The sequence below is a fragment of the Triticum aestivum genome, chromosome 5D, assembly GCF_018294505.1.
Source record: "Triticum aestivum cultivar Chinese Spring chromosome 5D, IWGSC CS RefSeq v2.1, whole genome shotgun sequence".
NCBI lineage: Eukaryota > Viridiplantae > Streptophyta > Magnoliopsida > Poales > Poaceae > Triticum > Triticum aestivum.
Window position 1 is genome coordinate 564439260 of NC_057808.1, and position 70631 is coordinate 564509890.

Consider the following 70631-nt stretch of genomic DNA (forward strand, 5'->3'; position numbering starts at 1 on the left):
TCCTCTGGCCGACCCCTTCATACTCTGAATGATGGAGAAGCTCATTGAAATCACCTATGACAACCCACGGATCACCCGTCGTCGCTGCCAAGTGCAGTGTATCCCATGTTTTATATCTTTCAGGAACTTGTGCTTTGCCATATATGCAAGAGAGCCTCCAAGGAACAGGTCCAAGGTCCGAAATCTTTGCATCAATGTGATATCTCGAATAACCAGAAACTTTAAGTTTTATTTCATCATTCCAATAAATTACAAGGCCCCCACTTCTACGGCTACTGCTAACTGAAAAGGATTTATTGTAACCAAAAGTAAGAGCTAAAACTTCAGCACGTGCACTTTGCAATTGAGTCTCCACTAAACACAACACGGCCGGGGGAAATTTGGTCGCTAACTCGCGAACCTCTCGAACTGTCGCGGGGTTGCCCAAACCGCGATAATTCCAACATATGATACTCATTGTTCCCGGCGGTCTTCCTCGAGGGGAGCCGCCGATGCATCATTCTCTACTGCGTTCATGTCCACGGTCCACGCTCACTGGTGTACCGTCCTCGGCACGAGATTTCTGTTCGTTGGCGTTTTTCTGTGGAGTTCCCTTCGGATCCATTGCACATATTTTATTATGAAAATTGTGAAAAGTTCATTGATAGGAAAAGGGCTTTCTTTCTAAAGAAAGATGCTTGCTAATTTGATTAATATTAATATCGGAAGATCGAATGAATTTATGCTTCACTAATTGAATGATAAATGACTACAAGCAAAGGAGATAGACGGTTTAAACAAAAAAAATACCCAAAATTTCAAACATGTATCTAGAATTACTGGAAAACTACAAACAAAAATAGTGAAAATAAGCTTGTTAGGAGCCCATCCAAAATCGTTTCTCGAACTGATCATCTATGGCTGCCACCTTTGCCCCTTTTTCTGCTACCACAAGCGCGCCAACTAAGGGCGTGGAATCGTCAGTATTTTTATCAGTAGAAACCGAATCGTCTGCTAGTCTTTTACCAAGCACACCACCATCACCCCCATGGGCGAGTTGGCTTGTTGTTACCACTGCTGTGGGCGCTCCTCCATCATTTTCCTGGTTGTGATCATCTTGATATACTGCATTGAAACGCCAAGAAGAAGGGTACACATTGTCACCCCTTCCTCTGCCTCTTCCAAAACCTCCATCTCCATTGCCTCGCCATCTGCCGAAAGAACTTTCATTAGCAGCAAAACATCCCCCCCCCCCCCCCCCCCGACGCACAGCCTCCTGACCTTCCACTTCCAAGACCTCCATCTGCAAGTATGAAATTTCCCCACTCCAGGTTATCCTCATTATGCTTGCCATTACCACATTCTTCATACCAATGGCCCATAAGGCCGCAAAAACCACAAAACATTGGCAGTTTTTCATATTTCACTTGGTACCACTCTTTCTTACCATCCTTTGTCATTGATACAAAGCGTGTAATCTTCTTGTCCACTTTCATGCTAACCTTTACCCTAACAAACTTGCCCACAAAGCCAGCACCTCGCACAGTCTACTCATGAAGGTAATTATCAGGTAGCTTATGGACTTGCGCCCATACTGTGATCTTGTCCAATACCACCGATCTTGGGTTAGCAAAACCATCATATTCCACGCGGAACGCATATCCGCAAAGAGTGCGCTAGGACTAAACCCTCTAATTGTGTGCACTTTCGCAATTGCCAGCCACTTGGCTTTCACCGGTGGTTCAGTTACCTCTTCCCAGGCAAAGCCCTCATCATCTTCCTCGTGGAGGTTCAGCCGCTCAAAAAGCTCATCGACCGGGTCGGCATATCCGCTACCCTCGCCGGTCTCCATCCGATCGCCTTGCGAACAAACTCAGAAACCCTAGCTCTCTGCAAGCGAGACACCCGATTGCTGAACAGGATCGCCGGAAGCGAAGAACGGCCCGATAAAAAACTCACGGTGATGAGATCGCCGGAGGACAGAGAAACCCTAGTCTTGCTATAGGGGAAAGAGATTAATCATGTTTGTTTGGTTTTTATTTGACACAAGATTAATTATGTTTATTTTGTTGGAGGAAACTGTAAACCTTTATTTAGTATCAATGGTCATCAGAATACACAGATTATATCCGGCATAACAGAGAGCCACACATGGCGCCCAAAAGGTAAAGTAGAAGTCGCCTTAGCGAGAGAGTGAGCTTCTCCATTGTGCTCCCGCTTCTCGTGAATGATCTTGTGCACTCCAAATAACGTTCGGTGATGACTAATTTCTCGGAGGATGGTGGCATAGCGACAGGGAGCCGCGGTGTTGATATTTGCTAGAACTTCAGCACAGTCAGAGGCAATGCAAAAAGAGTTAATGTGAAGGTCTGTAGCAAGAGCCAATGCTTCGTTGCAAGCTTGCGCCTCGAGCGTCGCCGGGTCGATGAAGCCATCGAAAACGATCGCGGAAGCTCCAAGGTAATTGCCATACTTGTCCTGGCAGACTACTGCTGCTGCTCTGCGAGAACCACTCCTGGAGATACCACCTTCGACGTTAAACTTCGCGTCATGCTCATCAGGTGGCAGCCAACCCATTTGTGGAACCAATTGTGAAGACGTATGCTGGATACCCAATGTTACATGCAGGCCCTGATATGCATGCATGCACTGTGTTGAACATACATGTCCTTAGGCAAAACTGAAGAACGAACATGAACAGCCTCCAAGTCCTCTAGAAATTTTTTGACGAAGCAGGAGGTGCTCATAGGGCTTTGAAATTGTTCATCATGTATAGCCCGTCTCCTAGCCCACCAGATTGCCCACATAGTCACCAGCATATGGGTGCTAATGTCCGAAGGGACCGTGTCCAAAAGCCAGAACATCCATAGCTTTGCGTCCTCTATACGGCTTGAAATGATCACTTCCATTAGCTCCTCGTCCGTTAAAGCCCACACACATCTGGCCATCCAACTATCAAAGAGGGAATGTCGCCATGAGTCAAAAGACGAGTTGCATATAGAGCATACCGCGTTATCTGCCATCTTCCTGTGATACCGGACGTCACCCGTGGGGAGAGACGTTTGAGCGAGCCGCCAAGCAAAGACTTTGATTTTTGATGGTACATTCATGCCCCACAACTTCTTCCATGAGTTCCGGTCAGCATCCACACGGGAATGGCCCGGTACATGCTCTAGCCAGTCGGTCCGCTGTTTATTTGTTGTTGCTGAAAGCAATCTGTATGCAGATCTCACAGTAAAGACCCCTCGGTTTTCATAATGCCATGACAAAAAGTCCTCCTGTACTCTTGAGCTGAGGGGGATATTCAGAATTATCTCCTTGTCCATGTCAAGAATGTATTCATCAAGCTTTGCTACATCCCATGAAGCGGTACTGTGATCAATAAGATCTGTAACTTTCTGTGGTGGGTTCAAAGACTTGTGACAAATAGGCCGCAACATGTGATACCTAGGAAGCCAATTATCAAGCCAAATATTGGTATATTCCCCGTTGCCAATACGATTTATAAGTCCCAACACTTGAGTGTGTCTCTTCCCTCCACTATGGACCGCCAAACCCGCGAGGGATTATTACCCAATTCCGCCTCAAATATAGTGTGTGTAGGGTAGTAGACGGCCTTGAGGATCCGGGCACTTAGCGAAGTAGGGTCCTGTAGAATACGCCACGCTTGACATGCAAACAAAGCAAGGTTAAAAGGCTCAATATCGTGAAAACCCATACCTCCCATAAATTTGGGTTGTGTCATGACTTCCCATGAAACCCAAGTTGTCTTCCTCTCACCCTTTTTAGATCCCCACCAAAATTTCCTTAAGAGTCCATTGATGTGTTGACACAGTCCTCGAGGGAGCTTGAAACAAGCCATAGAATATGTTGGAATTGCTTGAGCAACGGATTTAATCAATACTTCCTTACCATCTACGGGGAGTGCTTTCTCCATCCATCCTTGCACCTGTTTCCAGATCCTATCTTTCAAATATTTGAAGGAGCCCTCCTTGGCTCTTCCCACATCAGAGGGGAGATGAAGGAAATATGCCCTAGAGGCAATAATAAAGTTATTATTTATTTCCTTATATCATGATAAATGTTTATTATTCATGCTAGAATTGTATTAACCGGAAACATAATACATGTGTGAATACATAGACAAACAGAGTGTCACTAGTATGCCTCTACTTGACTAGCTCGTTAATCAAAGATGGTTATGTTTCCTAGCCATAGACATAAGTTGTCATTTGATTAACGAGATCACCTCATTAGGAGAATGACGTGATTGACTTGACCCATTCCGTTAGCTTAGCACCCGATCGTTTAGTATGTTGCTATTGCTTTCTTCATGACTTATACATGTTCCTCTGACTATGAGATTATGCAACTCCCGTTTACCGGAGGAACACTTTGTGTGCTACCAAACGTCACAACGTAAATGGGTGATTATAAAGGTGCTCTACAGGTGTCTCCAAAGGTACTTGTTGGGTTGGCGTATTTTGAGATTAGGATTTGTCACTCCGATTGTCGGAGAGGTATCTCTGGGCCCACTCGGTAATGCACATCACTATAAGCCTTGCAAGCATTGTGACTAATGAATTAGTTGCGGGATGATGTATTACGGAACGAGTAAAGAAACTTTCCAGTTACGAGATTGAACTAGGTATCGAGATACCGACGATCGAATCTCGGGCAAGTAACATACCAATGACAAAGGGAACAACGTATGTTGTTATGCGGTCTGACCGATAAAGATCTTCGTAGAATATGTGGGAGCCAATATGGGCATCCAGGTCCCGCTATTGGTTATTGACCGGAGAGGTGTCTCGGTCATGTCTACATAGTTCTCGAACCCGTAGGGTCCGCACGCTTAACGTTACGATGACAGTTTTATTGAGTTTTGATGTACCGAAGGAGTTCGGAGTCCCGGATGAGATCGGGGACATGACGAGGAGTCTCGAAATGGCCGAGACGTAAAGATCAATATATTGGACGACTATATTCGGACTTCGGAAAGGTTCCGAGTGATTCGGGTATTTTTCGGAGTACCGGAGAGTTACGGGAATACGTATTGGGCCTTATTGGGCCATACGGGAAAGAAGGAAAAGGGCCTCAAGGGTGGCCGCACCCCTCCCCTTGGTCTGGTCCGAATTGGACTAGGGAAAGGGGGCGCCCCCTTCCTTCCTTCTCTTTTTCCCTTCCTCTTTTCCTATTCCATATGGGAGGTGGAATCCTACTAGGACTAGGGAGTCCTAGTAGGACTCCACACTTGGTGCGCCCCCTCCTAGGGCCGGCCTCCTCCTCCCTTGCTCCTTTATATACGGGGGCAGGGGGCACCCCATAGACACAACAATTGATCCTTGAGATCTCTTAGCCGTGTGCGGTGCCCCCCTCCACCATATTACACCTCGATAATACCGTTGTGGTGCTTAGGCGAAGCCCTGCGTCGGTAGAACATCATCATCGTCACCACGCCGTCGTGCTGACGAAACTCTCCCTCAACACTCGGCTGGATCGGAGTTCGAGGGACGTCATCGAGCTGAACGTGTGTAGAACTCGGAGGTGCCGTACGTTCGGTAGTTGATCGGTCGGATCGTGAAGACGTACGGCTACATCAACCGCGTTGTGATAACGCTTCCGCTGTCGGTCTACGAGGGTACGTAGACAACACTCTTCCCTCTCGTTGCTATGCATCACCATGATCTTGCGTGTGCGTAGGAATTTTTTTGAAATTACTACGTTCCCCAACAGGAGACCCAAATACTTCTTCGACAACTTTTCATTCTGCACATCTAGAATTTGCTTCACATCTTGTCTCAACGAATCAGAACAACCCTTACTAAAAAAAGATAGAAAACTTATCTTTATTCACCCGCTGTCCGGAAGCATCACAATATTTTTTTCAGCAAAGAATCAACCCTTGTAGCCATGTCAGGGATAGCATTAAAGAAAAGTAGACTGTCGTCCGCAAAAAGGAGATGGTTCACTTTTGGAGCCTCATGAGCCACTTTGATGCCACACAATTTCTTCGCGGAAACAAAGTTCAACAATGCGAGCTTCGACCTCTTTTTCTTGTGCATTCGGCGCCGTCCTAATTGGTACTGCACGTAGTATCTCGAGCCGGCTGCGAAGCTGCCGTAGCTCCATACGGACCGAGCCAAAATTAAGTGGCTCGTCCCCAGCGCTGCAAACATCCTGCAACTGTAGATAGCTTTTCTGAAAATCATGTTTTTAGTGGTAATTAATCATGTTTGTTAGTTGTGCAAGTGTTGCCTCTTTATTCATCACAATTCCCGACAATATCCAAGTCCAGCTACAATCTGGCACAACCCGATTATATACGTACCGGGCCAGGCCCATCACAGACCAGGCACGCCAGGACGGGCCCATTTGGCCAGGTTTGGACTCGACCGGACCGAAGCGAACGAAGCGCGCGAGCCACACTCTGCGGCGGCCGCTGCCCTCTCGCTCATCTCACTCCCCGAGGTGGCGGCTGCCCCAGCGCCGCCTCCTCCCCGTCGACCACCTCCGGCCGGGCTGCCTCCCCGCTTCTCCACCGCCGAGCAAGGAGCAACCCCTGCTCCGCCCCGCTTCTCCAGCCCTGCTTGTTCGATTAGCAGCTGCACCGCCGCCTCCCCGTTCCCCAGAAAGGTAACGCTCCATCCCACCTTCACCCTCCCCAGCCCCTGCTGCACCATGTTCCGGCCAATTTTTCCCCAGAAATTTCTCGCAATATAACTGCAATTGGTCATTTGGTCTAGTGATCGTGATGGTTGCTTGCTTCGCTTGCTTGCGATTAGTCTAGTCTTAGTCTATGCAGCAGGTGCACGCTCGCAAGGTGTTTGCGATAATGCCTCTATGAAAGTTGGAATGTCAATTTGTTCAGCCAATGTAGAATTCTATGTTCCACAGCATATATAGGAGCCTATGGACCTTCAACTTTGTTCATTAAATTTAGAAGAAGAAAAAATGTATTATTCGTACACAAACAAAACATCTTTGGTTGAGGATGTTGGCATTGCGCGATTAAATTGAAAAGAAAATGCTCTCATCAGATTAGCGTATACGGTGTGCTTCAATTCATGCATCCAAGACGTCTTCTCTTCTGTACGGAGAAAGAGAAGCTGACTTGCATTCACGGCTGGTGACGATTCTTTCTGTTCCATAGTTTAAAAGGCAGCCTTTTTTTTTTTGCACTGGACAACCAAGTATTCTGTCAGGGTTAATTTTAATTTAGGATGCTGTTCTGCACTTTTGCTTATTATACGCTCCTCCTTTTGCCCATTTTATCTCCTTAGGCAATGTACTCTGTTTCTTCTCAGGTCCAGCTTGATTCGAGCTTCCTGGACAGCCACGAGGCATGCCTTGGCCGCCGTTGAGCAGAATGCCGCCGGTGGCTGCGGCGGCGACAGAGTGCCGTCTCAGCGGAGAAGGGAGTATCAAGCGAGACATCATCATCAACCCGAGCAAAGGTCGCAGGTGCCGCGTGCTACCTGCTGGCACGCCACACACTGCAAGCAGTGGGAGGGCCCAGGACACCCACCCTCCTGCACAATGATGCTCCAAGGAAATTCAACCAAGCCTTTGAGCTCTCCAATCCCGACGCCTTCTTCCAAAGCTACTCGGTCTGCCGTGACACCATCCATCAGATGCTCGCGCAGACGCCGCTCCTCCGCGACATCGACCTTGCTGCCGACAACTGGGACTGCTACCTTCCCCATGATCTGGCCAAGTTCATGGCGGACGGGTCCCGCCGTGACACCGACGAGCACGATGGCGTCACCCTCCGCTACAACATGGAAATGTCTTTGACCATCTGGGTGGAGGTCATCTACAGAGAGCCCAAGGCGCTGCTCCTGGCGTGCGACGAGCGTGCCACGGTGACTCGATGCCTATTCGCAGCAACGCCGACCGACTGCCCTATATGCATGGAGGATTTCGCCAGCGACGACAGTGACACCACCGTGAGGGTGAGGCTGCCGTGCTCCCACTGCTTCCACCGCGGCTGCATCTTGCCGTGGTTCTACAAGGTGGCCAAGTGCCCAAAGTGTCGCCATGACTTGGGCAAGTACCTTGTCGCCGCCACCGACACCCCAATGGGTAAGTTCCCTGGACGACTCTGATCGGTCGATCCGAAGCATGATGTTCCAAGGATCAAGGGTACTAACCGTGCTATCAGGCTATGCAATCCTATACATGCTTACGAATCCTGCAGCCGCGAGCAGATAGAGACTAGTTGATGATATAACATGTAGAGGATGACTTGTATATGCAGTGACTCTCTTCTTAGTATCATGTGGTCAAATGGATCATCTTTTGGTATCTACCGGTCAATTGGACCCTCGGCAAAATCCAACTGCTGGTGTTTCTTCTGGACAGCAAGTGTGTGCTGTAGTGGGTTTCATTCAGAGGGCAAATACGTAAACCTGGCATTGAATGGCTTAGCCAGGCTTCAGGTGCGCATTTTTTGCCTCGTGGTTTTGGTTTACAAGATCAGATAGTGCCTCTGCATGCTTTTGTGCTGTGAAATGATTATTTTGTTATCCTGTTAATCATCTTGCTGTAATTGCCAAATAGTATATGCAGTAGATTGTAAAATTTATCAAGCATATATCCTCTTCCATTTCATCATCTAATAAGTTCAGCACGGCAAGAGCCAGAAAGCAGTTAGAAGACAAACTAGCTAGTACATAAACTGCCTACTTCGGTACAAACCCCCTGCAATACGTATAAAGGGAATCGAACCCAAGACCACTTAAAACATTAAGTGCGTCCACAACCACTGCGACAGCATGCAGCTGGTGAATGATTTAAAGCTAGACACCTTAAGTAATGCACGGGCTGGGAATTTTATTAAAGATTTTAGCAACACTTTGTGAACTGGTCCTTTTTCCATAATATCTTTTTATTTGTTAATTTTCCTTTTCATGTTACATTTCTTCTTTCTTTTTCAAAAAATGGTCGCACTTTCAAAATGTTGTTCAAAAGTACAAAAGGTTCGTTATTTCCAAATTTTGTTCATAAATTAAAAAATAATTGCATTTCCGGAAAATTGTAAGGTAATTTCAAAAAATGTTTGTGTCTTTAAAAAATTGTTCAAAATGTCAAAATGTGAATAATTTTTCAAAAAGCACAAACAAACATTTTCTGAGGCACGGACAAAAAATTAAATTACATTTTTTCAGAAATGAGACTAAATAAATGATATCAAAAAAGTTTTCTAAATTTGTCCGAACTTTTTTTCAATTTGTGAACAATTATTTTGAAAATGAGAACATTTTTAAAATTCTGAACAAATTCCAATAGTCACCCGACAGGAGCGATGCCGTCGCTTAGTTGGGCAAGGCCTAAGATTTTTTTCTTTTCTTTTTTTTTTGGTTTTTCTCTTTTTTTCGTTAACTTATCTTTTCTCCTTTTTAAACTTTATTATTTGTTTGAAACCTGTCCAAAGAATTTAAATACCAAAATAACAGTTTTAAGTTACTATTTTAAATTATGATTTAAAATTCTTTTTTCATTTACATATTTATTAAATGCTTTAAAAAAGCATTTTTTGTTTTCAATTCTATCATTTTGTATTTATTAGTTATGTTAGAATCTTAAAATGACAGCTTTAAGTATCTATGTAAATTATGGTTTTAAATACATTTTCCCTTCAAAACTGGCATGGATGACTACTCGGACATGCTATGTTGAACATGGTGTTTTTTTGGACATTCTTGAAATGACCCCAACATTTGCTAGCAGCTGGAATGCCCATGGTAGGCATCCATGCCCCCAATACTTTTTCGATGGCCTTGTATGACCAATTCAAGGCACCAATCCAAGTTGCTTGGGTTTTCGACAAATTTTGTATTTTCTAAAGTTTTCTCGGTCAAAAAAGGTCGATAAATGGCTAGACGTGTCGCAACTTACATATGGTGTCAGAAATAGTTCAAACCTGCCATGGATGCCTACCATGGGCATGTCAACCTAGTGGCAAAAGTTGAGGTCATTTCAAGGATGTCCACGAAAACACCATGTTCAACGGAATGTGTTCAGGTTGGCCAGAAGGGTCCATTAGAGAGAACGTTGATTTTTGACATCCCTGAAATTTCAAACTCGCAAACCATGTACTTTTGAAAAATTATAAACTTTTTTAAACGCATACATTTTATAAATTTGTGAACAAGAAAATTCGAAAATTGGAACATTTTATGAAATTATAGAATTTTTTTTTTGAATTTTAAACAATATTTGAAAACAAGGACATTTTATGTTATGCCAAAAAAAATCAAAATTTTGAACAAGTTTCACAAAGGATAATAAAGTTCAAAAGTAGAACATGAGTTAACATAAAGAGAAGAAAAACGAAAAAATGCTTAGGCCCTAGAAAATAAGAAATGCTTTCAGAAAATGTTAGTATATTTGAAAAAATATTCCTAAATTTAAAAAATGTGTGTGTTTTCAAATAATGCTTGCCAATTTGAAAAAGTGTGTGCTTTTTAAATGTTCAGATTTTTTTCATGTTTTATAAAATGTTCACAAATTTGATAAATTATTTGTCTTTTTGAAAAAAAATCTGCAGTTTCAGAAAAATGTTTACAATTCTGAAAAAATGTTCTTAAAATTTGAAAAATATTCACGAAATCAAAGTATTTTTCGTTAAAAAGGTTCAGAAATTTGAAAAAAAAATTGCATTTCCAAAAGAAGTCCAAATTTTGAAAATGTTTCATATTTTGAAAATATTCCAATAGATGAAGAAACACGTTTTTTTAGCTATCAAAAACGCTTTAGCTAGAATGTCGGCCAGGTTGTACAATAACGATTTTTATATGCTACAATATGTATAATTAAAAAAAAACTATGACAGTACGTCCATTCTTGGTGATAAATAACTGCGCCACTTAAGTATCACCAGATTGTGATGGCTCTAGTGGCTATTAGCAATTTTACAACCCCTGGAGGTCCTGTGTTTGATGCCTAGTAAAGAACACTGTTTTTTTGGATTTTAAATCCGTGCTACTGTACATGGACAGATCTCGTCTGTTGATGTGTTCAGGGGGGGTTGTACCGAAGAAGAAGTGATATTGAAATGACAAACTAGCTAAATTATGTGTCGACTGTCTCAAACGAACTTGGTGTACAGAAATTTGATCTGGTTATGTTGAGAGACCGAAACCCCTTCTCCCGAGCATATTGCAGGTGTTTAGTCCATCCGAGATCAAAAGCCATGGAGAACACCTTTTTAGCTTCATCCGAAGCATTAGTTTCCAAATCAAAAGACATGGATCAGGCCACTTTTGTGTGGGCATGTTTCCTTCGTTCCAAAATATAATCGTGTATAACTTTTGTGTGGGTATGCTTCCTTCGTTTCAAAAGTTTTTTTTAGAAAAGTCGTTTCAAAAGTTTGACTTGCCCAAATTGCGCAACTTCATGTGAGGTTGACTAGATCATTCGATAATCACCTAGTTAGTAGTCAATATGTGAAAAATGCCAGGAATTGGCCTGCCAAACTTTTGCACCAAACCAGGCATTGCGCTGGAACATTCTCCCCTCAGAAATTCAAGGCTACAATGACTAATATCCCAAAGAAAAGCCACCCCTTCGTTTAGCTTGCTCAATAAGCGCAATCCGCGTCGCATTCGGACTCCAATTAAGCTGAAGACTTGCCTAACAAGACACACTAAAAAGGATGCTTCGATAATAACATGCTCAATTTTTTCTTTATGAACACGACAACACAAAGAACATACCCCAAAATGTTGCCCACACCGAAACACCTTCTCTTGAGCATGTCACGGGTATTTAGTCCATGCGAGCGCAAAAGCCATGGAGAACACCTTTAGCTTCATCCGAAGCTTCAGTTTCCAAATCAAAAGATAAGGACCAGGCCACTTTTGTGTGGGCATGCTTCCTTCCTTTCCAAAATATAATGTGTAAAGATTTTATTTTTCTGAATGTCAGGCCTCGTAAAGCTCGAGCAAGTTTGTCAAGAATCATTTAAGCATTAACACATCCAACTCTATATGCAAGAAAAGAAAAACTTCTAATCAAACGAGGCATTGATCTGAAACATTCTCCCCGGAACTTCAAGGCCACAATGGCTAATATCCCAAAGAAAAACTGTCCCAATAGAATGTTCATTCGGTTTGCTCAATAAGCGCAATCCGTGTCGCATTCAGACTGTAATAAAGATGAAGACTTGCCTAGCAAGACACACTAAAAAGGACGCTTGAATGATAACATGTTCATTTTTTTCTTTAGGAACACGACAACACAAATAACACACCCCAGACCTACGTCCACACCGAAATGCCTTATCCAAAGCATACGGCGGGTGTTTAATCCATCTGAGATCAAAAGCTATGGAAAACACCTTTAGCTTCATCTAAAGCTTCGGCTTCCAATTCAAAAGACATGGATTTGGACACTTTTCTATGGGCATGCTTCCTTCGTTTTCAAAATATAATGCGTATAGATTTTTTTTCGAACTTCAGACACCGTAAAGCTCAAGCAAGTTTGTCAAGAATCATATAAGCATTAACACATCCAACTATATGCATGCTTCCTCTACAAAGTGTTTCAGAAGGTACTCGAATGTTCTATAATATGATGGAAGCTTCCAAGAAGTCTGGAAGGTTCTGGAAATTTCTGAAGCATTTTGGTTGACTCCTACGGGGTAACCCCACGCTTTCTTGGGAAGCAAGGCAGCCTGGTGGGGCCAGGTCGGCCGAACCCCTCCTAGCTTGAAGGGCAAGACAAAGTGAGGTGGAGTCCTGGTAGGACTCCTCCCTGGTCGCCCCCTCCTCCATGGACACATATATACAGGGGACGAGGGAGCACACTAGAAAGCCCCCTGGCTGCCGTCCCCTCCCTAGTTGGCGACCGCTTCCCTCTACCCATCTACATTAGATCTAGTGTTCATCGTAAGGCTCCTGCAACTCCTTCTCGTAGTTCCCGCTGCTTCATTGTGTTGGTCGACAAGATATTGTGGTGTTGCTACTTCGATACATGTGAATACCTTGGAGGTGTCATAATCACCGACACTAGACCAGACGGATCATCACGGGATAAATTCTCCCGCCTGAGAGATACAACTTAGTTGTGGGAGTTGGAGGACTTCATCGACATCATCAATATCTCTGTTGCACTGACAATCATCAAGGGTATGATCTCGTTAACTGCACATCAATAATGATCTTGGCTGGTTCTTGCACGGTAAAGAAAATGCGTTTTGCAACACATTTCCCTACAAAATACACCAAAGTATCAAACCTCAATGGGTGTTTGCACTAGAAGTAATGTAGCCAGTAAGAGTTGGAGGTGCTCCGTACCTAAGAAGATGTAGGCAGCGGGCCACATTAAATCCTCTCCTTCGAGGCTGATCTAGATGGCCGAACGTTTTGAAAGTCGTACTTATTACGGGTGTGCTTTGGTTTGCTGCCAGAAATTGTTAAAGCAAAGACTTGCCAAACTGCCAGAAATTGTTAAAGCAAAGACTTGCCAAATTGCACAACTTTATGCAAGGCCGGCTAGATCATTTGATAGCCAATTAATTAGTAGTCAATATTTAAAAAATTGCCAAAAATTGGCTTGCAAAACTTTTGCACCAAACCAGACATTGCTCTAGAGCCTTCTCTAAGAAATTCGAGGCCACAATGATTAATATCCCAAAGAAAAGTCACATCTATGGAATGTGCTTTTACCTTGCTCAACAAGCACAATCCGCATCGCATTCGGACTCCAGTGAAGATGAAGACTTGCCTAGCAAGACACACTAAAAAGGGCGCTCGGAAAATAAAATGTTGAATTTCTTTAGAAACACAACAACACTGACACACCCCAAACCATTGCTCACACTGAATGCCTTCTCCCGAGCATGTTGCAGGTGTTTAGTCCATCTGATATCAAAAACCATGAAAAACACCTTTAACTTCATGGATCGGGCCACTTTTGTGTGGGCATGGTTCCTTCGTTCTCAAAATACATAGCGTCTACATTTTTTTTTCTTCCCAAACGTCATACCTGGTAAAGCTCGAGCAAATTTATCAAGAACCATATAAGCATTAATACATCCAACTTCAACATGAAAAAGAAAAATTAGTGGGAGCGAGGTAATACCTTTCAAAGAACAAGTGAGTTTTTTTTACGGATTCGGTAACAAACCAGTAAGTAGTCAATATTTGAAAAAATGCCAGACATTGACATGCCAAAGCTCTGCATCAAAGCAGGCATTGCTTCAAACATTCTCCCCAGGAATTTCCAAGCCACAATGACTAATATCCCAAAGAAAAACTGTCCCAATAGAAATTTTGTTCAGCTTGCTCAATAAGCAGAATCCGCGTCACATTCGGATTCCAATAAAGTTGAAGACTTGCCTAGTAGGACACACTAAAAAGGACGCTTAAATAATAGAATGCTCAATTTTTCTTTAGGAACACGACAACACAAAGAACACACCCGCATCGTATTCGGACTCCAATAAAGATGAAGACTTGCCTAGCAAGACACACTGAAAAGGACGATTGAATAATAGCATGCTCAATTTTTTCTTCATGAACACGACAACACAAAGAACATACCCCAAAATGTTGCCCACACCGAAACACCTTCTCTTGAGCATGTCACGGGTATTTAGTCCATGCGAGGCGCAAAAGCCATGGAGAACACATTTAGCTTAATCCGAAGCTTCAGTTTCCAAATCAAAAGATAAGGACCAGGCCACTTTTGTGTGGGCATGCTTCCTTCCTTTTCAAAATATAATGTGTATAGATTTATTTTTTCTGAATGTCAGGCCTCGTAAAGCTTGAGCAAGTTTGTCAATAATCATTTAAGCATTAACACATCCAACTCTATATGCAAGAAAAGAAAAACTTCTATATCAAACGAGGCATTGATCTGAAACATTCTCCCCGGAACTTCAAGGCCACAATGGCTAATATCACAAAGAAAAACTGTTCCAATAGAATGTTCATTCGGTTTTTGCTCAATAAGCGCAATCCATGTCGCATTCAGACTGTAATAAAGATGAAGACTTGCCTAGCAAGACACACTAAAAAGGACGCTCGAATGATAACATGTTCATTTTTTTCTTTAGGAACACGACAACACAAATAACACACCCCAAACCTACGTCCACACCGAAATGCCTTATCCAAAGCATACGACGTGTGTTTAATCCATCTGAGATCAAAAGCTATGGAAAACACCTTTAGCTTCATCCAAAGCTTCGGCTTCCAATTCAAAAGACATGGATCTGGACACTTTTCTGTGGGCATGCTTCCTTCGTTTCCAAAATATAATACGTATAGATTTTTTTTCGAACTTCAGACACCGTAAAGCTCGAGCAAGTTTGTCAAGAATCATATAAGAATTAACACATCCAACTCTATATGCATGCTTCCTCTACAAAGTGTTTCGGAAGGTACTCGAATGTTCTAAAATATGGTGGAAGCTTCCAAGAAGTCTGGAAGGTTCTGAAATTTTCTGAAGCATTTTGGTGGACTCCTACGGGGTAACCCCACGCTTTCTTGGGTGGCAAGGCAGCCTGGTGGGGCCAGGTCGGCCGAACCCCTCCTAGCTTGAAGGGCAAGACAAGTGAGGTGGAGTCCTGGTAGGACTCCTCCCTGGTCGCCCCCTCCTCCATGGACACATATATACAGGGGACGAGGGAGCACACCAGAAAGCCCCCTGACTGCCGCCCCCTCCCTAGTTGGCGATCGCTTCCCTCTACCCATCTACATTAAATCTAGTGTTCACCGTAAGGCTCCTGCAACTCCTTCTCGTAGTTCCCCGCTTCTTCATTGTGTTGGTCGACAAGATAGTGGTGTTTCTACTTCGATACATGTGAATACCTTGGAGGTGTCATTATAGCCGATGCTAGACCAGACGGATCATCACGAGGAGAAATTCTCCTGCCTGAGAGGTACAACCTAGTTGTGGGAGTTGGAGGACTTCATCAACATCATCAATATCTCCGTTGCACCGACAATCGTCAAGGGTATGATCTCGTTAACTGCACATCAATTATGATCTTGGCTGGTTCTTGCACGGTAAAGAAAATGCGTTTTGCGCAACACGTTTCCCTACAAAATACACCTAAGTATCAAATCTCAAAGGGTGTTTGCAATAGAAGTAATGTAGCCAGTAAGAGCTGGAGATGCTCCGTACCTAAGAAGATGTAGGCAGTAGGCCACATAAAATCCTCTCCTTCGAGGCTGATCTAGATGGCCTAATGTTTTGAAAGTCGTACTTATTACGGGTGTGCTTTGGTTTGCTGCCAGGAATTGTTAAAGCAAAGACTTGACAAACTGCCATAAATTGTTAAAGCAAAGACTTGCCAAATTGCACAACTTTATGCAAGGCCGGCTAAATCATTTGATAACCAATTAATTAGTAGCCAAATTTTAAAAATTGCCAGAAATTGGCTCGCAAAACTTTTCCACCAAACCAGACATTGCTCTAGAGCCTTCTCTAAGAAATTCGAGGCCACAATGATTAATATCCCAAAGAAAAGTCACATCTATGGAATGTGCTTTTACCTTGCTCAACAAGCACAATCCGCGTCGCATTCGGACTCGAGTGAAGATGAAGACTTGCCTAGCAAGACACACTAAAAGGGGTGCTCGGAAAATAAAATGCTCATTTTTTATTTAGAAACACTACAACACTGAGAACACACCCCAAACCATTGCTCACACCGAAATGCCTTCTCCCGAGCATGTTGCGGGTATTCAGTCCATCTGAGATCAAAAGCCATGAAAACCACCTTTAACTTCATGGATCGAGCCACTTTTGTGTGGGCATGGTTCCTTCGTACTCAAAATACATAGCGTCTACATTTTTTTCCTTCCCAAACGCCATACCTGGTAAAGCTCGAGCAAATTTACCAAGAACCATATAAGCATTAATACATCCAACTTCAACATGAAAAAGAAAAATTAGTGGGAACGAGGTAATACCTTTCAAAGAACAAGTGAGTGTTTTTTACGGATTCGGTAACAAACCAGAAAGTAGTCAATATTTGAAAAAAATGCCAGACATTGACATGCCAAACCTCTGCATCAAAGCAGGCATTGCTCTGAAAGATTCTCCCCGGAATTTCCAAGCCACAATGACTAATAGCCCAAAGAAAAACTGTCCCAATAGAATTTTTGTTCAGCTTGCTCAATAAGCAGAATCCGCGTCACATTCGGATTCCAATAAAGTTGAAGACTTGCCTAGCAAGACACACTAAAAAGGACGCTTGAATAATAGAATGCTCATTTTTTCTTTAGAAACACGACAACACAAAGAACACACTCCAAACCGGCACCCACACCAGAATGCCTTGTCCGAAGCATATCGCGGGTGTTAGTCTATCCGAGCGCAAAAGCCATGAAGAACGCCTTTAGCTTCATTCAAGGCTTCGGTTTCCAAATCCAAAGACATGGATCAGGCCACTTTATTCGGGTATGGTTCCTTCGTGTTCAAAATATATAGTGTCTACAGTTTTTTTTCTTCCCAAACGTCATACCGGTAAAGCACGAGCAAATATAAGCGTTAATACATCCAACTTCAACATGAAAAAAAAAATAGGGGGAGTGAGGTATGCCTTTCAAAGAACAAGTGAGTCTTTTTACGGGTTTATCTGCTACTTCATTCGTTCCTAAATATAAGTTTTTTAGATATTTGAATATGGACTACATACAGATGAATATAAATGTATTCTACAATATAGATCTTTTTTTAAATTTTTTTAATAACGGACTATATATAAAATAAAATGAGTGAACCTACGCTCTAAAATATGTCTAAATACATACGTTACGTATGTAAGAAAGGAAGCGCAGATTGTGACGCGATAAAGAAAGACCCATGCCGTGGCGATGAGGACGAGCGGCGGGCCACGTCAGCCCCGGGGCCCACGCCAGGTCCACGCCCCCCTTGGCAAGAAACCACGCACCCCCGCGGGCCCCACCCGCCGAAACCCCCACGCGCACCTCACCCTATCTCACGCCAGCCGTCCGATCCCGCCCACAGAACCCATCCGACGGCCGGATCCGCGCCCCCACGCGGTCGGCGCCCGGCTAGATCTACCCCGGGCAACCCACCCAGCGCCGCACCACCCGTCTCTCCCCCCCGCCCCGCCCACCGGAAGCCGCAGCGGCCACCGGATTCCCCACCCCCAACCCGGCGACCCACCCACGGTAAGGGAAAGGAAGGGAAGGCAGATAGCGGCGGAGGCGGCGGCTTAAAAGGGCCTCGAGCCCGTCCTGTACCCCCACCCCACCCCACCCCGAACCCTACCTCGCCGCCGTATCTCTGATCTGAAGAACCGGAGGAGCGCAGTGGAGTCCTAGTCCGTTCCCGCCTGCTCCCTTCTCCCCCCCGACCCCGCCGCGATGAGCCGCCGCAGGTATAATTCCTCCTAACCCCTCTTAAATCTCTCTGTCTTGAGGGTGCCTGCTTGAGTTGGATAAGCCATTTCTGCGCTCCAAGTTCAGTTATCTATCTGTGCTCAGGTTGCTTCGATTCGATCTGCTTGAGTTGGATCTGATTATCCGCTGCTTGCATACATGCCATGGTGTCACAGCGTAGAAATGGCGAGGGATTGAGTAGAAGCTAGAGTTCAGTTTCTTGTGCTAGGCTGGTTCGGTCGGCTTCAGTTTCATGCTTGAGCTCATCGTGTAGACATCCTAGCTATTCGGTGCTTGCATACATGTCATGGTGTCGCATCCTAGCTACAAATCGTGACGAACAGAGTCAGTAGAAGCTAGAGTTTTCCTTCTGTGGGATGGGATGGGATGGGAGCAATAGCGTGGCAGTGGTGGCCGTATATGTCTGTCTGCCTTGTGTAGAGCGTCCCTGGTAGCTAGGTTAGCAAAGTAGATCACATACTTGTTGTGCATAATTGGTTGGCGGCTTGGCGCCAAGTTTACACGAGATGGCCGTTAGCGTGCGAAAAGTTTGCCGTTTCGCGCGCTGGTCCCTGCTGCTGCTGCTTCATATTGATTGATGCATCTGCATCTTGTGCACACAGCTCTTGTTGAGTTATTACAAGTGTCCGAAGTAGCTATGTAATATGCTTGCGTAGTCAGGGGACAACCCTGTGTGATCTGATGCATTACATTTCGTGCTAGTGCAGCGCCGAAATGGTTGGAGATTCAGTAGGTCAGAGCTTTCCTTCAGTGCGTACTAATTAGTTGTAGTTGCCTGCATAGCCGTTACCGCTTGCTAGACGACAGAGCAAGTTACGTACTTGCTAAGTACTGGACATTTCTGTGCTCAGAGTCCACCCTTTTGCGCTCGAGCTTGCCCGTGCTACTTAAGACGTGTGCTTTAATTTGCCATGCACGCCTTGCATATTTAGTTAATAAGTACTATGCATGTAACTGCTACATATTTACATATTTGGAAACAGCCTGATATGATGCTTTCCGAAATGATAAAAATGAACTTTGAATGCCTGTCTAGTGCAACGCGTGTCTGCCAGCTGGATAACATCGTAAGTTGCATACTGACTGAACAAATGTTAGAAGTTTGATTTGCTGAGTGCTACAGACTAACGCTGCTTACCTAATAGGCACAACAAGCTTTGTGCCCAAGCTGTCATCATCCAGCCATTCTCAAGACTAATATGGCGATGCCTTAAGGTGCTTTTAATGCCATGGGATTATACTATGGCCTTGATGTTGCTGTATTCGGTAATGTCCGTTGTGGAGATTCCGAGAGTAACATTGGCGGTTTACAACCAGACCACGAGCCCGGAATGCAAATTTTTGTAGCAGCAGCAGCAGTGTTAGCTTCTCTCCATCATTGTTCGCTGCTGAGCCCTCATGTGGCTGCACCAGCAGCGTTCCTGGTTGGAGCAACGATGTGAAGCTGCATGGGTAAAGAGTCACAAAAGCATAATTATTCTTTAATAATTGTGGTATTGCTCCCAGTATTATTCAAGAAAAATAAAATTTTATAGACTGAATAAGATATCATACTCCAGATAGCAAGATCTACCAACACCTATCTTTTTAGTCATTTACATATCAGGTCATATGAGCTGGCAAATAAACTTTATTGCTACTAAATGGGAAAGCACCACTGGCAAGAGCACCTTTCTCCTAGATACTAATCTTTAGCATCTGTAAGGGTTTAAGACATGTTTTAACAATCCATCATCCATTTACAAGAAGTCGTTTCTATCAACGTAAAGGGTTCAAGTTTAATGTTTCAGGACAGGTTAATTCCATGAATACTGAACTAGTTTTTTTCCCCAGAGAAACAGAACATAATTATATTTATTTCATATTCTTGTAAGTTTCCATGCGCCATCAGTATTTATTGGTCCTGAGGAAACTCACACCCCTTTGTGATTTGCAACTTACTACTGCCAATGGTAATCCTTAATAGTTAACACTTCACCAGGAGAATAAAATGAGCACTGATAACATCTCCAGGTTGTTTTTACTTGTTAGTTGAAGGGCTTAGTGAATCATTGAGCTAATATTGGTGTAGATTGCTCTTTTCTTTTCTGGTGATATCTTTCCATGGTTTGGTTCTGCATGGTGTGTCATGAAAGAAATACATAGATTTGTCACACAATACTTTTTTTTCCCACCACCCATGCTCCCCCTCTGTACATATCTTTATTCCTCTTTTTTTCTGCTTATGTCTCAGGTCCATTTCACTTACCCTTGTGGATAACGTGGCTCGTTTTGAAGTTGCTTTTGTGCTAGCACAATCTAACTAGCTAGGTTAAGCTATACTCTTTGTTTACTTAGTGGTGTAAATCTGTAAAGAAAGTCAATACTTAGTTTTAGTCGAGCTTTGTGTAAAATATGGAAAGGAAGAGTGGAATGATACTGGATGAACATGTTCTGAAAGCTAATGATCGCAAGAGGAAACATGAGTCGTCTGTGAAGAGTACTGGCACAGATTATTTTGCTGAGGTCTCTCAGCATGCTGATGGTTCTGCTGTCCTTAAGAAGTCTAAAATGACCTCCTCTGCTGGTGATATTCTGGAGTGCTATAAGAACTTCAAGACAAGCGGTTTGCCCATGCGGGTGCTTTGTTACCACCAGGGTAAATGGAGGGACTTTCCAGAGCATGTTGTGAATCTGGTACAGCAGGACTTCCAGTTGAAGAGGCCAATTACTAATGCTGTATTGAAGAACCAGCAAGTCCTGTTGGACTTTATGCACATGGTCTGCATTGATTCTTCCATGACCACAAACAAGCCAATAGCATGGATTGATGTTCATGGTAACCGCTTTTTTCCAGAGTTATGTGCTGGACTGGTAGCATCTAAACCATCTCAGCATGGGAAAAGTGACCCCAGTGGTAAATCTGAAGCTGGTGAGTGTGCTGGGAATTTGATTTTGACAGCTGGAGCTGAAAGCTCGAGTTCAGATTCTGTTGATGCAGTACTCCCTCATGCTAAGAAGGTTAATAACATACTGGAGGAAGAACACGAGGTACATAATTATGCTGCTGTTGAAAATAAAGCTGGTCCTGCAATCTGTTTGGATGAACCTGCTAGTGGAAACATACATGCTGCTACTTGTAAGCAGAAAATTGGCCAACCTGTTGATTCAGCTGTGCGCAAATTATTACTTGAAGGGGCAGGCCAACCTTTTAGTGAAGAAAATATTATTGGCATCTACAGAACTCCACTGGTAGATCAGCATGGGCGGGCTCGCTTCAATCTTTTCCAGAAGGAACTTGAAGCCACCAAAATGCGTCGTGGGAACGCAAATGTGCGCTACGCATGGCTACCTTGTTCCAAGGATACCATGGAGGAGATGATGATGCGTGGTGTTCTGGAAGTTACAAAACCCATGCTGGGGCCAATGTATGGCATTGGTACACATCTTGCTCCAGCGAACTGCGCCAAAACTTGGTAAACACTTGTTCTGTTTCTCATTTATGTATGTATGCTAATCTAAATTTAGGCCATAAATCCATCTGTTAAAAAAAATTCACTGCAACAAATAGAATATTTGTTTGTATATATGCATCTTTAGATTTTCTGCTGGATTGCTCTTGCTTTCAGTATTCAGTAGTTTCTTATGATCTTACTTGATTATTTTTTCACAGTGCTAGCTACTCAGATATTGACGAAAATGGCATCATGAGGATGATGCTGTGCCGTGTCATAATGGGGAATGTTGAGGTTGTACTTCCTGGATCAAAGCAATTCCAGCCAACTAATGGAACATTTGATAGTGGCGTGGATGATCTTCAAAAGCCAAAGCACTATGTCATATGGGATGCTAATGTGCATAGACACATCTATGCTGAATATGCTGTTGTTATCAAAGCACCTTCCATGACCAATGGTACTACTACAGCTACTCTCATGGTTCTTGATTTTATCTGTCTTTCCATTTTTCATTATTTCCTTCTGTGTTGTTTATGCAAGAGAATTCATTTGACATTACTGCAGAATACTTGGCTGGAGAAGATACTGCATCCAACGTATCTGAGATAAGAAATTCTGGTTCAGCAGAAAGTGTAATCAAGGTATGCTTATTATGTTTAACTGGTTACAATCATATCTCAGCTTTGGTATACATTGTGCCTTGAATGGACAGCATGTTAATACCCCACACGTATTGACTGCTGCATGTTTGGTGTGTATTAGCTAGGTGTATTCAGATAGGTTATTATCTACCATCTTATGGCTATTGGCCTTCTTTTATCTAAAAAATATGAGTAAGCATAGATTTGAAAGTTGTTGGCGTGCTTGTCAAGGATTGTCATAATTTGCTTCCAAGCTTGCGATGGAACTGGGCTTACTTGTACTTATATGCACTCCATATGGATGGACTCAGCATTTGGTACTTAATTTCGGTGTGACATTTTACTTGGGAACTTTTTCAGCTTGTCATATTTTTTGTTTGTTTGTTTGTTGTGATCAGGACGATAGTTCCGAAACCTTGGCATCCCCAGCTGATAAACAACAAGCACCCAGGTTTGGGCGTGCTCCAACTAGAAGGCCTCCTACTTCACCCTGGATGCCCCTCCCAATGCTTTTCGCTGCCATCTCCACAAAAGTTCCTCGTTCTGACATGGACGTAATCCATGGACACTATGAAGAATTCAAGGTTGTTATAACGCTGTTTTCCTTCTGAGATACTTGGTTACAGTTACTGTTCCCAGTCACCGTGCTAAATGTGATGTGCCTGTTAACGATGCTGAAACAGAGGAGAAAGATAAGCAGGCCCGAGTTTGTGAGACGGCTAAGACAGATCGTCGGCGACAAGCTGCTGGTTTCTACAGTAGTGAGGCTGCAACCTAAGGTACTTGAGATCATTAACGCTAATCCTCCATGTCGTGTGCATACATTCAAAGCCTTTTTCATCATATGCAGTGGAGCCTGTTTTGTTGTGCATAAGTGATTTTGTCTTCTTCATCTGGCAGTAGCATATGCTTTGCTAAACACTTGCTCGTGTTGTCCATGACTGTTGCAGGTAGTGGCACCCATGGCAGGTGCTGAAGTGCTACCAAGAGGAGCACCCGGCACGGGAGGGAGCAGCACCTCCTGAAGTAGCAGTTCGTCGAGATAACAGCTCGTGGAGCCGCTCCTAGCGGAGAGAGGGAGAGCATAAGGGAAGCCATTAGTTATGTGTCAGTTGGTTATAGACAAGACTAGTCAGTAATCTGTGAGCAACCTGTTAAGTTGGTGTAGCTTTCCATCTGGTTGGTCTCTTGGCGTCAGTCGGTAACTGGAAAAAACTCTGTTGTAGCAGCTGCTGTTCTGTGCAAATCTGTTTGCAGCTTGTACTGTGCTGTACTTGGTAAATTTATTGTCTTAATTTTGAGCTGATGAACCTAGCATAGAATATGTAGACTTCACCTGATGTTGAGTTTCAGCTGGCTCTAGATTTTCTCTCTTTTGCTGACGAGCCTAGCATAGAATTGATAGAAGTGATGGTCAGCTTGAGTTGGCTTGCTTCTTCGGCTCCGGTTGTGTTCGACGAAACATGGTGAAGTTTTGGGAAGACAAAATCCAGAGATTTCTTGTTTGAGCATGCTGTACACTCTGTCTACTTAATTTACCCTTGCTAGCCCTGATTTATTTATGGACTCTTTCTGAACAGAAATGGAAAGAGATGCCAGCGGTTTTTCGTAGTAGCAGATGATGCCTTGGTGAGTTGTTAGGGAGTTGGAACAAGATACCTTGGTGGCATGGCATCTTCAATCCAAACACCAACAGTGAAAGTTGTTATTGTCGGTCATGAATGATTTATTTACTGTTTATTCAGATTAAATGTCGTAGTAATTTGCTCATATATTCAACAGTGACAAGCTGCTGGTTTCTACGGCAACGAGGCTACAACATAAGGTACATTCGAGTCTTTTTCATCATATGCAGTGAAGCCTGTTTGGTGTGCATAAGTGATGAGGCGTAAAATACTTGTACCATGAGCTATATAGCCAGCCTATGCAACAATGATTCATCATATTGTTTATTCCAAACCTCAGTGAATTTAAATCGTTGTTGGCAACAAGCACTACGCTTACTTACCAATTGCCACAACTTCAAAAGTTCAAATACACGTGGTAAATATTGAAATCAACAAGTGCGTGGCCAGTCTTTCAATCACACGTCTGACTAGAATTGCTCTTCTGTGCTAAGCATCGATCACACTTCCACCCTTCATCACATTCACCTGTGCTCTCTTCATGCTCCATGCCCTTAGCTGTGGCACTCTCACCGTGGTACTTCCATTGTTGAAAGCATACATGTGGGCGGCGCCGTCGTCGACAAGTGCCACCGGATAAACTCTGGCCGTGATGCAGATCCTGCCACCGCTGCCGAAGCTCTCCACGGCGGACCGGTCAATCTGCACGATGGCGCCCATTTTCAGTTCCGTCATCAACTGAATTACCGGAGAAATTACTGAAACAAATTAAGCCTCCCAACTCACCAGAGTCCTGAGGGATATCCTTTTTTCATTTTCAAGGTCAAATTCAAAGAAGCCTCCATAGGCTGGTGTGTACAGTCCTGGTCTCAGGGAAGACCTGTGCAAAGAAAAGAAATTTTTTCTTTTTAGTTTCCTTCCAGACATCAATAGATATAGACATTTATGGAAATCAAGGGTAACAAAAATGAAGTCAAAAAAGCATAAACACTAACCTTCTAAGATCAGAGCACATGAGGATAATGTACTTTTGCTCTGATTTGTAAACCCTGAAATGCACTGCAGTGTGCTCCTCCATGTTGTCAGAGGCCAGAATAACAAGTCCAAATGGCCCTATGCCACCATGAACCGATGCATCCGCCTCCCGGCACTGCTTTCGGGGGTCAAAAAGCCAGGAAGGATCAAAAGTTTCGGCGTCATCGATGGACGTCGGCTCAAAATCTATCTCAACGTCAGCCTGTTATTATGTGCCCGGCCGTTAGTTACAGTTGGTCTGAAATATATATGCCTATTTTTCTGTTGCCAAAAATGTACTATCTATAAAGTAATTAATAATTATCAGAAGATCCTATAGCTTTTACTGCCATCACACTTTTTCAAATAAAAATAATTCTTTGGAAGACCAAGTTAGTTGATTTGTGAATACTGAATAGGGAACTACCTGCAAAGTGTCGATTCCCTTAATCTCAAATAGATCTCCCTTTTTCAGCTCTAGTCCTTGATGGTTGATTTCATTTATTCGAAGGGACTCAATCTCTTCAACTGGCCATTGGATCAACTGCTTGCCATCGCCATCTAACCAAATTGTCCTGGGGATTGACTAAATGTAACAAAAAAATTGGGTTAAAGATGTTACACTGATTTGTTAAATCGGTTAAATCATTATTTCAAGATGACGTAATTACAGGAGCTAATTAAGGGTAGATTTTCTTACATGGATTCCTGCCCAGCCTTTTGCTATATCATCTGAATAACTATCTGTCTCGTTACTCCAAGCCCATATGACTCTCCTGCCGTGTTTGGAGTCAAAGAACGATTTTGAAGCATAGAAAGTACCATAATCGATCCTCGTCCACAGCCGATTGTCATCTTGGACGGTGTCTGGCACAAATTCATCACGTTTGAGATCATACACCCCAACTATGTACATGTCACAGGAATTGATGCTCACTTTGAGGACATGCTTGGCGCCACTTGGAATTTCTGAAGACATGTCCAGTCCATTGTTACTTCCCGGCACTACGGCGAAGAAATCCAGGCACTCCCACATATTGAGGGCATTGTTTGAATACAGCGGGCGTTCAATTCTAGTCCAACTCATAAAGTCTTCACTCTTGTACAGAAGTGCAGTACCGATGCCGTTCACCTCAGCACCAACTGCTATTCTCCATAGTCCATCCGGTCCAATCCAACCGGTTGTCGGATCCCTGAAATGGCTCGAGTTCAAGCCTGGTATGACATGTTGGATCACTGGGTTACTGCCTACTTTGGCCCATTCCCTCAGGTATGGATCAGAACGGTTTTTGGGAAGCGCAATGTTTTGGACCTGATTCGCCTTCCTGTCGATGAGACCAGTGTATATGATGACCGGTTGAACACCAAATAGAATTGTGGCTGAGCCGGTCCAACAACCGCATATGTCACTTGGGATATCTGGTTTGATTGCCGGTTCAAGACCGATCCAGTTGATGAGGTCTGTTGAAACCGAATGGCCCCAAACCATGTTCATAAGGGAGTCATTGGGGTCAAAGGCGCCATCGGGGTTATACTGGTAGAATTCATGGTAGACGCCATTGTAGTACATTGGTCCTGAAATTTTTATAAAAGGCAGTATAAGATGTAGTTTCTTCTCCTTTTTATTTATGCAAGTGTTTGCGCCTGAGGTATTCATACCACATGGATCTTTTTTGTTGTCGTAGATTTCCAAGGATCGCCAATCCATCAAATATATGAAAAAAGTGAGAGAACGTCAAATAGAGGTACAATTAATAGGATATGGTTATTGGTAAAACAAAACCAAAGATGTTCTAGATTTCAAAACAAATCCACTGCTTCATTACTTCCGTATGGGTATAACAGATCTGTCTAATATTATTTGGACACATGATGTGACCCCCTAGTTTCGTGGAACATTTTTATATTTTCCGATGTTTTTTGTTTCTTTTTTTGTGTATAATCAAGTAGCAAAATATGCATTTTTTTCCATACAACAAAGATACATGGTTTATCTCTATGTCATCGATTTTTATTTTAACTGCACATGTAACATGACGTAGATTTTTGGGACATGGTTCCAGGCACACCCTGCATATCATTTTAATTTATATTTTAAAATAAAAGAAAAAAATCGAACAATTCTACTTTTTTTTTGTGGAGAACATGGTCTGAGATTTCTAATCACGATAAAGTTCCGTGACTTCAGTGTTCGTCTTGGCAAAACAAAAATTTGCACCTTCCAAAAACTTGAATAATACTCCCTCTGTAAACTAATATAAGAGCGTTTAGATCACTACTACAGTATTCTAAACGCTCTTATATTAGTTTACGGAGGGAGTACCTTTTATATAGAACCAATTTTGTTTTCTTACCGCATAAAATAAAAGACCAGAAAAGTCATTTCTTCATGAAACTTTACACGTGAGTATAACACTAGACCATGTTCGTTACAAAAAAAGTTTTGAATTCTTTGAATTTTTTTTGATATTTTAAAAATATTTTTTCAATTGGGATGCACCTGAACCCAGGTTCCATTGGGTATTTTCGCATGACACCCATATGCAATTGGGGTGAATCTGACTTTTTTATTATTTTAAAATAGCTTTTGTTTTACTTTTAAGAAAGCATGCGCTCTTCGTGTGCAGTTGTAAGCACAACAACACATGTGCAACTGGTGTAACACTAACACCCATCCGCGTGCAACAACATATGATGAAACTTTGCTACTATTTGCGTGGCCATCGCTTCACGCTCACGGGCAATTGCAAGTGTAGCAACGCACACCAGCCGCACAACTGTCATCTGTGGGCAACTGCACACGACAGACCCGTGCGCAATTTCAAGCGTCGTAACCCGGGTGCAACTGGTGCAGGTATTTTTTTTTTTTCATTTTTTCAGAAAAACTTTGCTACTAATTACACGTGTGCCACCTCAGCATAGAACAACACGAGGACACTACATGTGCAACAACTGCAAGGGCATAATACACCGGCAAGCAGTGTGGGTCCAACCAGTTGCATAGTGGTCGTCCGTGCGCAATTGCACATGATGCATCCCGTCCACAATTACAAATGACGGAACACACGCGCAACTGGAGCGACCCCAACTGAAAAAAAATGTTTTCATGTATTTTTTTTAGAAAAAAATCATTGGAACAATAAGCCCAACTAGAAGATTTTTGTTCCCTCTGTTTCTTCACTAGACATGGTCCTTGACTATATGAAACAAGCCTAACCGAAAAAAGGGAAGTGCAACTTGAGAATATCAATTATTATCCCCTAATTGGCGCTTATAGCACCAGTTTAGGCTACTGGCGCTCAGTGCGAGCTATATGGCCGCGACCTGTGAGCATATTTGAGCACAAATTGTTAGACCGCAGCATTGACTTAGACCATTTACCGTTGATCATGGACCTTCACCGTTGACTTTTTAGAAAACATTGTGACATTAAAAAAGAGTTCATAATTTTTTTTAAAAAACTTCAGGAATTTTAAAAAGTTTATGAAAAAAAAGTTCAAAATTTTGAGAAAAGTTCATAAATACTTTTTAATCGAATTTGAAAAAGTTTGTGAATTTGAGGAAAATTCATTTTTTTTTGTGAATTTGATTTTTTTGCGAATTTAAGAAAAGTTCATGAATTTGAAATAGTTTGAGGATGTGAAAATATCACAAGTTTGAAAAAATCATAAATTTTAAAAAATAAAAACAGAAAATGAAAAGAGATAATCCGGAAGAAAAAAAACCAGGCCAAAAAACCAGAAATAAAACCCTAACGTGAAGCTCTGGGAGCTTCCCAAAACCCATTGGGTGATTCACAGAAACGTGCCTATATGGGCCAGCCCAAGAAAAATATTATGTGTATTTTAACAAGTACTCCCTCTATAACAAAATATAGGACGTTTTTTGCTTCACTTACAATTGCTAAAAGCATCTTACATTTTGTTACAAATTAAGATTGGCTACTAGGTTTAGCTTGCCTCTTCAGTTAGGCAAAACGGTGACCAATCAGATCTCTTGCTTTTTTGGACCAATATAAAAGAGAAAAACACACCAAATCAGAGAGACTATATGAATGGACACAGACAAAAGTGAAGAGATGACCCAGAAAATTAAACAGAGAGGAAGCAGAGACATGAACAACATACCGTTCATCCAGTTCCTTGGAGGCTGGAAGTGGTAGGCAGTCCTGTACCTCTCGCTGACAATGGAGGGGACCTTTGGAGACTGGGGGTAGGAGAAGCCTCTCTCTCCATTGCTGCAGGGCCATGCCTGAGAAAGCCCAAGTCAGGCCCTACTTACTTGTATAGAAAAAGAGTCACTGATGCAGACAGCGAGTAATTAACTGAAACAAGAGTTACTGAAGCTAGCTTACCAGGCTCTGCAAAAGTATGGTGGTGGAGAAGATACAGGCAAGTCGAGCGAGCCTGCAATCAATCAGGCGAAACATCAATTCTGCGAGTGACAGAAAACGAAACAATCGGATAATGGATGGACTTACACTGTGGGCAGAGCACACATCAGCATCATCATCAAGGCGGCAGCAGCAGCAGCAGCAGCACAAAGGACCAACACATACACACATACATACAAGTCAGTCACCTTCCATGTGGCCGGGAGGTAGCTAGCTAGGAGTGAGGAGTCCCTCACCTTCCATGGCCATCGCCATCCTATCTCCGGCTGCTCCTCCTCGCTTCTGGCCTCGCCTCCTCCTACACCGGAGAGGAGGAGACAGGAGAGTGACAGAGATAGACAGACGGAGGAGGGAGTTGTTGAGCTGTTTCTGTCCGCTCAAAAATATCTATCTGCCTTTCCCCTTAAAAAGGATCTACGGGATCTGTCTTTCCCCTTAAAAAAATAAGTACTAGTAGGTCTTTTTTCCTGCGCACAAGGGCTTTGTCGTTTGGCGGTGTTACTGTTAATCTTGTGCCTAGCAAATATCTGGTCTTGTAGCTGCTGCATGTCGGCAATGATACTTTGTTTCTTTTTTACTTCACGCATTAGCATTTTCTTAAGTCAAACTGTATAAAGTTTGACCAAATTTATACAAAAAAATTATCAACATTTTCAATATCAAACCGGTATAATTAGTTTCATTGTAGAAGAATATATATGTTTTTTAATATCACAGATGCTGATAATTTTTAATATAGAGTTGATCAAAACTTGACTTATGACAAATTTAATACACAAACTAAAAGGAAACGAAGGGAAGAGTTAGCTAACTATACTAGATATCTCAATACAAGTGTCGTTGATTCAGTGTCAGAAACATAGTTATATTACAAGAGGTAAACTCCTCCGTTGTAAAGCAACCAATCGGGCTCGAGGGCATGTTTGCAAGTGTGTGTAAGTGCAAACACTCCTCTTTTCTCTCTGTGCTTTTTGGTTTTCTTTGTGGTACATGATTGTAGTGTGTACTGTAGCACTCATGAAGCACAGTTAGGGTATACTCAGAGAGGAAGCATAGATGTACTTCTTGGCCTCTTGAGGAAGCAGAGATGGGCTCCGGCTCCGCTAGGCAGCAGACAACATAACAGCATCAGGACGCTCCGGCCAGGGAGCTGCAGGTCCTGTCGACGGCGTTGCCATGGAGCGGTCGGTCAGGACCAGTCATAATTTGGATTTCCTTTTGAGGGTGTTTTGTGCTATTTTTAGGGACCCTGTTGACAAATGAAAGGTTTTTATAGGATCTTATTCTGCCGGAACGCATGCCATACTGTAAAAACGTGCAAAACCGGTTTTATAAGGGATATGTTAGAGTTGCTCTTAACATATTTTTCATGGTTTCCCGCAAATAAACATATTCTTCACAGTTGATTAAAAAAACATATTCTTCATAGTTTTCATTAATTATATAAAAGTTTGACCTACAAAAAAGACAGGCCTTCAATTGATTGTAAAAAAATTATAATGCAGGTGTAAAAAAAAAATATAATGACAATAGTACGAGTGAGGCATTTTGGAGGCCGAGCTCCATGCAGCCCTTTATTTTTGAAAATTTCAAAATTCAAACCTTTTGGTTTCAAAAAAATCTGAAAAAAAGTATGCAAGTATATGTGTGTAAAAATTCAGAATGAAATACCTTGAAATGCGACCTGTGCAAAAAAGACAAATTCATTGACTTTGAGGATGAGTAGCCCTCATTTCAACGTATACATTATGACTTCATGTATATGTTTATTTTTTTCATAATCTTTTGGAATATAGAAATAAGAATTTTGATGAAATTTGAAAAAAATGCTTTTGGAGGCATTTTCGCAGTAATACAACTTAGAAACTGTGGTTGTTAGGAAGAAAATGCTACGCACACATCGTTCCTGGTACACCGCAAACCCCGTCCCCTGTTCAAAATTCACCTCCATCCACGGCAATGGCAGCATCCCCGCATCAGCATTCTCCCTCACCACCACGGTCCTCCCTCCCCTCTTTCTCCGCCGCCGTCACCCCCAACGCCAGCGCCGGATATGGCGACGCCCCTCCCTCCTCCTTCTCCGTACCCTCGTCCTTATCCTCCTCTCGATTCATGGCGGCGGCGTCGATTTGGGCGCAGGCCTACGATAGGTTAGCCCTTGTTATCTTTGAGTTGGGACCTATCAGTGCCAGCCAAGTTGGTGTATTGAAGATTCAACCAATATTATACTGGTAGCACCCAGCCAAATCTGCTGGCACAAAGTGCAGTATAAACTTCGATTATACCTTCATTCTTATCATGTAGTATCTGTAGATTGCTATGCAGGTGTAATGTCCTATGTCGTAACAACACATTGAAACATCCAGAAAGAAAGTCTTAGCGAAACAATTACCAACTGCATCAATCCGGAAGCCGATGAATAAGTATTGCTTACTCATCTTCCTTGTGTTGTGTGCACGTTTATGAAAAACCGGTTAACAAATGTTACAAGCAAAGCATATCTAGTTGTGGCATTGTGGTTAATTAATCAATTGCAGCCGCGTCATACTAGTGGGCATAAGATGTAAAACCAGTGATTAAGCATGCATTCTGTAAACATACATATGAAATCATAAAGTATGACGAGACTAAGATGGTTCTGTTCTTATTCCAAATATCGGCAAACTTACATCATAGCTCGTGGGCGTCTACTTCATGACTCTAGTTCAAATACCCATGCTAAATATTGAAAACAACAAATGACTAGATTTAAGACGGTCCTCTAATCACATGTCAAATTAGAATTGCTCCTCCGTGTTAAACGCTCACTTGTGCTCTCCTCATGCTCCACGCCATGAGGTGAGGAACTCTGACAGTTGCACTGCCATTGTTAAAGGCATACATGTGGGGCTGGTGGTCGTCGTCGACAAGTGACACTGGGTAAACTCTCGCCATGATGCAGACCCTGCCACCGCCACCGAAGCTCTCCACCGCAGACCGATCAATCTGCACAGTGGTGTACATTTTCAGTTCTGTTAGGGAGTGAACATATAACAGGAGAAATGACACGAAAACCACACAACTCACCAGAGTTCTGAGAGAGATCTTCCTTTCCTTTTCAAGGTCAAATTCAAAGAAGCCTCCATAGGCCGGTGTGTCCAGTCCTGGTGTCAGGGAAGACCTGCGGAAAGAAATGAAAAACTCTCTTTGCAGTTTCCTTCCAGACATCAATAGATACATGCATTTGTGGAAAAGAGAACTAGCCTTCTTAGATCAGAGCACATGAGGATCATATAATTTTTCTGTGATCTGTAGACTCTGAAGTGCACAACAGTTTGCTCCTCCATGTTGTCGGAGGCCAGAATAACAAGTCCAAATGGCCCTATGCCGCCATGAACCGATGCATCCGCTTCCCGGCAATGCTTCTCGGTGTCAAAAAGCCAGGAAGGATTAAAAGGGTCGGCGTCATCAATTGACGTCAGCTCGAAATCAATCTCGACGTCAGCCTGTTTCAAGAAAATTATGTGCCTGGTTAGCTACAGCCTGTATAATTAACAATTATCGGAAGACCCTGCAACTTTTACTGTCATGCCCCTTTTTGTAGTAAAGGAATTCTTTGGAAGACCAGGTATGAACGTTTGTGAAAAGGAAACTACCTGCAAAGTGTCAATTCCCTTAATCTCAAATAGATCCCCCTTCTTCAGCTCTAGTTCTTGATGGTTGATTTCATTTATTCGAAGGGATTCAATCTCTTCAACTGGCCATTGCAGCAACCGTTTGCCATCGTTGTCTAACCAAATTGTCCTGGGGAATGACTAAATGTAATAGAAAAAATGAAGTTAAGGATGTTTCACTGATTTGTTAAATCATTATTTCAATATGACAAAATTGGAGCTAATTAAGGGCAGAATTTCTTACATAGATTCCTGCCCAGCCTTTTGCAATATCATCTGAAGAACTATCTGTCTCGGTAGTCCAAGCCCATATGATCCTCCTTCCATGTTTCGAGTCAAAGAACGTTTTTGAAGCATAGAAATTGCCATAATCGATCCTCGGCCATAGCCGACTGTCATCAGTATCTGGCACAAAGGCATCACGTTTGAGATCATAAACCCCTATCACGTACACGTCTTCGCCGAAATTCATGCCCATTTTGAGAACATGCTTGGCGCCATTTGGAATTGCTGAAGACATGTCCAGTCCATTGTTACTTCCCGGCAATACTGCAAAGAAATCCAGGCACTCAAACATAATGGAGGCATTGGATGAATACAGTGGGTGGTCAACTCTAGTCCAGTTCAAGAAGTCTTCACTCTTGTACAAAAGTGCAGCACCGTAGCCGTTCAGCTGAGCACCAACTGCTATTCTCCATAGTCCGTCCGGTCCGATCCAACCGGTTGTCGGATCCCTGAACTGCCCCGAGTTCAAGCCCGGTACACCTGATTGGATCACTGGGTTATTGCCTGCTTTGGTCCATTCCCTCAGGTACGGATCAGACCGGTTTTTCGGAAGCGCGATGTTTTGGACCTGATGCTTCTCTATGTCGATGACGCCAGTGTATATGATGACCGGTTGATCACCAGATACAATTGTGGCTGAGCCGGACCAGCAACCTTTTATGTCATTTGGGGTATCCGGTTCTATTGCGGGCTCAAGAGTGATCCAGTTGACGAGGTCTGTTGAAACCGAATGGCCCCAAACTATGTTATAGGAGGTATTGGGATTGAAGGAGCCATCGGGGTTATATTGGTAGAATTCATGGTAGATGCCATTGTAGTACATTGGTCCTGAAATTTTTATGAATACAGTATAAGATAGAATGCTGCAATTTAACTATTTAAAAGTGTTTGTGCGTGAGATATTCATACCACATGGATCTTTTTTGTTGTCGTAGATTTCCAGGATATCCAATCCATCAAATATATGAAAAGAAGTAAGGGAATGTCAATGACTTGCAACAGATGTACAATTAATAGGATGTGATTATTGGTAAAACAGGACCATAGATATTCTAGATTTTGAAACATGCCAGTTCTTCATTACTTTCGTATGAGCATAATAGATCTGTCTAATATAATTCAGACACACATGATGTAAGACCCTAGTTTCAGCGTTATGATCCTATACGTATTTTTTCTCTGTGGTCTTGTTTTCTCTCGTGGGTATTTGCTTTTTGTTCCTATGGTTCGATCCTCCACCTTTTCCCCCATTGGCATACACCCATTCCATAGACACTACGTCACAATATTTCTCCCTCCTTTCCCTTCCCATTTAAATGATTTAAATTGCCTCTATACCTCCACTCGACTCACAAAGCAAACTCTATCCAAGTAATAAGTTGAGAAAAAAACAGGAAAAATCTTGAAGCCTCCTCCAATTATATGAATCCCAAATCCTTCAAAATCTCTCCATCCATAGTTCAATTTTTTTGCATAAGTTCCAATCCATTTTTTCCCAACTTAGCCAAATTGTACGATTGAGGTTTTACGGAAGCATCTAAAGTACATGGCTATCATCATATTATGGCAGTACTACTCACAATCTAACTGCAGCGCCTACACCGAGCACACCAAATCAGAGAGTAGATATATAACTGGCGACAAACAAAAGTCAAGAGATGACCCAGAAAACTAAGCAAAGAGGAAGCTTAAAAAGGAACCAGAGAGGTAACAAGAGACATAGACATACCGTTGATCCAGTTTTTGGGAGGCTGGAAGTGGTAGGCAGTCCTGTCCTTGCTGCTGAGGATGGAGGGGGCATTTGGAGACTGTGGGCAGAAGAAGAGTCCTCCTCCATTGCTGCAGGGCCGTACCTAAGAAATTTTGGGGCCAGCAGGAAATCTCAAGTAAGTATAAGGGAGGCCCTAATTTGGTGAGAAGAAAGAGGCAAGGCGAGGCGAGGGACGTGTGGTGCTGGGAGATTGCAAGATTATTATTATTATTAGCAAAGTAATTGCTTACATCATTGATAAAATGATACATGAACAGCTTTACACCGTAGTTTGAAAACTAGACATTTGAATCACAACGGTTTCAATGTAGTCAGTTGAGTGGAATACTTTGTAGTAGAACAAATAGGAACAGAGAGTGAGTGCACATTGCAAACAGTGGGTGAGTGAAACAGAGTGTGTAACTGGAAGAAATGATTAGCACTGTACGTTCTATATATAAGCTTAAATATTTGAAAGACCTGGTTCAGTTGGTAAAGAAATGCAGCTTTGTTTAGAGGCAAGCGAGTGAGTGAGCCAACATGTCATTAGGCTTAATTACCAGGATTTGGAAGAGAAGGCTGGTGGAGAAGATGCACGCAAGGCCACCAAGCCAGCTGCTGCAGCAGCACAAGCAGAGGAGGACACATTAATCAGGAGGAACGAAACATCGCATATATAGCTAATGAACTGGGCAAGCAATCGAAGAATGGATGATGAACTCACGCTGTGAAGACAGACATGAAGCAAGAGCAAGTCGACAGCAGCAGCATCCAGCAGCGGAGGAGGATCCAGTATATAAGCCCAGATCAGAAAACACTTGGCAGTTTGCAGGAGAAGAAAGTAGAGCCGGGAGGGGAGAAGCCCTCACCTTGCACGGCCATCGCCATCGCCATCGCCTCCGGCGGTGCGCGCAAGTCTAGCTAGCTTCCCGGCGAGCGGCAGAGGGAGCGCCGTCACCGTGGCTTCAACTGCAGGTAGGTGGGTGAGGTGGGGCGATGTGTTATTATTATTAAAAAGATAAAGAAATCCCGTGGGTGGGACGCATGTTTCTCGTGCGCTCGCTTCCTGAATTTAGTACGAGAAACATGGCCGACATGGGTGGCTCCTACCGTTTTCTTTCCAGTGCCATGTCGCTTTCTTTCAACTGTGCCTATGCGTACGTACGTAGATCCATCCATCCATCCATCCACGCATGTGAATGTGAACGTGAATGTGACGTGCTGCTGCTGGGCCGTTCAATATGTGCCGTGGAAAATGACTCACCCACATTATTATGCTCCTAAATTTTTGGCGCTACAAATACATCCATCAGTGTACGTGCTGGACCTGGATCTGTCTCCTCCTCCTCCTGTCCTTTTCGCTTTCTCGATCTCTCTCATAGTGAGTTTTTTTTTCCTTTTCTTTTTTTGCGGATGTAGAGCGAGTTGTTGTGTTGTGTGGCACCTGTCCCGGTCAGCCAACATTTGTCCACTTCTCCTCCGCCTTCCTGCAAACATTATGCAAGACGTCGACTGTCCTGAAAAGAACGTCCCATGTGTTTTTTGTATGTTTTGTTTTGGGATCTGTTTTCTTTTTCATATGGTTTTGGGGGAACCGGTTTTTCACCGATTTCAGTGTTTTTTCTTCCGGTTCTTCTTTCTGGTTTTGTTTCCACTTCATTTTCCTACCTTTTCTTCATAAATACATGAATTTTTATTACAATACGTGATTACTTTTTAAAGTTACATCAGCATTTCTTACTATTGCACGTATGGTTTTTAAATTTGGGAACACTTTTTAGTTACACATACATTTTTGTATATGCATTCTATTCCAATTTTTAACTATTGGAACATTTCTAGAAAATATGGACACTTTTTTTAGAAATACATAAACATTTTATTTTTGGTATGTGTGAATATTTTTTCTATAACACATGAATAATTTTACTCCTAGTATTAAATACAATTATACATATATTAGTGCTATGAAAAAAATGGTGCTCGTGATCCTGCCTAGTGCTCACGACAAGAGAATTTTCTATTTGATACTCTTTGCGTTAAATTGTTTGCATATCGCACAAGGCGAGCGTTGGTTTGCCGACCCAACTGCCGCGGGTGGTCGATTTTCGAAATGTTATGGATCTAGTTTACCGGGTTTTGGATGGATCTTAAAGTTTCTCATTTGGTTTTTCGTTATTCTTTCTTTTCTATTGTTTTCTTTAAAAGTATTCTTTTCAGTATTATTTCATTTTCTATTTCTTTCATGTTCGCTTTTCTTTTTCCTCTTTTCTTTTTTTTCTTATTAGTTTTCTAAAAGATAAGATTTTATGTTGCTTTTCCAATATGTTTAATTGTTTTAAAAATGTTCATGTATGCCAAAATACAATTTCTAAAGAATATCTACAAAACTTTTAAAAACTGTTTAGGTTTTGTAAATTTTGAGAACACTTTTAGTTTTTAAAATTTGGTGGCCCGGTTTTTAGAAAGCAAACCCGTTGAAAATTCAAAGTCGAAAAAACTGAGCGAACGAAAATTGATCCAAAAATTAATTCGGGAGTGATCGTTCATACAAAATAGTCCGGCTCATGAGGAGCACTTTGTTTTTTTGGCCGACGATAGTTTTCTTATAGATTTTAAAATTTTCACAAATTTCAAAATTGCTCATGTATTTTTTTAATGTTAAGAATGCTCACTGATTTTTAAAAAAGTTCATGAATTTTAGAAAATCATGAATCTAAGAAATGTTTTCAAATTTAAAAAAAAAACAGAAAATGTGAATTAAAAAATTCTTACAAATTTGGATAAATGTTCTAGAATTTAAAAAATGTCCATGAATTTAAAGAGATGGTCCTTTGAGGAAAGCTCGTGGCGAGCCATCATTTTCCTTTGAATAAATGCCAAGCTACTCCATGGCCTAGTATTTCTCCTCAAAGCGAGTCACCGTTTTCTTCATGCTCCAACCCGCTCCATCAAGCCATCGTGAGTGAGAGAGCGGCAAGACAACTCGGTAGCCTCTAGGTTGGGCGCGTTAAGGAGTAGGGTGTCATCACACCAGAAGTCATGCTCGACCTTCAGTCAGCGAGCCACCTCTTCCCCACCTTCAAAAGGGCATGGTAAGAATTGTCCTTATCCAAGTTCAATGATGACTTCAGAAAACATGTCCGGTCCTTGAGAATCAGAAGAAGGTGCACGGGCTTCGACATGACCTCTACCTGAAATGCAAAGCGAGCCCAATGAGCTCAAGGGTCACAACAAGATAGCAAGCCATATATATATGTATGAAGACAAGCACTCACCAAGTGGAGAGCTAGAAGCTGGTCATCCAAGGCACGTTCTGTCACATAAATCTGTGCCATGATCTACTCATCGGTCGAAACGACGCGCTCTCCACCTAGACAAGCCGCGACAAGTCAGGTTTGACAAGTTATCAAATAAAGGAAGCTTAAGAAGGAGATGCCCATACTAGACGCCTTCTCATTTGGAGCAGCGTCTTAAGGAAGGACGAAGTCGAGAAGCTCATTATCATCGTCGTCAATCACCACCATCTCCCGAGGTGCCAACTCCAAGGAGCTCCCCACCTTGATAAATACACGAATGTAAAAATAATAATATGTAACCCCTTTTTACAATTCATGAACATTTGCTAAAATAACGTAAATATTTTTAAAGTATGGGAACACTTTTTAGTCACATGAACATTTATTAATGCATGAATACTTTTTTTATTATATGATTTTGTTTTAGAAAATATATACATTTTTTTATAATTACGTGAATATTTTCTTTTTTATATGTGCCAATATTTTCTATAATACATGAATATTTTTACTTCTTTTCTGGTTAACACACTATATATAAATTAGTTTTATGAAAAAAATGAAGCAATTGTATCCTTTTTATATAAAAAACTATGGATTTTTTTGAGGAAAACAAAACTATGGATGTATCTCAAACCTCCACCCGAACAACGGGTCTGGGCTGGGCTGGGATTTTGAGGGAAAAAAAACTATGGATGTATCCTACCTACCGCTAAAAAAAAACATCTGGTCATCTGCATCGCCTCCGGCGAGCGGCTAGAACCAAGACGAGCGTTGTATCAGGCCAACTCCAGCGCACGACCCCATCCTGTCCGGGTGCGCCTGTTTGGGGCAAAAGGGACAAACCAGACGGCCCAGCGCGCGGGCGCAAATGGACTCTTGTCTGTTTTCTGTCTGCTTTCGACCCATCCCCGGCCCAAGTTTGCGCCGCTTTTGGGGTGAAACGGACAGCGCGCGGACGGGCGGGACGCGCGCGGTTGTCCTCCCCTGGCCTGCCCGTCGGTGGCACAAAGTACCCCCATGCGCCCCATTTGGCGCCATTTCTCCTCAAACCCTCCCATGTCCCGCCCGTCCCCCCACCCTCCCCCGTCCATGGCCGACGCCCAGCCGAATTCCGGCGGCCTGGCCATCGACCCGCCCGGAAAGGTGAAGAAGAAGGCGGCCAAGGGTGCAAGGAAGTCGCGGTCGGAATGCACGCCGGAGAAGATCGCCAAGTTGGAGGCGGATTCGGCGAAGAGGAGGAACCGGAGGGCGGCCGTCAAGAGCAAGATCGCCGCGGCCAAGTTCGCCACCGAGCGCGATGCGATGGAGGCCGCGCGGCGCAAGGCCGAGGTCGAGGAGAAGGAGGCCATCATCAACAAAGCGCACGCCCTCCTCATGCTTGGCATTTTCCGTCCAGTGGGTTTCTCTGTAGCGGTCGTCGGCCCGGCGAGCATAGGCTCGTCGGTCGCTAGGCCTCCGCACTGCCAGTCACCGACATCGCGGACCACGCCTATGTCGCCCGGCTTTCCCCCGCCAAGGCATGACGGCCAGACCCGTTTTTCAGGGTCGCCGGACGTTGGCGTGATCGCGCCGTCCATCCCGCGCCCCTCGGCCGTCATGGACCTCAACGTCATGCCGGGGTCCAGCAGCGGCGGCCGGCCGTCCGTCCAGATGCAAAGAAAGCAAGCACGACCGCCGTTTACGGGCACCATGCCGTCGCCCCACGTCCTGTTCGACGGAATACCAACACCAACGCCAACGCCAACACCAATAGTCGACGACCCCTTCTACAACCAGTACATGCAGAATGTGATCTACGAGGGTGGGCATGGCGGTGCCTACGATCCGGACGAGACCCAAAGTCAGGATGGCCGCGCCCAGTACGTTGCCGACCCCGAGCCCCATGACCTTGCTGACTACGACCATGCTGACTACGACCATGGTGACTCGTGGCATGAAGACGATGACATCTATTGTGAAGGTGATGGTGATGAAGAAGAAGGCAATGACATTGATATTGGTGGCGAGCCATTGTTCATCGATGAGCTCACCCAAAGAGCGGAAGCACAAAAGAGGAGGAAGAGCATTCGCACGGGTTCATATTCACAAGACGAGGACAAGTTGATTTGCCAATGTTGGATGGAGATTAGCCAAGATCCGAGGACCGGCGCGCAATAAAAGGGCCTTGTTTTTTGGACGAGAGTCCACAAAACATTCCATGAAAGGAAGATGTTTGAGCCCTACCAAATTACGAGCGACCGTGGCATCACCTCGATTCAAAAGAGGTGGTTGTTCATCCAACAGGAGTGCAACAAGTATTGTGCCGCACTTGAGAGCGTTGAAGCACGACCCGTGAGTGGTCTCGGCATTGGGGACATGGTATGCTCTCCTCATCCTAGTTCTTTCGTTGCTACAGCCATGAGACTTCGGCCTCGTATATGTTTGCATGTTCAATTATCGTTGATCATGTGGTGTAGGCATTTCAATCTTTGGAAGCATTCAAGGCCCGGCACAATGACAAGTCATTCACTCTTACGCATTGTTGGACGATCATCAACAATTGCCCTAAGTTCAAGGATCAATACCGTGAACTTCAAAGGAAGAGAGGCAAGAAGATGGCCGCGTTGGCCGGAGGTGGAGATGGCGAGGCGTTGAAGAGGCCGAGGGGCAAGACCAACTCCAAGGTGGACGGCATACGTGATGCCTCATCCATGGCCTTGCATGAGACTTTGCATGGCATGATGTCTCAAAAGGATGTGAGGGACGAGAAGAAGCGGAAAAGCAAGGATGAGCAAATGAAGCAATACCTAGACCTTCAAAGAAAGAAGCTTGAGATGGAGGAGGCGGCCAAGAAGAGGAAGATCGACATGGAGGAGGCATCCCGGCAAAGGCAGCTCGACATCGAGGCCACCAATGCCGCAACCAAAGCAAAGGAAGTGGCCCTTGCGATCATGAGCGTGGACTTGACCAAGATGAGTGAGAAGACGAGGAGCTGGTTCGAGGCCAGGCAGAAGGAGATGTTCGACGCCGACGGCCTGAACTAGTCGTCCGATCGGCTGTGGCCGTTCTTTTTTGGAGGCTGGCATGGGTGTCAGCCGCTGGCTGTGTGCCGGCGAAAAACACATTCATTTTGGAGGCTGGCTGTGTTGCCGGCCGCTGGCTTTGTTGCCGGCGAACAAAACTATTCATTTTGGAGGTTGGCTGTGTTGCCAGCCGCTGACCGTGTTGCCGGCGAGGACGTGTAGTCTGCTGACTCTGTTGCCGGCGTGAACTAGGGCCGCTGGCCTGAACTAGGGCTTGGTATTTCGAACGTTGTTGTTTTTAAAATAGAGGCGGACAAGATGGGGCCAAAGGATGTGGCCGCGCAATGGGCGCACGGCCACCGCATCCCAGGACAGGCCCGGACACAACCCATCGCCCTACCCAAACGAACAGAATCCGGTCAAAGCAGACTTCCGTTTAAGGTCGTGGGGTGGAGTTGGCCTTATTATGAACTACCCCAGGTAGATACTGCTGTGCTACTGCTAGGTAGGCAGGTGCTCCCGTGACTTGGGTGGGATGCATATGCATGCTCGCTTAATTTGTGTTCGTGCGTACAGGTTCCTACTGTTTCGACCAGCAGTACATAGGTCCATGCATGTGACGTGCTGGGGCCTGGGATGTTCAAAATCAGTGAGCACCCTCATTGTAGAGTGCGTAGGTCCGTCATTGTGCTGCATGGATCTGTCTCCTCCTCCTCCTCCTGTCCGCCTCTCGATCTGACCCACACCCACCGGTGGTCACCGGAGTTGCTCCATGCACTTGTCCTGTGGCATTTGTCCCACCCACCCAGCATTTGTCCAGTTGTCATCTTTCCCACCAACACTATGTAGGACGTCGGCTGGTCCAGGAGGAGGGGGACCGAAACAGCATTCATCCTCCTCGTTTTCCACGAGCACTATATATGTGGTTGGTTAGAGTAGTGATCTAAACTCTCTTATATTTCTTTACGGAGGGAGTAGTTTTTAACAAAATGCGTTTCAGTGGTGTATGATTTATGTCGAGAGCCAGGTTTACTGGTAATTACGTTGGAAAAATAAGTATGCACAAAAATCTTGCTGGTATGAAAGTCGTAAACCCGTGAGAGAGGGATATGCTAAACTGGTTTATAGAAATGCTTATAATTATAGTTATTCCACAAACTCAGTTTTTCGATTTTAAAAGGACTAAGTTTGTGATGCTAACCAAACAAAGTTTCTTTGTATGACTATGCCGCCTTCAGTAACAGGGCACCGCACCACGTCTCGGGCTGTTTTTGACGTTTTGTGTTTTTCTGTTGTTTTTTTACGGGAAACAAGGTTTTTGTTTGGTTTTAGTGTTTTATTTCTCCCCGGTTCATTTCCCTCCTTTTATTTCTATTTGTTTTTTTCTAATTTTTTATGGCAACAAGTTATTAAAATATATGGTTTTGTAAAGTTACATGGATACTTCTTAAAAATACATGAATATTTCCAAATATGGGAACACTTTTTAAATTATATGATTTTCTTAAAATGCATGAGTTTTTCTTAGTTACATGAACATTTCTCAAAATATGTGTATACTTTTTTAAACTACATGATATTTTTAAAATTACATTAATATTTTATTTTTGATATCTACGCTTATTTTTGAACAAGATATGAGTTTTTAACTTACTTTATTGTTAACTAAGTATTATATATAAATTAATAGGATAATTTTTTAGTTTGATGTACCTTTTTTTTAGTGGGATGAATGCGGCCAGTTTAGCCCCGGTTGTGGGCGACACCTGCCTCTTGCTTGCAACAAGCGAGGTATAAGGGCGCCCTTCCCTTGGAACCAATTAACCTAAGGGCACCCCTTGGAGGCCTTCCACGGCGGACACCTTTTTTTTGGTGCGGAGCTCTCCAGTGCCATCATGAGATTCTTATATGTGGTTGTTTGGAAAACTTAGCTTCTAATTTTAACAAAATGGGTTTTAGTGAAGTACGGAGTAGGATTTATTTTAAGAACCAGGATTACTGGTAATTATCTTAGAAATATACAAATGCACAAAATCTTGCTTGGGCGAGAATGGTAAAACCGTGAGCAACAAATACGCTAAATTGGTTTATAGAAAAGCTTATAATTATCGTTTTTCCACAAACTCAATTTTTCAGTTTTACAAGAACTATGCTTTTCTTATCCTTAAGTTTGCTACGCTAACCAAACAAAGTTTCTTTGCGAATAATACGACTGCATCGCCTTAGTAGCAGGGGCACCGAAACCACGTGTCGGACTGTTTTCGACTTTTGGTGCAGTTTTTTGTATTCTGTCCGAGACTTGGTTTTTTTGTTTTTGCGGTATTCTGTTTGTTTTTTATAGGGCACATGTCTTTGTCTGGTTTTACTGTTTTTTTTTCTCTGGTTCATTTTTCTTCTCTCATTTCTATTTTCTCTTCTTTCTTCTTGCCTTTTTTTATAACTACAATTTTTAAATACTTGGTTCTGTAAAGTTATATGGATATTTTGTTTTTTTATATGGATATTTTTAATAAAACATGACTTTTTACTTCTTTCATAATTGATTAATTATACATAAATTAGTAAGATATTTTTTTAGAAATACCTATCAAATTAACTTGGCCAAAACTTGGTTTTATACCTCTAAAATTATCACATAATAACTGAGGGATATATGCCATGTTCCTATCTAAGATATGCTCAAGTAACAAGAACTATTGACATCACGAACCATAACCTTAGCACATGGCTTTAAATTAGTTTGGCAGAACAAGAAGACACAAAATTGTATAGAAAGTTGACAGCCAATGCATGAGTAATGTTCCTAGAAAACAATAATACCTAGCACTGAAAATATTTGACTTTTGTAATTTTTTAGTTTTTCCCAGTAGCGTAGGTATTTTAGTTTCTTGAAACCAAGAACACTGGAAAATAGGAACTAGCACTGGGCACTGAATCAAGTAAGCTAGTCCCAATAAAACTTTAAAAACTTTGCATAAATGATGGAAATAAGCATGAACAATAAAAAAAATATAGATACGTTTAACTATACTTCTGCTGTGGGTCGACGTCGAGTTGTAATCACATGATCTTCTAGCTACAACATGATCGAGTATGGGCGGTGCTGGGTGAAAATATTAATTTTGCACTAGGGTTGCTTGTCCCGTACCCCAAAAGGTCCGCCACATTACATGAGAATCATGACGGAGAAGATAGTCTGCTCGCGTAGCACCCCGATCATGTCACACTTACTGTCCTAGATTGAACTCGACAACTTCAGGCTCTGGCTAGCTAGCTTCCACTCTCAACAATTTACCCGTGGCTGCAAATAAACATAATATACCATACTTTACGCGACTGTGACCGACCGCTTGCAGTCTGGATGCAATAGAAATTTCTCGCATGCAACAAATTCTTGTTGGTACATATAAGTGTTAAAATGGTTTGCAGCACGCAGAACATGAAAGACGAACACATGCTAGAAACAACATGCAGTCAATAAAGAAGAAACGCATTTGAAACATCAATTCAACCTTTCCAGCAGACATCAAAATCATTGCAACAAAATGCCAATGTGCACGTAACAAATAACATGGAGGGGGGAGTGGTTGGAAGCAACAATGTACTAGTCAGCCTTTTCATATACAATACTAATATTTGTGATGAAAGCTTATGCGGTGAATAAAATGTCCAGAATGACAGGCCAAGATTGTCCATTACATATTGTACGGAGATGGTCAAGGCCATGTAAAATGCAAAGTACTTAGAAAAGATGCTTGTCAAAATGAATCGTTTTTTTCTTAAGCATGAGTGCTTATTTGTATAGCATAGGTGCTTATTTAGGCACCTCGGCTATAGAAATAAGTAGCAGTGCTTAAACAAACATAGTTTGTTTTACACGTACAACTCTAAGCATCTTGCATTGTACAAGGTCTAAGTGAGGTGGAGCACAAGAAGTCAAGACCAAACAAAAATGGCATAGAAGAGGACAATTTCATTAACACATACTGAGGTATTTTACTACCATAGGTCGCTGATATGGATGCTTTGCAGTGAGTACTACATTATCAAGGGACGTCAATGTATTTAACACTGCAATGTTAGTATTGTTGGGGAATGCAGTAATTTCAAAAAAATTCCTACGCACACGCAAGAACCATCTAGGTGATGCATAGCAACGAGAGGGGAGAGTGTTGTCTACGTACCCTTGTAGACCGAAAGCGGAAGCGTTTTGACAACGCGGTTGATGTAGTCGTACGTCTTCACGATCCGACCGATCCTAGTACCGAAAGTACGGCACCTCCGTGATCTGCACACGTTCAGCTTGGTGACGTCCCACGAACTCTCGATCCAGCTGAGTGTCGAGGGACAGCTTCATCAGCACGACAGCGTGATGACGGTGATGATGAAGTTACCGGCGCAGGGCTTCGCCTAAGCACTGCAACGATATGACCGAGGTGGATTATGATGGAGGGGGGCACCCACACGGCTAAGACAATGTTTATTGTGTGTTCTAGGGTGCCCCTTGCCCCCGTATATAAAGGAGCCAGGGGGGAGGCCGGCCGGCCCTAGGGCGCGCCAAGGAGGGGAGGAATCCTCCTCCTAGTAGGAGTAGGATTCCTCCTTTCCTAGTCCTACTAGGAGGGGGAAGGAACGAGTGAGAGAGGGGAAGGAAAGGGGGGGGGGCGCCACCCCCCTCCTAGTCCAATTCGAACTCAAGGGGGAGGGGGCGCGAGGCCTGCCCTGGCAGCCCCTGTCTCTCTCCACTAAGGCCCATCTAGGCCCACTAGTTCCCGGGGGGGGGGGGGGGGGGGGGGTTCCAGTAACCCTCCGGCACCCGGTTTTCCCCGAGATCACCCAGAACACTTCCGGTGTCCGAATATAGCCGTCCCATATATCAACCTTCATGTCTCGACTATTTCGAGACTCCTCGTCATGCCCGTGATCATATCCGGGACTCCGAACTACCTTCGGTACATCAAAACACATAAACTCATAATATCGATCGTCACCGAACGTTAAGCGTGCGGACCCTACGGGTTCGAGAACTATCTAGACATGACCTAGACACGTCTCCGATCAATAACCAATAGCGGAACCTGGATGTTCATATTGGCTCCCACATATTATACAAAGATCTTTATCGGTCAAACCGCATAACAACATACGTTGTTCCCTTTGTCATCGGTATGTTACTTGCCCGAGATTCGATCGTCGGTATCCTCGTACCTAGTTCAATCTCGTTACCGGCAAGTCTCTTTACTCGTTCCGTAATGCATCATCCCGCAACTAACTCATTAGTCACAATGCTTGCAAGGCTTATAGTGATGTGCATTACCGAGAGGGCCCAGAGATACCTCTCCGATACACAGAGTGACAAATCCTAATCTCGATCTATGCCAACTCAACAAACACCTTCGGAGACACCTGTAGAGCATCTTTATAATCACCCAGTTACGTTGTGACGTTTGATAGCACACAAGGTGTTCCTCCGGTATTCGGGAGTTGCATAATCTCATAGTCAGAGGAACATATATAAGTCATGAAGAAAGCAATAGCAATTAAACTAAACGCTCATTATGCTAAGCTAACGGATGGGTCTTGTCTATCACATCATTCTCTAATGATGTGATCCCGTTCATCAAATGACAACACATGTCTATGGCTAGGAAACTTAACCATCTTTGATTAACGAGCTAGTGAAGTAGAGGCATACTAGGGACACTCTGTTTTGTCTATGTATTCACACGTGTATCAAGTTTCCGGTTAATACAATTCTAGCATGAATAATAAACATTTATCATGAAATAAGGAAATAAATAATAACTTTATTATTGCCTCTAGGGCATATTTCCTTCGGTCTCCCACTTGCACTAGAGTCAATAATCTAGTTCACATCGCCATGTGATTTAACACCAATAGTTCACATCACCATGTGATTAACACCCATAGCTCACATCGCCATGTGACCAACACTCAAAGGGTTTACTAGAGTCAGTAATCTAGTTCACATCGCCATGTGATTAACACCCAAAGAGTACTGAGGTGTGAGCATGTTTTGCTTGTGAGAGAAGTTTAGTCAACGGGTCTGCCAAATTCAGATCCGTATGTATTTTGCAAATTTCTATGTCTACAATGCTCTGCACGGAGTTACTTTAACTAATTGCTCCCACTTTCAATATGTATCCGGATTGTGACTTAGAGTCATCCAGATCGGTGTCAAAGCTTGCATCGACGTAACTCTTTACGACGAACTCTTTATCACCTCCATAACCGAGAAATATTTCCTTAGTCCTCTAAGGATATTTTTGACCGCTGTCCAGTGATCTACTCCTAGATCAAAATTGTACTCCCTTGCCAAACTCAGGGCAGGGTATACAATAGGTCTAGTACACAGCATGGCATACTTTATAGAACCTATGGCTGAGGCATAGGGAATGACTTTCATTCTTTCTCTATCTTCTGCCGTGGTCGGGCTTTGAGTCTTACTCAACTTCACACCTTGCAACACAGACAAGAACTCTTTCTTCGACTGTTCCATTTTGAACTACTTCAAAAACTTGTCAAGGTATGTACTCATTGAAAAAACTTATCAAGCGTCTTGATCTATCTCTATAGATCTTGATGCTCAACTTGTAAGCAGCTTCACCGAGGTCTTTCTTTGAAAAACTCCTTCAAACGCTCCTTTATGCTTTCCAGAAAATTCTACATCATTTCCGATCGACAATATGTCATCTACATATACTTATCAGAAAGGCTGTAGTGCTCCCACTCACTTTCTTGTAAATACAGGCTTCACCGCAAGTCTGTATAAAACTATATGCTTTGATCAACTTATCAAAGCGTATATTCCAACTCCGAGATGCTAGCACCAGTCCATAGATGGATCGCTGGAGCTTGCATATTTTGTTAGCACCTTTAGGATTGACAAAACCTTCTGGTTGCATCATATACAACTCTTCTTTAATAAATCCATTAAGGAATGCAGTTTTGTTTATCCATTTGCCAGATTTCATAAAATGCGGCAATTGCTAACATGATTCGGACAGACTTAAGCATCGCTACGAGTAAGAAAAACTCATCGTAGTCAACACCTTGAACTTGTCGAAAACCTTTTGCGACAAGTTGAGCTTTGTAGATAGTAACACTACCATCAGCGCCCGTCTTCCTCTTGAAGATCCATTTATTCTCAATGGCTTGCCGATCATCGGGCAATTCCACCAAAGTCCATACTTTGTTTTCATACATGGATCCTATCTCAGATTTCATGGCCTCAAGCCATTTTGTGGAATCTGGGCTCATCATCGCTTCCTCATAGTCCGCAAGTTCGTCATGGTTTAGTAACATGACTTCTAGAACCGGATTACCGTACCACTCTGGTGCGGAACATACTCTGGTTGACCTACGAGGTTCGGTATTAACTTGATCTGAAGTTTCATGATCATCATCATTAACTTCCTCACTAATTGGTGTAGGTATCACTGGAACTGATTTCTGTGATGAACTACTTTCTAATTCGGGAGAAGGTACAATTACCTCATCAAGTTCTACTTTCCTCCCACTCACTTCTTTCGAGGGAAACTCCTTCTCTAGAAAGTATCCATTTTTAGCAACAAAGATCTTGCCTTCGGATCTGTGATAGAAGGTGTACCCAATAGTTTCTTTTGGGTATCCTAAGAAGATACATTTCTCCGATTTGGGTTTGAGCTTATCAGGTTGAAGCTTTTGCACATAAGCATCGCAACCCCAAATTCTAAGAAACGACAACTTGGGTTTCTTGCCAAACCACAATTCATATGGTGTCGTCTCAACGGATTTAGATGGTGCCCTATTTAACGTGAATGCAGCTGTCTCTAATGCATAACCCAAAAACGATAGTGATAAATCGGTAAGAGACATCATAGATTGCACCATGTCTAATAAAGTACGGTAATGATGTTCGGACACACCATTACGCTGTGGTGTTCCAGGTGGCGTGAGTTGCGAAACTATTCCACATTGTTTCAAACGAAGAGCAAACTCGTAACTCAAATATTTGTCTCCGCGATTAGATCGTAGAAACTTTATTTTCTTGTTAGATGATTTTCCACTTCACTCTGAAATTCTTTGAACTTTTCAAATGTTTCAGACTTATGTTTCATCAAGTAGATATACCCATATCTGCTCAAATCATATGTGAAGGTCGGAAAAATAACGATACCCGCCGCGAGCCTCAACACTCATCGGATCGCATACATCAATATGTATTATTTCCAATAAGTCAGCTGCTCGCTCCATTGTTCCGGAGTCTTAGTCATCTTGCCCATGAGGCATGGTTCGCAAGCATCAAGTGATTCATAATCAAGTGATTCCAAAACCCATCAGCATGGAGTTTCTTCATGTGCTTTACACCAATATGACCTAAACGGCAGTGCCACAAATAAGTTGCACTACCATTATTAACTTTACATCTTTTGGCTTAAATATTATGAATATGTGTATCGCTACGATCGAGATTCAATAAACCATTCACCTTGGGTGTATGACCACAGAAGGTTTTATTCACGTAAACAGAATAACAATTATTCTTTGACTCAAATGAATAACCGTATTGCAATAAACATGATCCAATCATATTATGCTCAACGCAAACACCAAATAACATTTATTTTATGTTCAACACTAATCCCGAAGGTAAAGGGAGTGTGCGATGGTGATCTTATCAACCTTGGAATCACTTCCAACACACATCATCACCTCGCCCTTAACTACTCTCTGTTTATTTTGCAACTTCCGTTTCGAGTTACTACTCTTAGCAACTGAACCAGTATCAAATACTGCTACCTCTTAAGCACTGCGTTGGTTTTTCCCTTGAAGAGCAAAGGGTGATGCAGTAAAGTAGCGTAAGTATTTCCCTCAGTTTTTGAGAACCAAGGTATCAATCCTGTAGGAGACCACGCTCAAGTCCCACGCACCTACACAAACAAATAAGAACCTTGCAACCAACGCGATAAAGGGGTTGTCAATCCCTTCACGGCCACTTGCAAAAGTGAGATCTGATAGAGATGATAAGATAATATTTTTGGTATTTTTATGATAAAGATAAAAAGTAAAGATTGCAAAATAAAAATAGATTGGAAACTTATATGATGGAAAATAGACCCGGGGGCCATAGGTTTCACTAGTGTCTTCTCTCAAGATAGCATAAGTATTACGGTGGGTGAACAAATTACTGTCGAGCAATTGATAGAATTGAGCATAGTTATGAGAATATCTAGGTATGATCATGTATATAGGCATCACGTCCGTGACAAGTAGACCGACTCCTGCCTGCATCTACTACTATTACTCCACACATCGACCGCTATCCAGCATGCATCTAGAGTATTAAGTTCATAAGAACAGAGTAACGCTTTAAGCAAGATGACATGATGTAGAGGGATAAACTCATGTAATATGATATAGACCCCATCTTTTTATCCTCGATGGCAACAATACAATACGTGTCGTCTCCCCTACTGTCACTGGGATCGAGCACCACAAGATTGAACCCAAAGCTAAGCACTTCTCCCATTGCAAGAAAGATCAATCTAGTAGGCCAAACCAAACTGATAATTCGAAGAGACTTGCAAAGATAACCAATCATACATAAAACAATTCAGAGAAGATTCAAATATTGTTCATAGATAATCTTGATCATAAACCCACAATTCATCGGATCTCGACAAACACACCACAAAAGAAGATTACATCGAATAGATCTCCAAGAGAATCGAGGAGAACTTTGTATTGTGATCCAAAGAGAGAGAAGAAGCCATCTAGCTAATACCTATGGACCCGAAGGTCTGAGGTAAAATACTCACACATCATCGGAGAGGCTATGGTGTTGATGTAGAAGCCCTCCGTGATCAATGCCCGCTCCGGCGGAGCACCGGAAAAGGCCCCAAGATGGGATCTCACGGGTACAGAAGGTTGCGGCGGTGGAAATAGGGTTTTTTCTCCTCTGCTGATGGTTTGGGGGTACGTACGTATATATAGGAGGAAGAAGTAGGTCGGTGGAGCCACGAGGGGCCCACGAGGGTGGAGGGCGCGCCCAGGGGGGTAGGCGCGCCCCCTGCCTCGTGGCCTCCTCGTTGATTGCTTGACGTCCACTCCAAGTCCTCTGGATCATGTTTGTTCCGAAAATCAAGTTCCCGAAGGTTTCATTCCGTTTGGACTCCGTTTGATATTCTTTTCCTTCGAAACACTGAAATAGGCAAAAAAAAGCAATTTGGGCTGGGCCTCCGGTTAATAGGTTAGTTCCAAAAATAATATAAAAGTGTATAATAAAGCCCATTAAACATCCAAAACAGAATATATAATAGCATGGAACAATCAAAAATTATAGATACGTTGGAGACGTATCAAGCATCCCCAAGCTTAATTCCTGCTCATCCTCGAGTAGGTAAATGATAAAAACAGAATTTTTGATGTGGAATGCTTCTTAGCATAATTTTCAATGTAATTCTTTTTATTGTGGCATGAATATTTAGATCCGAAAGATTCAAGATAAAAGTTTAATGTTGTTGACATAAAAACAATAATACTTCAAACATGCTAACCAAGCAATTATGTCTTATCAAAATAACATAGCCAAAGAAAGCTTATCCCTACAAAATCATATAGTTAGGCCATGCTTTAATTTCGTCACACAAAACGTTCTCATCATGCATAACCCCGATGACAAGCCGAGTAATTGGTTCATACTTTTTAACGCACTTCAGCCTTTTCAACCCTTATGCAATACATGAGCGTAAGCCATGGATATAGCACTATGGGTGGAATAAAGTATAATGATGGGGGTTATGTGAGAAGACAAAAAGGTAGAAAGTCTCACATTGACGCGGCTAATCAATAGGCTATGGAGATTCCCATCAATTGATGTCAATGAGAGGAGTAGGGATTGCCATGCAACGGATGCACTAGAGCTATAAATATATGAAAGCTCAACAAAAGAAACTAAGTGGGTGTGCATCCAACTTGCTTTCTCACGAAGACCTATGTCATTTTGAGGAAGCCCATCATTGGAATATACAAGCCAAGTTCTATAATGAAAAATGCCCACTAGTATATGAAAGTGATAACATAGGGGACTCTCTATCATGAATATCACGGTGCTACTTTGAAGCACAAGTGTGGAAAAAGGATAGTAACATTGTCCCTTCTCTCTTTTTCTCTCATTTTTTTGGGCCTTCTCTTTGAGTCATATTTAGTCCGGAATCTCATCCCGACTTGTGGGGGAATCATAGTATCCATCATCCTTTCCTCACATGGGACAATGCTCTAATAATGATGATCATCACACTTTTATTACTTACAACTCAGGAATTACAACTCAACACTTAGAACAAAAATATGACTCTATGTGAATGCCTCCGGCGGTGTACTGGGATATGCAATGAATCAAGAGTGACATGTATAAAAAAATTATGAATGGTGGCTTTGCCACAAATACGATGTCAACTAAATGATCATGCAAAGCAATATGACAATGATGGAGCGTGTCATAATAAACGGAACGGTGGAAAGTTGCATGGCAATATATCTCAGAATGGCTATGAAAATGCCATGATAGGTAGGTATGGTGGCTGTTTTGAGGAAGATATAAGGAGGTTTATGTGTGATAGAGCGTATCATATCATGGGGTTTGGATGCACCGGCGGAGTTTGCACCAACTCTCTAGGCGAGAAAGGGCAATGCACGGTACCGTAGAGGCTAGAAAATTGTGGAAGGTTGAGAGTGCGTATAATCCATGGACTCACATTAGTCATAAAGAACTCATATACTTATTGCAAAAGTTTATTAGCCCTCGAAGCAAAGTACTACTACGCATGCCCCTAGAGGGATAGATTGGTAGGAAAAGACCATCGCTCGTCCCCGACCGCCACTCATAAGGAAAGCAATAAAAGAACACCTTGTGTGTCAAAATTGTCACACAACTTTTACCATACGTGCATGCTACGGGACTTGCCAACCTTAACACAAGTATTTCTCAATTTCACAATTACTCAACTAGCACACTCTAATATTACCACCTTTATATCTCAAAACACTTATCAAGTATCAAACTTCTCATGATATTCAATGAACTCTCAATATGGAAGTTTTTATTATGCTCATCTTGGATGCCTATCACATTCGGATTAATTTCACAATTAAAGCAAATTACCATGCTGTTTAAGACTCTCAAAATAATATAAGTGAAGCATGAGAGATCAATAATTTCTATAAAATAAAACCACCACCGTGCTCTAAAAGATATAAGTGAAGCACTAGAGCAAAAACTATATAGCTCAAAAGATATAAGTGAAGCACATAGAGTATTCTAACAAATTCCGAATCATGTGTGTCTCTCTCAAAAGGTGTGTACAGCAAGGATGATTGTGGTAAACTAAAAAGCAAAGACTCAAATCATACAAGACGCTCCAAGCAAAACACATATCATGTGGTGAATAAAAATATAGCCCCAAGTAAAGTTACCGATAGACGAAGACGAAAGAGGGGATGCCTTCCGGGGCATCCCCAAGCTTAGGCTTTTGGTTGTCCTTGAATTTTACCTTGGGGTGCCTTGGGCATCCCCAAGCTTAGGCTCTTGCCAATCCTTGTTCCATAATCCATCAAATCTTTACCCAAAACTTGAAAACTTCACAACACAAAACTTAACAGAAAATCTCGTGAGCTCCGTTAGCGAAAGAAAACAAAACACCACTTCAAGGTACTGTAATGAACTCATTCTTTATTTATATTGGTGTTAAACCTACTGTATTCCAACTTCTCTATGGTTTATAAACTCTTTTACTAGCCATAGATTCATCAAAATAAGCAAACAACACACGAAAAACAGAATCTGTCAAAGACAGAACAGTCTGTAGTAATCTATAACTAACGCAAACTTCTGGAACTCCAAAAATTCTACCAAAATAGGAAGACCTCGATAATTCGTTTATTGATCTACTGCAATTGGAATCAGTATTTTATCACGTTCTGGTGATTTTTAACAATTGTTTTCGTGAACAGAAAGTTTCTGGAATTTTCAGCAAGATCAAATAACTATCATCCAAGAAAATCCTATAGGTTTACCTTGGCACAAACACTTATTAAAACACAAAACCACATCTAACCAGAGGCTAGATCAAAGATTTATTACTAAACAGAACCAAAAAGCAAGAAAATAAAATAAAATTGGGCTGCCTCCCAACAAGCGCTATCGTGTAACGCCCCTAGCTAGGCATAAAAGTGAGGATAGATCTAGGTATTGCCATCTTTGGTAGGCAATCCATAAGTGGCTCTCATAATAGATTCATAAGGTAATTTAATCTTATTTATAGGGAAGTGTTCCACGCCTTTCCTTAACGGAAATTGGAATCTAATATTCCCTTCCTTCATATCAATAATTGCACCAATCGTTCTAAGGAAAGGTCTACCAAGAATAATAGGACATGAAGGATTGCAATCTATATCAAGAACAATAAAATCTACGGGCACATAATTCCTATTTGCAACAATAAGAACATCATTAATTCTCCCCATAGGTTTCTTGATAGTGGAATCCGCAAGATGCAAGTTTAAAGAACAATCATCAAATTCACGGAAACCTAGTAAATCACACAAAGTTTTTGGGATCGTGGAAACAGTAGCACCCAAATCACACAAAGCATAGCATTCATGATCTTTATTTTTTATTTTTATTGTAGGTTCCCACTCATCATAAAGTTTTCTAGGGATAGAAACTTCCAACTCAAGTTTTTCTTCGTAAGATTGCATCAAAGCATCAACGATATGTTTAGTAAAGGCTTTATTTTAACTATAAGCATGAGGAGAATTTAGCACGGATTGCAACAAAGAAATACAATCTATCAAAGAGCAATTATCATAATTAAATTCCTTGAAATCCAAAATAGTGGGTTCATTGCTATCTAAAGTTTTAACCTCTTCAATCCCACTTTTACCAATTTTGCATCAAGATCTAAAAACTCTGAATTTTTGGGACGCCTTCTAACTAAAGTTGACTCATCTCCAGTCCCATCATTATCAAGATTCATATTGCAAAACAAAGATTTAATAGGAGACACATCAATAACTTTTAGATCTTCATCTTTATTCTCATAAAAACTAGAAGAACACGCCTTCACAAAACAATATTTCTTAGCACGCATCCTAGCGGTTCTTTCTTTGCACTCATCAATGGAAATTCTCATGGCTTTGAGAGACTCATTGATATCATGCTTAGGTGGAATAGATCTAAGCTTCAAAGAATCAACATCAGGAGAAATTCTATCCACGTTCCTAGCCAATTCGTCAACTTTAAGCAATTTTTCTTCAAGCAAATTATTGAAATTCTTTTGCGAATTCATAAACTCTTTAACACTAGTCTCAAAATCAGAGGGCAACTTATTAAAATTTCCATAAGAATTGTTGTAGGAATTACCATAATTATTAGAGGAATTACTAGGATACGGCCTAGGATTAAAGTTTCCTCTATAAGCGTTGTTACCAAAATTGTTCCTACCAATAAAATTCACATCCATAGATTCGTTATTATTCTCAATCAAAGTAGACAAAGGCATATCATTAGGATCAGAAGAAACACTCTTATTAGCAAACAATTTAATAAGTTCATCCATCTTTCCACTCAAAACATTATTTTCTTCAATCGCATGAACCTTTTTACTAGTAGATCTTTCAATGTGCCATTGAGAATAATTAACCATAATATTATCTAGGAGTTTAGTAGCTTCTCCTAAAGTGATTTCCATAAAAGTGCCTCACGCGGCCGAATCTAAAAGATTTCTAGAAGCAAAATTCAATCCGGCATAAATTTTTTGTATAATCATCGACAAATTCAAACCATGTGTAGGTCAATTACGTATCATTAATTTCATTCTCTCCCAAGCTTGTGCAACATGTTCATGATCAAGTTGCTTAAAATTCATAATATCGTTTCTAAGAGAGTGATCATAGCGGGAGGAAAATACTTAGAGATAAAAGCATCTTTGCACTTATTCCAAGAATCAATACTATTTTTAGGCAAAGACAAAAACCAAGTTTTAGCGCGATCTCCAAGAGAAAACGGAAATAGCTTCAATTTAACATTATCATTATCCACATCTTTCTTCTTTTGCATATCGCGCAAATCAACAAAGCTATTTAGATGGGTAGCGTCATCTTCACTAGGAAGGCCGGCGAATTGATCTTTCAAGACAAGATTCAACAAAGCAGAATTAATTTCACAAGATTCAGCTTCGGTAAGAGGAGCAATCGGAGTGCTAAGAAAATCATTGTCGTTGGTATTGGTAAAGTCGCACAATTTAGTATTGTCTTGAGCCATCATGACAAGCAAGCAATCCAACACACGAGCAAACAAGAAGCAAGCGAAAAAGAGGCGAACGGAAAGAGAGGGCAAATAAAACGGCAAGGGTGAAGTGGGGGAGAGGAAAATGAGAGGCAAATGGCAAATAATGTAATGTGAGGGATAAGAGGTTGTGATGGGTACTTGGTATGTCTTGACTTGTGCGTAGACTCCCCGGCAACGGCGCCAGAAATCCTTCTTGCTACCTCTTGAGCACTGCGTTGGTTTTTCCCTTGAAGAGGAAAGGGTGATGCAGTAAAGTAGCGTAAGTATTTCCCTCATTTTTTGAGAACCAAGGTATCAATCTAGTAGGAGACCACGCTCAAGTCCCACGCACCTACACAAACAAATAAGAACCTTGCAACCAACGCGATAAAGGGGTTGTCAATCCCTTCACGGCCACTTGCAAAAGTGAGATCTGATAGAGATGATAAGATAATATTTTTGGTATTTTTATGATAAAGATAAAAAGTACAGATTGCGAAATAAAAATAGATTGGAAACTTATATGATGGAAAATAGACCCCGGGGCCATAGGTTTCACTAGTTGCTTCTCTCAAGATAGCATAAGTATTACGGTGGGTGAACAAATTACTGTCGAGCAATTAATAGAATTGAGCATAGTTATGAGAATATCTAGGTATGATCATGTATATAGGCATCACGTCCGTGACAAGTAGACCGACTGCTGCCTGCATCTACTACTATTACTCCACACATTGACCGCTATCCAGCATGCATCTAGAGTATTAAGTTCATAAGAACAGAGTAACGCTTTAAGCAAGATGACATGATGTAGAGGGATAAACTCATGTAATATGATATAGACCCCATCTTTTTATCCTCGATGGCAACAATACAATACGTGTCGTTTCCCCTACTGTCACTGGGATCGAGCACCGCAAGATTGAACCCAAAGCTAAGCACTTCTCCCATTGCAAGAAAGATCAATCTAGTAGGCCAAACCAAGATAATTCGAAGAGACTTGTAAAGATAACCAATCATACATAAAAGAATTCATAGAAGATTCAAATATTGTTCATATATAATCGCGATCATAAACCCCCAATTCATCGGATCTCGACAAACACACCGCAAAAGAAGATTACATAGAATAGATCTCCAAGAGAATCGTGGAGAACTTTGTATTGTGATCCAAAGAGAGAGAAGAAGCCATCTAGCTAATAACTATGGAACCGAAGGTCTGAGGTAAACTACTCACACATCATCGGAGAGGCTATGGTGTTGATGTAGAAGCCCTCCGTGATCAATGCCCCCTCCGGCGGAGCGCCGGAAAAGGCCCCAAGATGGGAACTCACGGGTACAGAAGGTTGCGGCGGTGGAATAGGTTTTTTCTCCTCTGCTGATGGTTTGGGGGGTACGTAGGTATATATAGGAGGAAGAAGTAGGTCGGTGGAGCCACGAGGGGCCCACGAGGGTGGAGGGCGCGCCCAGGGGGGTAGGCGCGCCCCCTGCCTCGTGGCCTCCTCGTTGATTGCTTGACGTCCACTCCAAGTCCTCTGGATCACGTTTGTTCCGAAAATCACGTTCCCGAAGGTTTTATTCCGTTTGGACTTCGTTTGATATTCTTTTCCTTCGAAACACTGAAATAGGCAAAAAAAACAGCAATTTGGGCTGGGCCTCCGGTTAATAGGTTAGTCCCAAAAATAATATAAAAGTGTATAATAAAGCCCATTAAACATCCAAAACAGAATATATAATAGCATGGAACAATAAAAAATTATAGATATGTTGGAGACGTATCAAATACCGAGGGGTTGCTATAAATACTAGTAAAGTACACATCAATAACATGTATATCCAATATACCTTTGTTTACTTTGCCATCCTTCTTTTCCGCCAAGTATCTAGGTCAGTTGCACTTCCAGTGACCATTTCCTTTGCAGTAGAAGCACTCAGTTTCATGCTTGGGTCTAGCTTTGGGCTTCTTCATGGAAGTGACAACTTGCTTGTCATTCTTATTGAAGTTCCCTTTATATCCCTTTGCCCTTTTCTTGAAACTAGTGGTCTTGTTAACCATCAACACTTGATGCTCTTTCTTGATTTCTACCTTCGCCAATTTCAGCATCGCGAAGAGCTCGGGAATTACTTTCGTCATCCCTTGCATATTATAGTTCATCATGAAGTTCTAGTAACTTGGTTATAGTGACTAGAGAACTTTGTCAATTACTATCTTATCTGGAAGATTAACTCCCACTTGATTCAAGCAATTGTAGTACCCAGCCAATCTGAGCACATGCTCACTGGTTGAGCTAGTCTCCTCCATCTTGTAGGCAAAGTACTGTCAATGGTCTCATACCTCTCGACACGGGCATGAGTATGAAATACCAATTTCAACTCTTGGAACATCTCATATGCTCCATGTTGTTCAAAACATTTTCGAAGTCCCGGTTCTAAACCGTAAAGCATGGTGCACTAAACTCTCAAGTAGTCATCATATCGAGCATTGTCAAACGTTCATAACGTCTGCATCTGCTCCTGCAATAGGTCTGTCACCTAGCGGTGCATCAAGGACATAATACTTCTGTGCAGCAATGAGGATAATCCTCAGATCACGGAGCTAGTCCGCATCATTGCTACTAATATTTTTCAACCTACTTTTCTCTAGGAACATATAAAAAATAAACGGGAAACTACATCGCGAGCTATTGATCTACAACATAGATATGCAAATACTACCGCGACTAAGTTCATCATAAATTAAAGTTCAATTAATCATATTACTTAATAACTCCCACTTAGATAGACATCCCTCTAATCATCTAAGTGATCACGTGATCCATATCAACTAAACCATGTCCAGTCATCACGTGAGATGGAGTAGTTTTCAATGGTGAACATCACTATGTTGATCATATCTACTATATGATTCACGCTCGACCTTTCGGTCTCAGTGTTCCGAGGCCATATCTGCATATGCTAGGCTCTTCAAGTTTAACCCGAGTATTCTGCGTGTGCAAAACTGGCTTGCACCCGAGTATTCTGCGTGTGCAAAACTAACAGCGAATTTATTGCCGTCGGCTTTCTTTGCCGTCCGCCGCTGATGGCAAAGGCCCCTTTGCCGTCCGCTTCAGAAAGCAGACGGCAAAGAAGCTCTTTACCGTAGCCTACTTTGCCGGAGCCTTTTGCCGTCCGCGGAAGACGGCAAAGGCCTTTGCCGTCCGCCATCCTTGCCTTTGCCGTCCGCCGTGGCAGATGGCAAAGTAGCTGATTCCTGTAGTGTTTGGATCTCAATACAAAGTTCTCCTCGATTCTCTTGGAGATCTATTCGATGTAATCTTCTTTTGCGGTGTGTTTGTCGAGACCGATGAATTGTGGGTTTATGATCAAGTTTATCTATGAACAATATTTGAATCTTCTCTGAATTGTTTTATGTATGATTGGTTATCTTTGCAAGTCTCTTCGAATTATCAGTTTGGTTTGGCCTACTAGATTGATCTTTCTTGCAATGGGAGAAGTGCTTAGCTTTGGGTTCAATCTTGCGGTGTCCTTTCCTAGTGACAGCACAGGCAGCAAGGCACGTATTGTATTGTTGCCATCGAGGATAAAAAGATGGGGTTTATATCATATTGCATGAGTTTATCCCTCTACATCATGTCATCTTACTTAAAGCATTACTCTGTTCTTATGAACTTAATACTCTAGATGCATGCTGGATGGCAGTCGATGTGTGGAGTAATAGTAGTAGATGCAGAATCATTTCGGTCTACTTGTCGCGGACGTGATGCCTACATACATGACCATACCTAGATATTCTCATAACTATGCTCAATTCTATCAATTGCTCGACAGTAATTTGTTCACCCACCGTAATACTTATGCTATCTTGAGAGAAGCCACTAGTGAAACCTATGGCCCCCGGGTCTATTTTCCATCATATTAATCTTTCAACACTTAGCTATTTCTATTGCCATTTATTTTACTTTGCATCTTTATTTCTCTTTATTATAAAAATACCAAAAATATTACCTTATCATATCTATCAGATCTCACTCTCGTAAGTGACCGTGAAGGGATTGACAACCCCTTTATCGCGTTGGTTGCGAGGTTCTTATTTGTTTGTGTAGGTGCGAGGGACTCGAGCATAGCCTCCTACTGGATTGATACCTTGGTTCTCAAAAACTGAGGAAATACTTACGCTACTTTGCTGCATCACCCTTTCCTCTTCAAGGGAAAACCAACGCGGTGCTCAAGAGGTAGCAAGAAGGATTTCTAGCGCCATTGCCGGGGAGTCTACGCAAAAGTCAACATACCAAGTACACATCACAAACCCTTATCCCTCGCATTACATTTGCCTCTCATTTTCCTATCCCCCACTTCACCCTTGCTGTTTTATTCGCCTTCTTTTTCGTTTGCTTTTTTTCGCCAGATCTATTGTTTGCTTGTGTTACCATGGATCCACTTAAAGTGTTCTACTTGGATCATCTTCGATCCTTATGCGCTCGTGCTGAAACCCCAACTAGCCTAGTTGATGGGAAATCTTTAGATGAGCATGCTCATTTTGTGCGTCACCGTTTGTCTGAAAAAGGGAAACTCTTATGGAATCACATAAACATATTGCTGTGTTATGCTTGGAATCTTTGTGAAATTCATGATTTTACTTGTTGCTCTAAGAACCCTAAAAAACACCTTCCCTACCTATGTGAGTTTAATGAAAATGAAATCTTATCTTCTTATGCAAAGGGTGTTTATAGTTACTATGATATCGAACAAATTGAAGAATTTGTTGCTTTTAAGGGTGCTTATGAAGTTGCTTTTTGATTGAAAAGTATGATATTACTCTCTACGAATCTGAATTTTTTTGACATACTTAAATATTGCTATGAAAACTATGCTCATAATGTCTATGTCAAAGAATTTATTGAGAGAATGACTGTTGCTTTGGAAGAAAATAATGATATGCATGAATCTATAGATAATGATGATTCCGATGATTTGATTGAAATATCCCTTGATGAACATGATGCTTGCTATTCTTGTGGCCATGATGCCAATCTTTATGAAGATGAATTTGCTATAGTTCCATATGGTAAACATGAGATCGTTGCTATTGCACCCATACTTGGTAGTTCCTTCGATGAAAAGCATGATTGCAATGATGTTACTATAAATTCTCCTGATGTCAATTGTGCTAATAATATGCAAAACCATAAGCCTGGGGATGCTAGTTTTGCTATGTCTACTACTTGTTGCAATGATCATGATTGGGGTGATTCTTCTTATGATCTTGAAAATTTATTTAAGCCCCATGCTGGATATGAGATTGATAATAGTGTTTGCAATAATATTGAAAGTGGGTTTGGAGAGGTCATGACTTTAGTTAATGTTAATCCCACTATTTTGGAAGAGTGTCAACTTTGCATGCATATGGATCGTGTTGAAAATATTTTATGTGATAGCTATTTTGTTGAATTTGCTTATGATCCCACATGTAATTATTATGAGAGAGGAAAATATGGTTGTAGAAATTTTCGTTTGTGTAGGTGCGAGGGACTCGAGCGTAGCCTCCTACTGGATTGATACCTTGGTTCTCAAAAACTGAGGGAAATACTAACGCTACTTTGCTGCATCACCCTTTCCTCTTCAAGGGAAAACCAACGCAGTGCTCAAGAGGTAGCACGCGCCAAGGAGGGGAGGAATCCTCCTCCTAGTAGGAGTAGGATTCCTCCTTTCCTAGTCCTACTAGGAGGGGGAAGGAAGGAGAGGGAGAGGGGAAGGAAAGGGGGCGCCACCCCCCCTCCTAGTCCAATTCGGACTCAAGGGGGAGGGGGGGCGCGGCCTGCCCTGGCAGCCCCTCTCCCTCTCCACTAAGGCCCATCTAGGCCCACTAGTTCCCCGGGGGGGGGGGGGGGGGTTCCAGTAACCCTCCGGCACTCCGGTTTTCTCCGAAATCACCCGGAACAATTCCGGTGTCCGAATATAGCCGTCCAATATATCAATCTTCATGTCTCGACCATTTCGAGACTCCTCATCATGTCCGTGATCATATCCGGGACTTCGAACTACCTTCGGTACATCAAAACACATAAACTCATAATATCGATCGTCACCGAACGTTAAGCTTGCGGACCCTACGGGTTCGAGAACTATCTAGACATGACCGAGACACGTCTCCGATCAATAACCAATAGCGGAACCTGGATGTTCATATTGGCTCCCACATATTATACAAAGATCTTTATCGGTCAAACCGCATAACAACATACGTTGTTCCCTTTGTCATCGGTATGTTACTTGCCCGAGATTCGATCGTCGGTATCCTCGTACCTAGTTCAATCTCGTTACCGGCAAGTCTCTTTACTCGTTCCGTAATGCATCATCCCGCAACTAACTCATTAGTCACAATGCTTGCAAGGCTTATAGTGATGTGCATTACCGAGAGGGCCCAGAGATACCTCTCCGATACACGGAGTGACAAATCCTAATATCGATCGATGCCAACTCAACAAACACCTTCGGAGACACCTGTAGAGCATCTTTATAATCACCCAGTTACGTTGTGACGTTTGATAGCACACAAGGTGTTCCTCCGGTATTCGGGAGTCGCATAATCTCATAGTCAGAGGAACATGTATAAGTCATGAAGAAAACAATAGCAACTAAACTAAACGATCATTATGCTAAGCTAACGGATGGGTATTGTCCATCACATCATTCTCTAATGATGTGATCCCGTTCATCAAATGACAACACATGTCTATGGCTAGGAAACTTAACCATCTTTGATTAACGAGCTAGTGAAGTAGAGGCATACTAGGGACACTCTGTTTTGTCTATGTATTCACACATGTATCAAGTTTCCGGTTAATACAATTTTAGCATGAATAATAAACATTTATCATGAAATAAGGAAATAAATAATAACTTTATTATTGCCTCTAGGGCATATTTCCTTCAAGTATATCATCTCAACATGTCAAAGATAAACACTACAAGAAATGGTGCACCGTCCTCTTCATTCATCGACGTACACATCCTCGCTAAGGGTCTTGAATTTTCTTTATTTTTGCACAAAATTATATAATGGTCAGGCAACAGGAAATTACTATTTAGTTTGTTTGACTGTTGAGAAATCTAGTGTAGATATTGATAGTGACCTATGTACGCATTACAACAATTGTAGATATATAAAAACATATTCTCCTTTACAAAAAACATATTCGAAAAGCAGTTTTCCTCGCCCCATCAACCCCCCCCCCCCTAACAACACACATGACTAGGATTTCTCTCCCTTCTCCGGCAAGGCTGGTGTTTCCATTTGTCCTCAGCCGCCATCTTGGTGTGAGAAGACAAAGAGGAACTCGGTTCTTTGTTCGATATGTACTTTTTTTCGTGCAGGTTTTTGTTTGTATGTCTCGGCTATGATGTTGAGGCGATGACGACATCACGACAATGGAATAAGTTCCTTTGGCCTCTTCCCCATCCCGACGGTGTTTGTTCCAACGCCGTATAGACTTATGAGGGTGCGGTTCTGTGGATCTGGGCAGCAAATTTATTGGGCGATGTGATGGTGCCGATGATAGCGGTCAGAATAACCAATCCCATTGTTGTATCTAGGAGAGTGTCAAAGTTGTACAAGAGTGCCTCCTCTCTTCGTAAAGCCTTGAATGTGTATCATTCTTCCTACCCATCAGTGGTTCTACAACATATCTTCAACAACTTATTCATGGGGCGGGCCTCGACAAACATTCTTCAAGTGTGTACTTTTTCAAGCCTCTCGCGACAGTTTTCTATTTTGGTTCCTTTAGCTCATGGCGGCATGTGTTTTTGCTAGAGATTCTAGTGCAGTTTTTGCAACCACTCCTTTTTTACGGCAGCGTTTCGACAATGGGACAAATAGCGTTCTTTGCGGGCTTGCTAAGAAGATGGAGTTGAAATACTTTGAAGCCTATGATGTATTTTTCTTATTTCTTGTTTGGGTTCTTCACTGTATTCTTCTATATTCCTTGTTGTTTCTTAGATATAAAAAAATAGCATGGGTGTTTCTTCTTAAAAAATAGGACATTGCCATGCGTCGTTTGGGTGATAACTTTCACTTACCTGCAACCCTCTCAATTGCCAGATCAGCTAGGATCGAGCAGCAAACATCCCCCTCGAATCCAATTGCATCGCAACACTGCTGAAGTTTTAGAAACACCAAGGACGTTGCAATCCCTTGGCTTCAAAAATAACATGGCCCGTGCATCACGTGCGTGGGATTGCAAAGATGACCCGTGTTGCAACTGAAACATGGATCGTGTTGCAATCCCAGGCTAAGTTCTCATAGGGACTCGTGCGTGGTTGAGCTATGGATATATAAATGGTCAGCAGAGAGCCACGTAGACTTCTTCATTAGCATATGTTTTCCTTCATTAGCAAACAGTAGGGTTGGTTGGCATGCACGTCTACTTACGATCAGTAAAGAGCCACGTCGACCTATATTGTTGCAGGTACTGAACTGAGTAAGGCGAGGCTCCAGCCTCCCGCACTCTGTCTATGGCCTCCGACGATGAGCGCCTCCGTGCCCTGAAGGCGTTCGACGACACCAAAGCCGGCGTCAAAGGACTCGTCGACGCCGGCGTGACCACCGTCCCGTCCATCTTCCACCACCCGCCGGAGTCCTTTTCCCTGGGCAACAGCACGCCGACCCATGGCATCACCATCCCGCTCATCGACCTCGCGGCTGGCGAGCGAGCCGAGCTGGTCACCGCGGTGAGGACGGCCGCGGAGACGGTGGGCTTCTTCCGGGTAGTGAACCACGGCGTGCGGGATGACCTCCTTGCCGAGATGCTCGCGTCCGTGCGCCGCTTCCACGAGTCGCCGGCAGAGGCAAAGCGGCCGTACTACAGCCGGGATCAACGCCGGCGCGTCCAGTTCAACTCCAACTTCGACCTGTTCACATCACCGGCGGCCAACTGGCGCGACACCATGTTTCTCGAGCTGCCGCTGCCGCCGGAGGAGATCCCGGTGGCGTGCAGGGCCGTCGTGCTGGAGTACGCTCGGCAGGTGCAGCGGCTAGGCCGCGCTCTGTTTGAGCTGCTGTCGGAGGCGCTGGGCTTGCACCCGAGGTTCCTGGAGGAGGAGACGATGTGCCTGGACCGGCTGAGCATGGGCGGCCACTACTACCCGGCGTGCCCAGAGCCGCACCTGACGCTAGGCACCACTAGGCACTCCGACCTCAGCTTCCTCACCGTGCTCCTCCAGGACGCCGTCGGCGGTCTCCAGGTGCTCGTGGACGACGATGACGGCAAGAAGAGAACGTCGTGGGTGGACGTGCCGGCGGTGACGGGGGCGCTGGTGGTCAACGTGGGTGACCACCTGCAGCTCATGTCCAACGGCAGGTTCAAGAGCGTGGAGCACCGCGTGGTGGCTAACAGCGTGGGGCCCAGGGTGTCGGTGGCGTGCTTCATTAGGCCGTGCCCGTCGTCGACGAGAGTTCTCGCGCCGATCGTCACCGGCTGCGAGATGGCCCTGTGAGACACTCGCTCGGTCAACGTATTACGTGCTCTATTCACGTTTCGATCGCTCGCTCGCTCGTCTCTCTCCACATCCACACATTGCCATGCCCCCTTATCCTTTAGGTTCAGCAAGGAAGTAGTACTACCACACAAGAGAGAACAGAAAAGGTTCCAGACTGTGGTTTCGCCGTCTTTGAAAATGTTCATGTTTGAAATTTCATGTAAATTCAAAAACATATACAAAGATAAAAATGTTTCATAAGAAATTTTTTAATGTTTGTATAATATGTTTCGTTGGCTCTGAAAAATATTCATATATGCCAAATAATATAATTATATATGTCAAATGAAATGTTCACATACCTTATAAAAAATACTCCCTCCATTTCATAATTCTTGTCGTGGTTTTAGTTCAAAAATTTTAACAACGACAATAATTGTTTTAGTTCAAAACTAAAACCACACCAAGAATTATGGAAAATTCTTGTCGTGGTTTTAGTCCACGATAAGAATTATGGAATGGAATGGAAGGAGTATTTTTTATAGACAAAATACTCTATTGGGAAAACAAATTTGTTAATATGTTGCACGGTTTCATGTATTCAAGATAAGTACTCATATAGTCTTGAACAATGTTCACAATCTTGTGTTAAGTTTTAATAGTTTCATTGGCCTCAGCCCCACCCAATACCACTAGTAGAAAATAGGGCTTTGTTCCAGGCCGGGCCAGCCTATTAGTCCCGGTTCAGTCAGGAACCGGGACCCATGGGGGCATAGGTCCCGGTTCGTGAGGCCAGGGGGCCGGCCGGGCCTCGTGGGGCATTGGTCCCGGTTCGTCTAGACCCTTTGGTCCTGGTTCCAGACACGAACCGGGACCAATGGGCCTCGCTCCTGGCCCACAATCATTGGTCCCGGTTCGTGGCTGGAACCGGGACCAAAGGGGGTCCTTTAGTCCCGGTTCCAGCCACGAACCAGGACCAATGAGATGCCTATATATACCCCCTCGTCCGCGAGCAGAGCAGTGGAGTGCTCTGTTTTTCTGGCCGGCCGTGGGAGAGCTTTGTGGTGCCCTAGCTCACCTCCTATGCACATGAGGTGTTCGATGAAATGCCCGAGCCACACTTAAGCTTTCTCCTCTCGAAGCTCCTTGTCCAAGCTCCATTTTCCTCGAGATTTGTCTAGGTTTGGCGGTCCGTCCTGTCCCGTCCCCATCCTCACCGCCGTCGATCGCCCGCGCTGATCTCGTCGCCAGCACCACCGTGGTGAGCCTCTTGATCTTATCTTCTTTCTAAAAGAAAAAAGTTCTTACTTGTACGGTTTAGATAGATACTTGTGTAATTTTCTTACTTTTATTATTGTTTGTTATTATATAGTGCGATGGTTATGGTATCCGCCTTCGTCGGCCCTCGTCCTGTCTATGATTCGGATGTGGTATATATTATCTTTTATAACTATTTGGTTCATTTAGTGTTTATGACAATTATGTCGACCAACGTAACATAGAATTTTTTATCTAGGAGGTATGTTGTAAGGGCATATTTATCCCTAAGATGTTTTGGTGATTGATGACAATGCTTTTGCGGACTAATCGTGTGCATTGAGTGTTTTCAGAGATTCATCCTTTTGGCACGAGACGATTCCCTCCCCTCGGAGCTTGAAGCGAAGACGGTGTAGTCCTTTCGAATTAGTTTGGTGGACTAGTTTCATAGGGATCACCGTACTATCAAGAGGGGGTCCGCTTTGGAAAGGCTAGGGCGGAATCATCACGTACACTTCCTTTGCCCCCCCTCCGAGCCCTTCCGCTTCTATGATGGGCTCGTTCCCCTTCTCAGTGTGCCCTCTTTGGTCCCAGCGGTAGTACCGCGGGCCGGAGCGGTAGTACCGCTTATGGCTACAAGCGGTAGTACCGCTCTAGAACGGTGGTACCGCTGGTAGCCCCCAGCCGTAGTACCGCTGCGGTCTCGTGCTAGTACCGCCTCGATTCGAGGGGTCTTTTTTCGTGTCGGGTTTTACGGTACTTGCCGCGGCAGTGGGGGCCGTAGTACCGCTCGTATGCGGTAGTACCGCCCAGACCACCGCGGTAGTACCGCTCTGGGCCCAGCGGTAGTACCGCCCGGGGGAGCGGTAGTACCGCTGTGATCAGCGGTAGTATCGCTGCCTCCTGCGGTAGTACCGCTCTCTGCGGGGCTGGTGTGGGGGGTAACGGTTGGATTGTTCCCCCCACTATATAAGGAGGTCTTCTTCCCCAAAGTTGACCTACCTCTTCCCCCAAAAGCTTCATTGTTGCTCCAAGCTCCATTTTCGCCCGATCTCTCTCCCTAGCCAATCAAACTTGTTGATTTGCTCGGGATTGGTTGAGAAGGCCCCGATCTACACTTCCACCAAGAGAAATTTGATTCCCCCACTTATCCCTAGCGGATCTTGTTACTCTTGGGTGCTTGAGCACCCTAGACGGTTGAGGTCACCGCGGAGCCATGGTCCATTGTGGTGAAGCTTTGTGGTGTCGTTGGGAGCCTCCAATTAAGTTGTGGAGATTGCCCCAACCTTGTTTGTAAAGGTCCGGTCGCCGCCTTCAAGGGCACCAATAGTGGAATCACGGCATCTCGCATTGTGTGAGGGCGTGAGGAGAATACGGTGGCCCTAGTGGCTTCTTGGGGAGCATTGTGCCTCCACACCGCTCCAACGGAGACGTACTTCCCCTCAAAAGGAAGGAACTTCGGTAACACATCCTCGTCTTCACCGGCTCCACGATTGGTTATCTCGTCCCTTTACTTTCGCAAGTTTACTCGTGTTATATCTCTTATTTGCTTGCATGCTTGTTGTCATTGCATCATATAGGTTGCTCACTTAGTTGCATATCTAGACAACCTATTTTGATGCAAAAGTTTAATTTGGTAAAGAAAAGCTAAAAATTGTTAGTTGCCTATTCACCCCCCCTCTAGTCAACTATATCGATCCTTTCAATTGGTATCAGAGCCAGGTTTCTTAATTAAGGACTTTACCGTCCAAAGAGTATGGTTGACGTCGTAGACGGTGTGGAGGAGCACTCCGGTGTGAATCCGGTCTCATCTACGGGAGATGGGGGAACCGCGGTCTCTCATGAGGAATTCAATGTGGCGTTGGACACATTGAAAACCTCCATGACGACCGAGGTCGAAAGCATGTTTAATAAATTCTTAGAAGGGCTTAAACTTACCACCGCACCGTTGAAAGTGGGTGATCCCGCTAACAAAGTGACGGATGCTACCTCCGACAAGGGGGAAGCTACTAGCGAGAAAGCTCCTTTTTCTAGTGGTAAAAATGGTACCGGCATCTTTGCCCATGTGGAACCTCCACCTGTCTATGGTGGACCGCTCCCTTCCACTCATTTGAATCATGCCGGCCCGGCCCCTAAGATTGAGAAGAATGTAGATTTTGATTCTTGGGTCTATCGTTTTAAGCGTCATTTAAATCATGTGAACACTAACCTTTGGAGAATCATTGAAGAAGGTTTTTATCCGCATGACCGAAGTAACTTCACTCCTAGAGAAGTTGTGGATCATCAATTCAATGAGAATGCTCTCTTCATCATCCAAGAAGCAATCCCACCCGAAGATCTTCCTCATCTCCGGCCTTACACCGTGGCCAAAGATGCTTGGCTCCAAGTTGTTTCCCTCTATCGGGGAAGCGCAAGCATTCAACGCTCCAACTATGAAGTGGTGCAAGATGAAGCCGACGAGTTTGCAATGAAAGAAGATGAAGAACCTCGTGAGCTTTTTCGGAGAGTAACCAAACTCGCGGTCTCTCTCCGAGATCATGGAAGTAAGGACACGGATGACAATTGGATCAAGCGCAAATTCCTCAAGGCAATGATGCCCTACCACAAAGCCATGTCCTCCGTAATTCGTCAAAGGCCGGACTTCCACACCTTGTCATCAAGTGAAGTGTTGGATGAGTTTGTTGCTATGAGCATCTTGGACAAGACCGCCGACAATGCGGTTCTTCGCTCTCAAAGAGTAAAGAAGCCCAACCTTGCTCTAAAGGCCAAGGTTAGTATGGAGGAAGAGGATGAAGAGGAAGAAGAGGAGGGCAACCTCGAAGATACGAAGTATGCCTATCATGAACACATGGCTCTTGCTTCAAGGCAATTTTGGAGCAAGAAGAACACAAGGCCAAACTTCAACAAGAGCAATTCAAGTGGCGCAAAGGGCAAGCAACGAGTGAGGACTTGCTTCAATTGTGGCAATGTGAGCCACTTTGTTGCGGAGTGCCCTTACGAGAAGAGGGAAGACAATGGTGGCAAGCTCATTAGAAAGGACAAGGCCAAGTCGTTCCCCAACAAGAGCAACTTCACCAAGAAGACTCCTCCCAAGGCATTGGT

The 70631-nt window shown here is 43.0% G+C and overlaps 5 protein-coding genes across 11 annotated transcripts; 3 read left to right on the top strand and 2 right to left on the bottom strand.

Moving 5' to 3' along the window:
- The first annotated feature begins 5690 nt into the window (after positions 1-5690).
- Positions 5691-8658, top strand: LOC123123943 (RING-H2 finger protein ATL34). The gene is made up of 2 exons (XM_044544598.1): positions 5691-6615; positions 7287-8658. The coding sequence occupies exon 2, from the start codon at positions 7614-7616 to the stop codon at positions 8085-8087; it is 474 nt and encodes a 157-aa protein (XP_044400533.1). The 5' UTR covers positions 5691-6615; positions 7287-7613; the 3' UTR covers positions 8088-8658.
- Positions 8659-18064: 9406 nt separating this feature from the next.
- Positions 18065-23795, top strand: LOC123123945 (inactive poly [ADP-ribose] polymerase RCD1). Of its 3 annotated transcripts, XM_044544605.1 has the most exons (8): positions 18065-18343; positions 19511-19817; positions 20599-21820; positions 22018-22259; positions 22367-22443; positions 22842-23027; positions 23127-23222; positions 23394-23795. In XM_044544605.1, the coding sequence occupies exons 3-8, from the start codon at positions 20760-20762 to the stop codon at positions 23466-23468; spliced, it is 1737 nt and encodes a 578-aa protein (XP_044400540.1). In that variant the 5' UTR covers positions 18065-18343; positions 19511-19817; positions 20599-20759; the 3' UTR covers positions 23469-23795. The 3 variants fall into 3 exon arrangements, with proteins under 3 accessions (XP_044400540.1, XP_044400538.1, XP_044400539.1); XM_044544603.1 differs by lacking the exon at positions 19511-19817; XM_044544604.1 differs by lacking the exon at positions 18065-18343 and having other exon boundaries at positions 18363-19817.
- Positions 23796-24368: 573 nt separating this feature from the next.
- Positions 24369-29896, bottom strand: LOC123123944 (beta-fructofuranosidase, insoluble isoenzyme 4). Of its 4 annotated transcripts, XM_044544602.1 has the most exons (10): positions 29712-29869; positions 29437-29488; positions 29364-29382; positions 29210-29333; positions 26742-26750; positions 25783-26657; positions 25510-25668; positions 25064-25305; positions 24855-24948; positions 24369-24770 (listed from the first exon to the last, which is right to left on the bottom strand). In XM_044544602.1, exons 1-10 carry the CDS (start codon positions 29728-29730, stop codon positions 24558-24560), a joined length of 1806 nt encoding a protein of 601 aa, XP_044400537.1. In that variant the 5' UTR covers positions 29731-29869; the 3' UTR covers positions 24369-24557. The 4 variants fall into 4 exon arrangements, with proteins under 4 accessions (XP_044400537.1, XP_044400535.1, XP_044400536.1 ...); XM_044544600.1 differs by lacking the exon at positions 29364-29382 and having other exon boundaries at positions 29712-29896; XM_044544601.1 differs by lacking the exons at positions 29364-29382; positions 29712-29869 and adding an exon at positions 29664-29680.
- A 2198-nt stretch (positions 29897-32094) lies between these two features.
- On the bottom strand, positions 32095-36227 carry LOC778386 (beta-fructofuranosidase, insoluble isoenzyme 4). 2 transcript variants are annotated; one of them, XM_044544607.1, is made up of 9 exons: positions 36033-36227; positions 35724-35781; positions 35143-35266; positions 34323-34331; positions 33373-34241; positions 33111-33269; positions 32719-32960; positions 32542-32635; positions 32095-32460 (listed from the first exon to the last, which is right to left on the bottom strand). In XM_044544607.1, exons 5-9 carry the CDS (start codon positions 34234-34236, stop codon positions 32272-32274), a joined length of 1548 nt encoding a protein of 515 aa, XP_044400542.1. In that variant the 5' UTR covers positions 34237-34241; positions 34323-34331; positions 35143-35266; positions 35724-35781; positions 36033-36227; the 3' UTR covers positions 32095-32271. The 2 variants fall into 2 exon arrangements, with proteins under 2 accessions (XP_044400542.1, XP_044400541.1); XM_044544606.1 differs by having other exon boundaries at positions 35888-36196.
- Positions 36228-65285: 29058 nt separating this feature from the next.
- LOC123126267 (1-aminocyclopropane-1-carboxylate oxidase homolog 1-like) lies at positions 65286-66457 on the top strand. The gene has a single exon (XM_044546630.1). The coding sequence runs from the start codon at positions 65310-65312 to the stop codon at positions 66288-66290; it is 981 nt and encodes a 326-aa protein (XP_044402565.1). The 5' UTR covers positions 65286-65309; the 3' UTR covers positions 66291-66457.
- The last annotated feature ends 4174 nt before the right edge of the window (positions 66458-70631 follow it).

Coding starts and splice junctions, on each gene's coding strand:
- LOC123123943 (XM_044544598.1), top strand. CDS start 7,614: ATGCTCGCGCAGACGCCGCTCCTCCGCGACATCGACCTTGCTGCCGAC.
- LOC123123945 (XM_044544605.1), top strand. CDS start 20,760: ATGGAAAGGAAGAGTGGAATGATACTGGATGAACATGTTCTGAAAGCT. Junction 21,821..22,017: donor GCGAACTGCGCCAAAACTTG/GTAAACACTTGT, acceptor ATTTTTTCACAG/TGCTAGCTACTCAGATATTG. Junction 22,444..22,841: donor CAGCAGAAAGTGTAATCAAG/GTATGCTTATTA, acceptor TGTTGTGATCAG/GACGATAGTTCCGAAACCTT.
- LOC123123944 (XM_044544602.1), bottom strand. Junction 25,306..25,509: donor AGGGAATCGACACTTTGCAG/GTAGTTCCCTAT, acceptor ACATAATAACAG/GCTGACGTTGAGATAGATTT. Junction 24,949..25,063: donor ATGTGCTCTGATCTTAGAAG/GTTAGTGTTTAT, acceptor TTCTTTGCACAG/GTCTTCCCTGAGACCAGGAC.
- LOC778386 (XM_044544606.1), bottom strand. CDS start 35,934: ATGCTGCTGCTGTCGACTTGCTCTTGCTTCATGTCTGTCTTCACAGC. Junction 32,961..33,110: donor AGGGAATTGACACTTTGCAG/GTAGTTTCCTTT, acceptor TTCTTGAAACAG/GCTGACGTCGAGATTGATTT. Junction 32,636..32,718: donor ATGTGCTCTGATCTAAGAAG/GCTAGTTCTCTT, acceptor TTCTTTCCGCAG/GTCTTCCCTGACACCAGGAC.
- LOC123126267 (XM_044546630.1), top strand. CDS start 65,310: ATGGCCTCCGACGATGAGCGCCTCCGTGCCCTGAAGGCGTTCGACGAC.